The sequence below is a fragment of the Crocodylus siamensis genome, chromosome 4 (genome assembly GCF_052110815.1).
Source record: "Crocodylus siamensis isolate JL-2025a chromosome 4, ASM5211081v1, whole genome shotgun sequence".
Lineage (NCBI taxonomy): Eukaryota > Metazoa > Chordata > Crocodylia > Crocodylidae > Crocodylus > Crocodylus siamensis.
In genome coordinates, this window is record NC_143398.1 from 41,920,797 (window position 1) to 41,992,885 (window position 72,089).

General features: G+C 43.7%; 2 protein-coding genes and 1 non-coding gene across 3 annotated transcripts in view; 1 reads left to right on the forward strand and 2 right to left on the reverse strand.

Annotated features, from left to right (window-relative positions):
• Positions 1 to 13,642: 13,642 nt before the first annotated feature.
• Positions 13,643 to 45,217, reverse strand: LOC149865658 (ADP-ribosylation factor-like protein 8B). Its single transcript, XM_090042167.1, has 7 exons — positions 45,001 to 45,217; positions 39,077 to 39,157; positions 22,254 to 22,327; positions 20,914 to 21,007; positions 18,316 to 18,383; positions 15,992 to 16,062; positions 13,643 to 13,884 (listed from the first exon to the last, which is right to left on the reverse strand). Exons 1-7 carry the CDS (start codon positions 45,121 to 45,123, stop codon positions 13,835 to 13,837), a joined length of 561 nt encoding a protein of 186 aa, XP_089898293.1. The 5' UTR covers positions 45,124 to 45,217; the 3' UTR covers positions 13,643 to 13,834.
• Positions 45,218 to 68,565: 23,348 nt separating this feature from the next.
• SPAM1 (sperm adhesion molecule 1) overlaps positions 68,566 to 72,089 on the reverse strand; it is a 6,434-nt gene continuing 2,910 nt past the window's right edge. The window contains exon 3 of the mRNA XM_090046320.1: positions 68,566 to 69,225. Coding sequence (XP_089902446.1) covers positions 68,566 to 69,225 — 660 coding nt within the window. The remainder of the gene's footprint in view (positions 69,226 to 72,089) is intronic.
• Positions 71,414 to 71,485, forward strand: TRNAC-GCA (transfer RNA cysteine (anticodon GCA)). Its single transcript has one exon. It is a non-coding gene; the product is annotated as a tRNA-Cys (tRNA).

The window sequence follows — 72,089 nt, forward strand, 5'->3', positions numbered from 1 at the left end:
TAGCCAATCTAATGCCCATTTTAACAAGAGCATCATATAAGATCTAGGGGACTACACAATGATGAGCCTAGCTTCTGTTCTTGGCAAATTGTTAGAAGTCCTAATAAAAAAGTAAGAATGAGCATCACATGGATGAACAGGACTTGCTGGGGCACAGTTGACATGGCTTTTGTAAAGGAAGGCCATGCTTTACTAGAGTTCTTTGAGAGCATCGACAACCACGTGGAGATCTGTGTTATCCAACTGATACAGTATATCTGGACTTTCAAAGAGCTTTTGATAAAGTCCTATAACAAAAGGCTCTTAATGAGGCTGACATGGCATTAGATACACAATCTACCCATGGATCAGGAGCTGACTAGAGGACAGAAAAAGCAAATTCTGGGTATAAATCCTCAGTTCTCACAAGACAGCAAGGGTCTCCGCCAAGACCTGTGCCGCTTAACATATTCAAAAATGATTTGGAAAGTAGGGGGAGAAGGGGAAAGGTGAGATGCTGAAGTTTGCAAGTGACACCAGAGTTGACTGAAAAACTGCAGAAGGACCTCATAAAACTAAGTGAAAGGGCATCAAAATGGCAGGTAAGTGCAAAATGATGCATATGTTAGAAATATTATTAAAAATGCATTATCAATAGCAGATTTAGAAAAAAAAACACAGCTGCTAGCCCTCCTTGTCTCCTTAATGGGAGAGGGAAGGGGGGGTTGGAAACTGAAGGGAAAACTACCAAAGGCCCTTTGTATTAAGTATCACTCCCTCTTTGTTTTGCAAAGTTACTATCTCTTTGTTACAGTAAAGCATATACTCCTCAGCTTTTCTCATGCAGATAAAAGTAGATTACAGTTCTAACCTTGAGGCAAGAAAAATTTCAGACTCTTATAACCTCAAAAATGGTCTGCCCATGCGCAATAACCTAATACATATTAAGCCTATCCGCCCCGCATACTTAAGTAGTTAATTATAATGCACATGGGACGTATGAAGCGACATGTTTACAAATATGTTTGTATGAACCGGAAATGAGTTGTAAAAGTTCCTCCTTCTGCACACGTGGTCAGGAGAGAGGGGATAAAGCCAGCTGGGCAGTTTCCCTCAGGGGCAGCAGAGTGTTTGATCTTTTGTCTCACTCTCTGACCCTATTTGCAAATATATACCTTTTGTGTTGCTAATAGAGTGTGTCTGTGACTGAAGGTTTTTTTTCGCCTCCCGAGAAACGAACCGCGATTTTTACATCAATAATTGGCGCCCAACGTGGGGCTTCTCGAGGACTACCCCGGAATTCAGTGACGGAGCGCCTCCGGTACCAGGGGAAGTGCGCACCGAGCCGACTTTGGACTCGCCCCTGGAATTTGAGGTTTAAGTCCGAATATCCGGGAAGTTAAAGGAAGTATCCCATGTAAATTCTGAGTTTCTGGAGAGGCAGACACACTTTGGAATTTGGATCGAGATCTCTGGGGTATCTGAGTGAGTATACGAATTCCCTTTGCCCAATCTGGTGTACGGATCTAAAACAAAGGATGTGTAAGTTTGCTGAGAAATTCTAGGCTCAGCTCTCATTGTAAATCATCTGTTGTTGAGATCTTTTTGGTATTTGGTGTGCCTTGGGCGCATTTTTGTGGGCAAATGGGTACGAGTAGCTCTCGTGTAGAAAACAATATTGATACCCCTCTAAAAGTCTTATTACGTCATTTTAATAAATTTGCAAAGCCGGCCGATTATGGAATAAAAATGAAAAAAGGTGATTTAACTAAGTTTTGTCAACTCGAGTGGCCAACATTTGGGGTCCACTGGACCCCGAAAGGATCCTTTGTGCTAAAAGAAGTGATAGCTATCCATGAAATTGTTATGCAAAATGGGTATTGGAATCAGTTTCCTTATATTGATTGTTGGTTGTGGGTGGTTCAAAATCAGCCACCTTGGATTAAGAATTACTTAGCGAAGTCTCATGTGATGCTTGTTAAGAAAAAGGCTCGGGGGGGGCCGCCTGTACTCCCTGAGTCTAATGAGGGGGGGGATTCTGAATTGGCTAAGTATTGGACCCGTGCTCCGGTTGCCCTGTCGGGTAGCGAAGATGAGTCAGACGCCTCCTCGGCATCCAGCCCTTCTGCACCACTGCCCCCTCCCTTAGAGAGACCACCACCAACGTACCAAGGCATACCTAATGAGTTAGAGCGTGAGCCTCAGCCAAGTGCCTCATCTGAATCAGGAAATAAGGGTTATTATTTGCGCAAGCCTGTAGAGTCACAGCTGGTGTTGAACTGTCCAATGCGAGAGGTTATTGGGGAAGGAGGCACTGCAACTTTTGTCTACACCCCATTTAGCACTTCAGATTTATTTAACTGGAAGAATCAGAGCCCCTCTTTTCGTGAAGACCCTGAAAAGATGAGGGATTTGTTTCGATCTATTGGGCAGACTCATCGACCCACTTGGGCTGATGTCCAGATGATGCTCCAGACCCTCCTAACCCCGGAGGAGAGGAGATTAGTGTTGGGGACAGCGGAACGTATTGCGATGGCTAGAGTTGAGTCAGAAGGTGCTGCTAGTCGTACTCTGCGTGATACCTGTAGAGGAGCCAAGATGGGATAATCATATTGCAGAGGGCAGAGAGCTGAGTGCACGGTATCTGGGAATTATAGTGGAAGCAATAGGAAAGGCAGTGCCTCGAGTTACCAATCTGTCTAAGTTGTATGAAGTGAGACAGGGAAGAGAGGAGGATCCCTCAGCTTTCCTTGGGAGGCTGTATGAGGCGTTTCGCAGGTTTTCGGATCTGGATCCAGAAGCCCCAGATAACCAGTGTATGGTAAATCTTATGTTTATTGGTCAATCTGCTGCTGATATCCGTAAGAAGTTACAGAAAACTGAGGGAGGTGCTGGGAAACCGATTTCAGAGCTGGTGGAAATTGCATATAAGGTGTATGGGAATCGTGAGCAAGTGCAGGAGCGCAAGGAGGATAAAAAGGCTCAGCGACAGATGGCAGCACTAGCAGCTGCTATGACTGGAGGGAACCCTGGAAAGGCTGGGATACAGAAGAGGAAGGGAGAAAGAGTGGGAGCAGATGTTTGTGCTTATTGCAAGGAGAAAGGACACTGGAAGAGAGAATGCCCGAAGTTGAAGGAGAAGAGAGAGGGGGAACCGAGAGGTCACCTCATGCGGGCAGAAGACAAGGGTGAGGATTCAGAATGAAGGGGACAGGGATCTAAGACCACTACCCTTCGGGTTGGAGCCCGAGAAGATCCCATGGTAACCATTAGGGTTGGTGGCAAAAACTTTGAAGCCTTGGTGGATACTGGGGCTACATTTTCAATGATTCCAGAAAAACCCCCCTGTGCAGGAACTAGTGAACAGCATGTACTTGTGGAAGGGATTGAGGGAATGCAAACCCGACTCCCTGTTTGTAAACCACTCCTCACCAAGGTGGGGGACCATTTGCTCGAGCACTCCTTTGTGTATTCTCCAAGTTGCCCGGTTGCACTCCTTGGGCGGGACTTACTCACAAAATTGCAAGCTGAGATCTTTTTCAGAGACAATCAGATGGTGGTCCAGCTACCTGTCAAGCAGAGCTCGAACTATCAGATGGCTCTCCTGGAGGACCGATGCCCTGCAGTAAGTCCAGAAGATCACATGACCGGAGTAGACCCCTCGGTATGGGCTGATGGAACCCCTGCGCGAGCTAAGTTCGTCTCCCCGGTAAGGATCGTACTCAAGGATGGGGAGGGGCCCGTTCGGGTAAAGCAGTACCCACTCAGCCGAGCGGCCAGAGCTGGACTCAAGCCGTTAATAGAGAAATACAAGAGATACGGATGGCTAGTGGAAGGGTCCTCACCCTATAACACCCCCATCCTTGGAGTGCCAAAGGCAGATGGGGTCTCATACAGACTGGTCCAAGACCTACGAGCTGTAAATAAGAAGGTCCTTTCAGATCATCCTGTAGTCCCGAACCCTCACACGATCTTGACACAAGTACCGGGGGAAGCTAAAATATTTTCAGTGCTAGATTTGAAAGATGCTTTCTTCTCTATTCCCCTTCACCGAGAGAGTCAAAAATTGTTTGCTTTTGAATGGGAGGATCCAGATACTTTCCATAAAGCCCAACTCATGTGGACAGTTCTTCCACAAGGATTTATAGCAGCCCCCCATATTTTCGGACTTGCCCTTCAGAAGGACTTGGAGGAGTGGAAGGGATCACACCCCGCAGTGACTCTCCTCCAGTATGTGGATGACCTGCTAGTTGCAAGCCCAAACTTGCAGCTCTGTGAGGAAGCCACCAGGTCACTCCTAAACACTCTGGGGAAAAAAGGATATAAAGTCTCTAGAGAAAAAGCCCAAATATGTCAGCCTGAAGTCACATTTTTGGGATATAAGCTCTCAAAAGGAGTCAGAGCCCTGAGTGCAGATCGCATACAGGCGATTCAAGGTCTAACCCCACCTAAGTCACCCAAGGAACTGCGGGCATTCCTAGGGCTAACTGGGTTCTGTCGACTATGGATACCAGATTACGGTGGGAAGGCTAGACCACTGTACGAATCCCTGACTAAGGAGAGTCTCACTAAATGGAAATGGAATAAAGAAATGCAGCATGCTTTTGATCTGCTGAAGGCAGCATTAACCCAGCCCCCTGCCTTAGCCATCCCAAACAGTAAAAAGCCATATCGACTGTATGTTCATGAGAATCGAGGGGTTGCATCAGGGGTGCTGACACAGCCATCGGGCCCGACCTGGAGACCCGTGGGATATTATTCAAAGGTTCTAGATCCAGTTGCACTCGGGTGGCCAGCCTGTCTTCGGGCTGTGGCAGCCACAGCAGTGGTTGTTGAAGAAGCCCAGAAGATAGTCATGGGTGCGGATATGGAAATACTCACTCCTCATGGAGTTCCCCAGATCCTAGGGACTGAGGGAGGGAAATTTCTTAACCCCTCCAGACAATCACGGTATGAGATATTTTTGCTCTCTAATCCAGGACTTACTTTCAGACATACTACAGCCTTAAACCCTGCAACCTTGCTGCCGGAGCCAGGGCAACCGACACATGACTGCCTTGAGGTCCTGAATCAGACCACGCAGGTGCGACCTGATCTTGCTGAGGACCCAATTGAAGACCCAGATGTTGAATACTTTGTGGACGGCTCCAGCTCTGTCATCGATGGGAAAAGACGAACAGGATGTGCAGTGGTAACCTTGGATAAGGTAGTATGGAGGGAGTCATTGCCGAGCTCATGGTCGGCACAGGCCGCGGAACTCACTGCGCTCACCCGAGCATTACAGCTGGGGACAGACCAACGGGTTAATATATACACTGACTCTCGCTATGCTTTTTCTACAGTCCATGCGCACGGACTATTGTGGAAAGAAAGGGGTTTCATTACTGCCTCTGGGAATAAGATTGCTAATGGCCCCCAGATTATCAAACTACTAGAGGCACTCCACCAGCCTAAAGAGGTAGCAGTCATTCATGTGCGGGCCCATGGGAAGGCTGCTGAGAAAAAGCATAAGCTTGGAAATGCAAAGGCTGATGCAGCAGCAAAGGAAGCTGCATTTATTGGGGGAGAAGCGGAAGAGGTATCCAAGCAGGCCATGTCCCATGCCATATGGCCATACGTTCAGGATTTAGTCCCACAGTATTCCCCTGAAGAAGATAAATTTGCACAGAAAGCTTGTGCAGAAAAGAACTCCCAGGGGTGGTGGATAGTACCAGGAGGGAAAGTCATGATACCCAGGCCATTGCTTCGGGAGGTGCTGCAACAGCTCCATGCAAGAACCCATATGGGAGGTTTGGCCATGGGTGATCTAATGATCCGCCAAGCAGTAGCCCCAGGGCTATATGTAGAAGCTCAGCGCATTGCTACCAAGTGCATCACATGCCAGAAAGTAAACCCTCGAAGGAAACCCCCTGTGCCAATGGGAGGTAGACCCTGGGCAGTGTACCCTGGACAGGCATGGCAGATTGATTTTGCCGAGCTCCCACGGTCCGGACATCACGGGTTTTTACTTGTCATGGTAGACCAGCTCTCTGGTTGGGTCGAGGCTTGGCCCACCAGGACTGCCACTGCAGCTACAGTAGTGAAGTATTTATTACAGGAGATCATTCCCCGGTATTCCCTGCCTGAGTCCATTGAGTCGGATCAAGGACAACACTTCGTGGGAAAAGTGGTTCAAGAAGTCGCACAAGCTCTCAAGGTGACTTGGAAACTACACACACCATGGAGACCACAGAGTTCAGGACAAGTGGAACGCATGAATAGAACTTTAAAGACTTTGCTCACCAAAATCTGTATTGAAACACGCCTTAAGTGGCCTCAAGCATTGCCGCTAGCTCTTACTTGCATTCGAAACACTCCCCGACGGGGCCTCAAATTGACCCCATATGAAATTATGTTTGGCAAGCCGCCTCGAGTCTTACCTCCTGGGATGCGAGAGAATGTAACTTTTGAATTAGGTAATAGTGAGCTTCATACGTATGTTATTGCCTTGCAGTCTGTCTTGTTTTCTCTTCACAGGTATGCAGCCTCCTTTCAGCGCCTGCCTTTAGACGTACCGGTACATGACTTCTCCCCGGGAGACTGGGTCTTGGTGCAGCGGTGGAAAAAGGAGCCTTTGACTGAGAGGTGGAGTGGCCCTTTCCAGGTACTTCTAACAACCCACACCGCTGTAAAGATTACTGGCCATGATCGTTGGATACACCATACCCGTGTGAAACGACATCCACAAGCGTCAGAGGACAACATCTCCCAAGACGAACTCACTCCGGAAGCTGAGTCGTCTTCGGAACAAGAAGCCAGCAAGTGGAGCTGTGAACCTACTGGTGATGTCCAAGTGCGCCTGAGACGGCTTAATCAAAGCTCAGAAAATTAGACAAGAAGTAAAAGGGAAAATATGGTGGGAATCTTAATGTGCCTTGTTGTTATCTGCATAATGAAAGGAGCAGAATTGAGCAGCCTTAACCGGTGGCTCACACCCTCGCTTTCCCAAATTGCTCCCCCAGGGACAAATTTGTATGTTGATATGATGGAAAGAATTGCAGGTACTTTTAATCTTACCAACTGCTGGGCCTGTGGGGGGCTCCAAGAGGCCAGAGAACAGTGGCCTTGGAGGGCTTTTCCTTTGGCCCCAAAATGGTTGGTCAGTGACAAGGCGGATGTTAAGAGTACTGGTCAAGAATGGGATGAAAACCACAGCTGGGATCTTTCCCAAGTGGCATTAGGAGAGTACTGTATTAGCAGTAATGGTATAGGGAGAAGTTTGGGACATAGTCAGTGTACATGGACATTGAAATGGGCCCAAATATGCACCAAGTATGCTGATCAATGGAATTCTGCTGTTAGCATCCCAATCTCCCCGCAGATGCAACAGACCAAAAAGACAAGAATAGTGCCTTTCGATTCTAACCCTACCAGATGTCAGGCATATGAAAAGACCCGAGGTGAACGATTTACCTATGTCTATAGTTGGAAATGGGTACACCCGAATGGCACGGTGGCAAAGTTTAATACATATTGGAGTGCCTTAAATGACACAAATGAAATAACCAAGTGCGAGTATAGGGATAAAGATGGCGTATGGAAATGTCAGTTTAAACGGAGTAACTATTACACTGACCCTTTAGGGCAGACGGGCAACAAATACTATCCCCTTCTTTTCCACAGCCGTGACCCCCTAGCCTTGGGAGGGGAAAACAGGGCCCTGAAAGGACATTATTGGATTTGTGGAAGGAAAGCCTATACAGTACTACCACGAGGGTGGACAGGAACCTGCTATGTTGGAGTAATTGTACCATCTTTCTTTTTGTTACCATCTGAGGTCGGAAATAAGCTGGGAGTCTCTTTGTATGATGATTGGAAAAGAGCCAAGAGAAGTATTGATGTAAGTTTGACACAGGGTGGCTCCCAAAAGTGGAAGGAGGATGAGTGGCCTCCTCAGAGGATTATTGAGTATTATGGACCAGCTACATGGGCTAATGATGGAAGTTGGGGTTACCGGACACCAATTTATATGCTAAATAGAATCATCCGGTTGCAGGCCGTCTTGGAAGTAATTACTAACCAGACTGCCACTGCTCTCGAGTTGCTGGCTCGACAAAGTTCCCAGATGAGGGAAGCCATATACCAAAATCGAATGGCTCTAGACTATTTACTCGCAGAGGATGGCGGAGTCTGTGGAAAGTTCAACCTTTCTAATTGTTGCCTCCAAATAGACGACAACGGAAAAGCAGTCTTAGAGATTGCCAAAGAGATTAGGAAAATAGCCCATGTACCAATACAAACGTGGGAACCCACGTGGAGTAAAGACTGGTGGTTTCAATTATTTGGAGGACCCTGGTGGAAAAAAGTAGGATTTGTGCTTTTGTGTGCTCTGACTGGTTTGATTTTTATCCCTTGCCTTATTCCTTGTCTCACTAGATTGATAACCACTACAGTAGAAGGAATGCAGGTCGCAGCAGTTCCTTTGAAAGCACAGACTGTAGCAAAAGTCATGGTCCTCAGAAAAATTCCTCGTAATTATCTTGATATGCCCAAATGAAGTAAAGATCAGAAAGCATCTCGAGGGGGGAGATTGTTAGAAATATTATTAAAAATGCATTATCAATAGCAGATTTAGAAAAAAAACACAGCTGCTAGCCCTCCTTGTCTCCTTAATGGGAGAGGGAAGGGGGGGTTGGAAACTGAAGGGAAAACTACCAAAGGCCCTTTGTATTAAGTATCACTCCCTCTTTGTTTTGCAAAGTTACTATCTCTTTGTTACAGTAAAGCATATACTCCTCAGCTTTTCTCATGCAGATAAAAGTAGATTACAGTTCTAACCTTGAGGCAAGAAAAATTTCAGACTCTTATAACCTCAAAAATGGTCTGCCCATGCGCAATAACCTAATACATATTAAGCCTATCCGCCCCGCATACTTAAGTAGTTAATTATAATGCACATGGGACGTATGAAGCGACATGTTTACAAATATGTTTGTATGAACCGGAAATGAGTTGTAAAAGTTCCTCCTTCTGCACACGTGGTCAGGAGAGAGGGGATAAAGCCAGCTGGGCAGTTTCCCTCGGGGGCAGCAGAGTGTTTGATCTTTTGTCTCACTCTCTGACCCTATTTGCAAATATATACCTTTTGTGTTGCTAATAGAGTGTGTCTGTGGCTGAAGGTTTTTTTTTGCCTCCCGAGAAACGAACCGCGATTTTCACATCACATATGAGGGTGAAGTTACAAGTTACACTTAGACCATACTCAATTCAGTAATGTTCAGTTCAATGTTAAATGTTAAACAGTCAGCATAGTATTAAATGGTGTTAAAATCGGAATGGGCACTTCAACATGTGCTGGGGGGGGAAGGGGGCGGTAACAATTTAATTAGAGTGGTTCTAAGACCCACTATAATTAAAACGCTGCAGCCTTTCCTGTATCAGTGTCCCCATGCTTCAAAGTGGCAGCAGGAGTACTCGAACTAAAGCTCATTCAACAAGCTTTACTTCAAGGGCCCTCACCACACCATTTTGAAGCGTGGGGCGCTGATATACGAGATGCAGAGACTGGCTGGAACACAGTAATTATTACGAGTCTGGTATTAATTGAGTCTGCTCCAACACATGTCTACGGGCACCCAAGGTGCTGTGAGCAGTCACATGTAAAGGTCTAATACCATTCCTTGCCTGCACAGCTCTGACTTGCCACTAGAGGGCTAGCAAGCAAGGGCATAGCAAGGACACCTGGGCTCTATCCTTTCTCTGGGGAGAGGGAGGGGGCTGGAAGTAGTGCATCCTGGGCTGCTGGAGACCTGCAAATTACTTGTTTTCATTCCAAGAAGCAGACTCAACTTATGCGAACATGATCTCGGTAGCACAGCCCATAGTTAACTGTTGACTGACATAGTATAACATGAAGATATTCAGAGGACACTTACCATAAGTTAACAAGCCTTAATGCGCAGATGCTTATGTTTCAAGTGCCCTTAGTATGGTCTAAGTATACTATATAACTTCACCCCAAAGAATGACCCATGGTGCACATATGCAATGATGGGCTCTACAATAGTTGTTACAGCTCAAGAAAGCTATCTTGAGTTATTGTAGATAATTCTCTGAAAACATTGGCCCTATGCTAAGCAGCAGTCAAAAAGGCAAACAAAATGTTAGGAATTATTAAGTGCTTGACAACAAAACAGAAAATTTATTATGCCACTCTATAAATCCATTGTATGCCCACACTTTGAACAGTTCTTATAGTGCTAGTTCCCACCGTCTCTAGATCCCTGGAGAGCCAGGGGGGCTGCTGTGCCCTCTTGCTGCCTTTCCTCCAAGATGGAATAGACTTAGCTTATGCATTGCGGATCACTCCCTTGAGGACCAACCACTCTTCCTGAACTTCCCTCCCCCTGGGGTTGTGGTCCCTTGGAGCCTCACTGACAAGCCTCCTGAGCTTGTCAAAGTCAGCTTTCCTGAAGTCAAGGACTTCCGTGTTGCTGACTGACTTGCCAGCTTTATGGCAGATGGTGAGGGTGATCAGCTTGCAGTCACTGTCACCCAGCTTCCCATCGATCACCGATTAGAGTCAGGTAGAGGTCATCCATGCGTGATAGGAAGCTTTGCGACCACTCAGATTTTGCTGAGTGATCCTCCTACAAGATGTCCGGGTAATTGAAGTCACCCATGACAACCATGGTCCTGTAGCATGTATCCTCAGCCATTTCCCAGGCCAACTCCTGGTCAAGCTCTTGACTTTGGGTGGGAGGTCTGTAGTAGACTCCCAGCGTTGTGTCCCCTGTGCCATGTTCCCCACAGATTTTAACCCAGAGGGCCTACAGTCATCCACCCTGGTTGCCAACATCAGCTTGCAGGTTTGTATAGCTTTCCTTAACAGAAAGTTCCACTCCCACCCCTTTTATCTACTTGATTTCTCCTGTACAGGGTATAGCCGTCTATACCCATGGGCCAGTCATGGGTGGAGTCCCACCAGGTCTCTGTTATCCCTATGACATCAGAATTATTTGTAAGCAAGACAAGTTCCTCCTGCTTATTCCCCAGGCTCCCGGCATTTGTGTACAGGCAGGCAAGTGTCCCCTTGGGGGCTCTTGCTTTGCCCACAGATTGTACCATGGCTGGGGCAGGGGTGGGCTCCCTTAAGTGCCTTGGCCTGCTGACTTTGCAAGGGTTGCTCAGTGGGCCAGCAGTGGCAGTAGTCCCCCTATCCCCCAGCAGGCTTAGTTTAAAGCCCGGTGGAGCAGGTCAGCCCGTCTGGCTGAGAAAAGCCTCCTCCCCAGTGGAGAGAGGTGGAGGCCATCCCTTCTCAGCAGCTCGCTGCCTCTCTTGCCAAAGAGCGGGCTGTGGTCACGGAAGCCAAAGCCTTCCCAATGACACCAGCGCCACAGTCTTTGGTTGACTACCTGGATCCTCCTCTGCCCATATCCCGAGACTGGGAGGACTGAAGAAAACACCACCTGTGCCCCCAGACCCTTTAGCCCCGCTCCCAAATCCCTGTAGCACCTCATGACCCGTCTGGGAGCGCTCCAAGCCGTGTCACTGGTGCCACGATTATATAATCCTTGATAAATGGTGTGGAGAAAGAAAATAGGGATTTGCCATTTCTCACAATACCAGAACTAAGGGATTCAGAAGGAAATTATTAGGAAGCAGGTTTAAACTAACAAAAGGAAATTATTTTTCACACAACATGCAATTAATCTATAGAAATTTTTGTCACAAGATGTTATAGAAGCTGACAGTTTAACCAATTTAACAGGTTCTTGTATGATGGGTCTATAAGCAGGTATTAATTCTTATAGTTATGGGTGCAAGCTCCAAATTAGAACTGTCTAAGTCTCTAAGTGCTGGAAGTTGAAGGAAAATAAGGACAGGGGACAGATGAGTCTTGATAGACCTGGCATAAATACTCTCTCTCTTTTCATCCATTCTGTGCCACTGTGTTCTTACCCAGCATGGCATCTCTCATGCTTTAAAGATGGACTATAACCCCAGGTATCCCATAAGTGCACTAACCAGGATATTATGAAAATGATGGATGTCAGCACCATAACTGGCCAATTTTTTGTGACCATGGATGCTGCATGTTATACTCACCTTAATGTTGCTGCTGTTAGGTGTCATGGAAATTTTTTGAGAGTATGCTGCCAGTACAGAAGAGGTTAAACTGACATGCGTGGTTTGAAGCTGTGAGTGGAAATTTCCAAGGCTCACCCAGTCCTTGCCCCCTGGGTGACCTGCGGAGCTGTCAATCATTGTTGACCTACTTTCCCCACAGACCCATGCTCAGATTGTGTCAGCTCCTGAGAGCATGCTCAGTCAGAACCTGACATGAGGTAATCGGACTAGAAATTTCTCTGCGGAGAGCACGCTGATTGGCTACCAAATTGATATAAAAGTTCTGTGAGCCCCTCCCTCGGGGTAGTAGTGTGTGTGGTGTGTTGGTATGTGAGGGGAGATTGCGTGGACTAGAGACAGAGGCTGCTGCTGCAGGGACTGTTCTCTGAGTCAGGCTTCAAGGCCTATTGATCTCCTCCTTTGGCTCCGTGGCTTAGTTCTTCGTATTACTCGTTGCATTGCGGTTTTTGACTATGATCATCTGGCTCCTGACTTACCTTTTGAACTGATTAACGGCTTACGATTTCGGATCACCCTCTGGACTTTGTTTAACCCGGTTCTGGATCATCGACCTCGGCTTTCCTCACCATCTACGACTCTGCTCATCCCTCCAACTGACGTCTCCGCTGCTTCATCTTCTGGCTCCTGACCTCAGCTTTCTCATTCGACCACCCGATTTGTCCATTGCTGTGGACTGGCGTCACGCGGTTCATCATCACCGTGTTACAGTTCGTTTTGTTATTTGTGATCCCCATTTATGAGCTGTTGACCAGCCCTGGGACTAAGTTTTCGGACTGAACCTCGTGGGCCAACAGACCCCTTTGTTGTTAATTGTTTGTTTGTGTTTCAAAACTGTAACTGAAGACCTTTCTGCCTACGCCTGAAGCGTAAGTCAAATAAATTCACCTGTTCTTTCTCAATCCGCTCCGAGTCCCTAACTCCAGACTCTACGCCGCTAATCCCACCTGTCCGTATCTAATTGCCACCCCGGCCCACCGTGACCTTGGGGCCCGATCCTTCGGTTTTCCCCGACATTAGGGAGGCTCCTAGAACACCTAATAGTTTGGGAAGCCTCTGGGATTGGTACTGGATATGAACCTCCCTAGAACCAAACTATCACAATGAAATTTAGGCAAAAGTTAGTCATCTAGGGGCTCAAAATGGATATCTTCTGAATATCTTCAAGATCTATAAATGACTAGGCAATCATCCAGTTCAAAACAGAAGTAACTAATGTATACATGGCACCTAATATGTTTTGTGCCTACTGTTCATTGCACTGCTATTGCAGTTGGGCCTTGCTTAAATTTTACCTAAATCCTACCTAGGTGTGAGCAGAACTAGCCCTAACTCTACAAACGTTGTGCCGATATTTATATCATTTCTGCAGAAACTTCAGTCACATCAGTTTCAATTGAGCAGTTTATTCAGCTTCAAATTAAAAAAAAGTGTTACTAAATATTTGACAATTCACATGCATAAACTCAAAAGATTTCAGCTCAGAAAAAGTACCGATTTTTTTCAGTCCCATATTAAGGCGTGTAGGAATCTCACAGACAGATAAAATCTGGATTTATTTTTAAAGGCCCTAATTCACTGAAGTTTTTTTTTTTTTTTTTTTTTGTTAATGAATCTGGTCAAGGTGAGTCCTGGTAGTATGCAGTTTTGCTTTTATCCTTTCAGTAGTGTATAGCAGCTGAGGATCAGCATGATTTTGAAAGAAAAGTATTTTCAGGAAAAGCTTTCTTCAACACTGTCTTGATTTGGAGTGCTGAATAAGCCATTGTAATGTTATGTCTGCAAGAATAAAAAAAAAAAACAACACAATTTTTGAAAAATATTAAGGCATAAGAGAATGTTACTAGACTGTAATAAAAAACTCAACATGTTATAGTTTCTAGTCATTTAGAAATGAAATTTACTTCAGGGCTGGATTTTTATTTTGTTCTATTTTAATTACATGAATTTAGAGCTCATGAAAAGTGATAACTGACAACCTGGAAAATGAAGTCCTTTAAGTCACAGAGCAGATACAGTTGGAAAAAGCAAAGATTTAACATGAACATAAAAAGAGAACTGTAAAGTCCAGACAGGAATTAAATAAGTGTGACTAGAAATCACAACTGAGACAGGAATCCATGAACAGTGCTGCAGACCTGATCATTACACAAGAAAACAGACCTGGTACTGCAAACAGACTGAAAGCTAGATTTGGAACAATTAAGAAAGCTAATATTGTTACTATTCATTACTACTGAGCAGTATTATCACCACACAGTGTCTGTCAATGCTACTGTGCAGTAGCAAAAGTATAAGCAAGTACCAACTGCAGGGTCTACCACTCATGTAGATGCGGCTACTATGTAGCAATACCTGAGCTAGCTCCAAGCAAGAGAGCTGGGGTACTAGCAGCAGTCCAGGTAAAGCGTCCTGGGGCTCTGCTGCTGCAGCTTGATGATTTACAGCACTCAAGCTAGCACACTGAGTTAGCCTGGGTATCCCTACAGTGCCCTGAACTGTACAAAACCAGCATATAGGCAACAAGTCAACCGGTGAGAAAGGTTATGGTTGGTGGAGAATGACAGAAAAAGACAACAGGATATAGCATCTAGGAAAAGAGCTGGTGGAGGCTGACCAACTGACAAGGGTATATGTAAAACAAGGGCAGGAGCCTAGGGATTTAAATTGAGTAAGGATATAACGATGAGATGGCTTCATTCTTTAAAGGTCATTAAATAATACGGATAAAAGACACAAAGTGATTGTAGTGATTTGGACTGTAGTTAAATCAAGGCAGAATCAAATACTCAGATTCCAAATAGAAATGCTACTAACTAACACCACAGAGGAAGTCAGTTATGCCTTGTCTTCACTTTCAAAATGGAACAAGCCACCTCTCAATTCAGTACACACCAAGGCCTAAATTCTATTTTACCTCTAAGGCACTTAAGCCATGTTTAGGTTCCTAAGGCCCCCTCTACACACCCAAGTAAAAGCACAATGGGACCTAACGTACAATATACATGACTGCACCTCCTGCCATGACACACGTGCATGGCAGGAGGCGTGTGGGATCACACATTAGATCCCACTGTGCCTTATTGCTAGTGCAGGGGGACCTTGATCCTGGGATGCCCCTGAACCAGCAAGAAGCAAGCTCTCTCAGCTGGGTGTAGCCTCAGCTTAGGGGATCCCAGCTACAGGCACACCCACTGCTCCTCCTGTGGCTGGGCTGCTGGGGTGATTCCCCACACCAGGGTGCAAGAAACCCCTGGGGCAAGGAGACTGCTGTAGTAGTGATCTCCTTACCCCAGGGGTTTCACGCACCCCTAAGGCTGGGAGATTGTAGCAGCTGCATCTCCCAGTCACAGGGGTGTCTGGGGTGCCTCCATGGCTTGAAGCTCCTCTGCAGTTTTTACACTCTATAGGATACTGTTGGGACCCAGAGAGTCTGCAGCTGGTGGAGCTGAGAGTCTCTGGCAGTTGCCAGACTGCCAGCCACAGCTAAGCATGATGCACCCCTGTGGCTGGGAGCGCACAGCACATGGGGGTCCCATCTGCAGGATACATCCTGCTACACATGAAAATTAAAGCTTGATATCAAACAGCTATAACATTAATACACATTTTCAAAGTCTAACTTTATAGCTGGCTGGAGTTTTTTTATGGTGTCATAGCTACTTTGCACTTGTAGCTGGTCTCAAGGTAACTGCACAATTAACCAGTTAACTGCAGAATACCGTTAACATGTAGAGGGGGCCTAAATGCAATTTGATTCTGTCCTCCTCAAGCCACTGTCACCTTCTGTTGGTACCTAAAGGAGTTGGATGCTCAATCCTCATTAAAATTTTTGAAAATCTCAACATGTCACATACAGAAGGCACTGTAAAAATTGTATGCTTACCTATGTTATCCTTCTCTTTACAGGAAATAGAATAGCAGCAGATCTCTCGGTCTTGAATAGCTGAAAGGTTTCTATAGAAAGAAAATTCCATTAAGTAGTTTTATTACTCCACAAAACCTGACCGAAGCATTTTCCACACAATCCATTTAATTACATGCTTGCTATTTTGTATTCAGAGGGCCAAATTCTAGCCTCTGATAAGCAACTTCAGAAATTTACTATTGCTCCCTGTAAGTGAATTTTTTAAAGTCCTAGAGATTTAAAAGGTTGTAAAGTCATTACATCAAAACTCAGATTTCTGATTAAGCCAGTGTAATAGGGCAAATTAGAAAACATAGGCATCCAATTGATATTGTTATTAGCAACTGGGAGATGAGACCCTCTCTTTAAAATGTCTCTTTTCACTTTCTTGCATCAGAAAAAAAATGATTTTATGAATTGTAACATTTTAAAACTAAATTTAAAGAAGCACAATATTAATCCCAGAGAGGTTCCCCACATCATGCTAAGTTTACTCTATTGAGAATTAAGGTGGCCGAAATAAGATTCCGATACATCTGTTAATACAACTGTGTATGGTGGGGAAGACTCTACATTTCATATGGCCCCCACTACCACCGTTTCTGAGCACTTCACAAATTCTGATGTTGTCATCTTGTGAAAGACAGAAGTTATATTTTCCTCGTTTTACGTAGGAGGATCTAAAGCAGGGGTGGGCAAAATGTTGGATCCAGCTGGTGGCTGGAATCCATTTCCCAGTAGCACCTGACCACATTGTTGCAGCTGGTTTCCATGGAGACCCCAGGAGCAACAGGGCTATAATAGCACGGGGCCAGGGTTTCCATGGAGATGAGCCCCAGCAGTGCTGGCAGGGCACACGGCTGGGCAGGGAGCTGCTCCGGGGCCAGGGCTGGCACCCAGCAGCAGTGACAGCATGGTCCAGAGCAAGGGCAGAGCCGTGATCTCCTGCCTGCACATGCCTCTCTGGGGTGTGAATCACAGCTCTGCTCCGGCTCCAACCACACTGTCACAGCCACAACATCCCAACCCCAGAGCAGCTCCCTGCCCTGCTAGAGCTGCTGGGACTGGTCTCCATGGAAACCCTGGCCCCATGCTATCACAGCCCTGCTGCTCCTGGGGTCTCCATGGAAACTGGCTACAGTGACATGGGCAAGGGGTGCTTGCCAGACTTTGCCACCCCTGAAGAATTTTATCCTGGATCCCAAGCGTCCCCATCTTGCCATGCCAGAGGTTTGGTATCTGGCATGATGGGACATGCAATTTTGGGGATCTGAGATGATTCCTGAGATCCCATCATATCCCCATTCCTTTCAGGTCAATGTGCCCCCCTGTGCTGGCAATTCTGAGGCAAGTTTAAAGCTACGCCATGCAGCCCAGCACTGGGCTGCATAGTGCAGCTTTCGGTGTCCATGTGCAAAGAGCTGCTGACCTCCCCCCAGCACTGGCTAGCTTAAAGTTGTGCTGGCAACATAAGGCTGCATAGCACAGCTTTAATGTGCCACAAATTCAAATTAAAGCACAATACAGACCACCTATAGGTGTTCCACATTAACTCCTCCCACTTCCCACCTGGCATTTGCAGAGCCCTGTGGCAGGTAACACCAGGCAAGACTGCACTGTACATGGCTTTCAACCTGCTGGTGCAGATGGAACCCAGGATTGCGATCCCAAGCTCTACATGTTCTGGCATGTTGAAAGGGAGTGACTGGATCTGCTACCCAGTCCCCGAAATTGCCTGTCTTCTCATGCACGTGTGCTACATCCCAGTGTTTGAAATGATGTGGTCTGATGCACAGAAATATATTGGGCAAAATTACTACTCGACTCTATTGTACAGAAGGAGATTGCTATTACAAAACGTATTAATTGAAGCAATTTCGGTAATCCAGAAATATGTACTTTGGTTGCATGCCAAAAATAATTGAATTGCTTAAATTTAGAGACAGTAGTTTCAAATTATTCTATTTTAATGCCAGTCAAGCATAAAACTGCCACTACAAAACACTCTGGATAGTGCAAGTGAGAACATTATTCTTTACAATAGTTACATCCTCACTGATGGGAGAATAGGATAGCTGAAACAATTTATATGACTAAAACAATAATAAAGAAAAATTTGACACTGCTTTGTTGAACCATTAAACAAGATTGCTGTGTTAGATGTCAGTACACTCAGAAGTGGAGAATCTGAGACAATGAAATGAAATCTGGTCACGGGTAGTTACTGCCCTGAACTGAATTATTTTTCCTTGGAAAACTGATTTTCAGAGCACACCAATTTTTTAGATAGGCCAGCTACTTACAATTTCTCAATTAGCTGCTTTTCATCCAGTGCACCCGGAAGATCTCTTTTATTTCCAAGGACTAACACCTAAGATAAATAATGCATTTTCCAGACATATAAACTTTGTCATTTAAACATATAAACTTTGTCATTTACTTTTAAGAATCTACAATCAAAGGGTTCACTCTCTTATCTTTTAATTATTTAAAACATGGTAAGCTACATTTGCAAAAATAACTTCTAATTTAGAGCATAAGACTGGAGATAACATAAAGTATCACACAGTGCTGAAGTCCCACCTGTCATTTTAAAGCGTTTCAAGATAAGCACTCTAAAAAAGGAGCACCCCAAATAGCAGCCTGTGGTTCATTCTCCTTATCCCACATAGAAGCCAACTAGGTAAGAAATGAAAACACTAACAAACAGATACTTTTGAACATGCTGCAGAAAACAGGGGTGACCAAGTTGTGTCACGGGCAACCTACATGTATCATGGCAAATCAGTGAGGGAGCAGGCAGCACAGCAGCAGACAGAGCAGGCAGCAGAACGAGCAGCAATAGATGCAGCAGATCATAGAGAGTAGGGAGCAGAAAGCAGAGCAGCAGATTGGGTGAGAATAGAGCGTAGGAAGCAGATAACAGAGCAGAAGATCCAGCAGGGGAAAGACACTCTGGGGGGAATGTGGGGATACTTGTACTACGTCTGCCAAAAATGATGGCCCCCACTGGCATAAAGAATACCCAGTGTATGTTATAACTTAACATTAGATAAATATATTCTATAGTTTTTACAAAATAGTCAGAGATGGAGAGTGTCTTTGAAATTATGGTTGCACTATTGCTTTTAATGTGCATCTCAGTTGTGAGTTAAAGTCAAGATTATTCTACAGCCACCACGGATCATTAACATATTAAAATTAATTAGCAATCTTTGTCAGCTTAATAAAGCTACCTTCAAATCTATAATGCCAAGAATAAGTATAATAAATAAAGAGAAGTTCAAAACTAGTTAATTTCTATAAAATAATAGCTAAAAAAGAAAACCACATAACTGCAACTTGAAAATGACCACGATGGTTTAGCTGGGTCAACTGAATTCAATACTAGAACACACAAAATTAAGCTGACTTCACGTATACACTGCTAACAACTTAACTAATGAGAATGAGGGGAGGAGACAGAAAAGGCAAATAGGAGAGGCAAAACAGTATGTGAAAAACTAGCTTTTTGTCTGTGCATCTTGACTACAGAACTGCCGCCACTCTCCTAATTGGTGCCTATTGGCACAACAATATGCTGTGAGCCTTTGAAGTTAAGGTCAGTTATCTCCTGAATTCTTATTGCGTCAGGAGGTGGAAAGATCAGAATACTCAGGTCTGACTCATATTACTTTCAGTAATGATTAGTCACCTGTCTACCCCTCCCAGCTGGCTCTTCTTTTGATAGCCCTTTCATAAGTCACTGACCTTACTTAGCTGAAAGTATGTGCCTAAAGAAAACACCCAGGAGCTAGGCAATACTTGCAGGGGCCAGACAAATAGTTATGATGGATCTGGCCATCGATTCTCCTTCCTGTAACAGTTGCTATGGGATAAGCCTGTGCCTTCATTTGCTGAGTACCAAGACTGGAGGAGGATCTAAAGCTGAAAATAACCTATGCTAAAAGTGCTCATTACTTCTATTAAAACAACATTTCATTCCACCTCCCTAATGACTAAACAGTATTTCAGCAGCTCACGCTGTTCTTTACCAAACTCAAGTTCCTGTAAGAGAACAAATTTACTTTTGCATTTTTTTTCAGGTTTTTATATTCTGATTTGGCAGAATGCACCCAAATCTCCTGTAAAATCTGTAGAAACAAAGGACTACTTGACATTCAAAGCCTGCCAATTCCTCCAAAGATGCATCTTACCCATATTAAGATTTTGTCACCAACATCTGGGTCACTAGGTCAAGGGTTCCCAACACTAGTTTTAACTCAAAGTTAGCACTGAGACTACAATTTCGGAAACTTTGGTTAAATTTTAAAAAATTTCATGTCAGAGGCACAATATGTAAAAAATCTTACTAGCCATGGTTAATACAGGCTTAAAGCAGCTAAACAACCTGACTTGAGTGAACTTCCTTACTGGGCAGCACTGCTTCATGGAAATTGTAGCTGGAGGACTATTTCCCAATTCTTTCCGTTAGGCCAGCATCCCTGACGGAACTACATTTCCCACAATCCTAATCACCTGCCTCTCTCGCTGACTGACAGGATCACCATGATAGTCACAGAGGTTCTTCAAATTCGCAGTTTCTTTGGCTTACCTTATAAGATTAGGCTCAGTTATCACCATCTGGTAATGCCTTACATAAAATTAATTTGGCTCAAATCTAACTCGACCCTTACACTGCAAAACATATAAATGTGATATGGATATTACAGGATAAGTCGCACACCCTTGTATAAAACTATCACGACAATTTTCATAACAGGAATGTTGAGCACTGCAAGGCTGATATTTTCAAAAGAGCCTGAAGAAGTCAGACACTTAATTCTCACTGAAATTTACTGAGTTTAGGCATACATAGGTCAACATTAACATGAGATCAATACAAAAATGCAGTCACTTACTGGGATTCCATGTAATTGTGGCTTGTCTATTAAGTTGTGCAGTTCATTTTTTGAAGCTTCCACTTTTTCTAAGTCTGCTGCATCCACCATGTAACTAAATGTGAAATCATTACTTATAATTTTCCTACTGCACACAGAAAGCTATATTTTAAAAATATTTTAAATGCATCAGATATATTGCTCTTTCACTGATCATATTATTTTATGATATTCTTGGAGAGTAAAAATCATGTAATTAAGAATAAGTAACCCACCCCGTCAAAAAAACACCACCCCAGCAGAAACAGACATCAGCTAGAAACCTTCTGGAAAATGTAACTGATCTCTTACAAGGGATGCTGCATGTGTAAAATATTCCATGTGTGTGCCAGATGTTATTACTGAATCACTTGCCAGATCTAAACAAATTAATAGAGAGTTTTTAATACTCTTCTCAGTTGGCAGAAGTGCAGTATTATTCTCTATTACCATAAAGCAGGGGTGGGCAAAATGTGGCCTGTGGGCTGGATGCTGCCAGGCCATTCTATCCGGCCCATGGGGCCCCTAAAAAAATTTAGAAAAAATTAATATTCATCTGCCCCTGGCTGCCTGTCATGCGGCCCTTGAAGGCTGCCAAAACTCAGTAAGCAGCCCTCCGCCCAAAATAAGTGCCTGCCCCTGCCAAAGTAATGCCCCCTACTAAACAGTAATAGTCAAATGGATATGTCATGACACAACTTTCTGTCATGACACTCTCGGAAAAATATGCACGTGATAGTGGGGTTCTCCAAGAATATTTGAAGAGTAAGGAATAACTTTGTGACAGTTAGGGGACTAAATGAATAATTAAGCAGGCTTTCTCCATCCAGGACTCGATTCAAAATCTACTTAAAGATCACAGATTTCAAAGAATTCTGGATCAAAGCCCCAGTTTCTATAATTATGTACGATTCTAATACTTTGATATAATTTTCAATGGACAATGACAGAAAAAAATCCCCACACCCTCCTAAATGTGACAACAGTGTAAGAACAAGAACCACTACACTAAGCAATATGGTCTCAACTTTACCCAAATGACGTTCATGTTAGTGTCTAAAATCATACTTCTATGGAGTTCTACTTCCTAAACCAGAGAATTCCCTGGGTTTATCAGCTTCTAAAAAGGACTACTCCACATTTTAAGCTTCCCCTTTATATTAAACTTTCCACAATAGGCTTAACACCTCACCATGCCAGGATGCTATCATATATATGTGGAGGAGGCAAATGATGGAGATAGTGTGGCCTGAAAGTAAAATGAATCAATATTAAAAGACTATATTTAATCATATCTTTAAGAGATACACAAGCAAGCTTACACAACTGCATTGACTCCTCTGCAATAGCGTTCCCACATGCTTCGAAACCTTGGTTGTCCTCCAATGTCCCAAACCTGGAAACCAGAAATATAAACACCCTTCATTACTCTGTGTACCTGGATAATAAGGACAAAGATTTCTCACTTAAATTTAAAATTTACCATCAGGACATAGCACCATAGTCATATTAAGAAGTTACAACATTCTTAATAGTAGGGTTTGTAGTAGGGTTAAGGATACCAAAGGAGAGAATACATTAATTGTCCAGTGGTATAAAAAAAAGAAAATCAAAGGAAACAGAAAACAAGTTGAGTGGGAAGGAGTGTAAACCAGAATAAAGACAGCTTAATATGATTATCTCTAGTATCTCAATAGCCTTCAGATTTGCTCACTAGAGAACCTTTTAACAACACGAAGGTCTAGATCATCAACCCCAGAAAGAAAATCAGTTGACTGCAAAATTTAAGTAGCAATCTCAGTGATAAGATCTGAACTTAAAACCGAAAGGGAAAAAAGAAGTTGAATATGCATGTCTTCTACTTCATAAATTAACAGTTTGAAACAATCACTTTGCCTTGCTAACTCATATTCACAAACTTAAATTTAATCACTTATTTCATCAAAACTGCTACTTAACATGTTTACAGGCCTGAGATATTAGATAAACATCCAAAATATCCCCTTAGATTATGTTTAGACTATTTTGGATCAATAGTAAGGGTCATCCTTAAGTAGCCCAAGACACACAAGCTGCCCTTCCATGTTTGTATTACTTTGCTGCAGCTGCTTGCCAAACACAGAAGACAAGAAGTGGGCAGACTGATTCTTAGAAGGACTCTGCTTAAGGGTACTGCCCTTCTAGGAATCATTCAACCTACTACTTCTTCCTCCTCTTGTGCTTGGCTTTGATTGCTGGCAGTAAAAACAGCTTAGCGCATGGACAGAAGCCAGGTGCTGGTAGGTTGCCTGTGTTTGTGATGTTCAGATGAGTTCTGAACACAAAGCAAAGAGGTGTTGGCTATGGGGGAGCTAAACTTGGACCATGATGCTCATGGCTGCATCCATGTGTGTGAATGTTTGGTTCCTTGGGGCAACTATCAGTGGTGCACTTTGTGCCACCGCTAGTTGTTCCCAGGGAACACTTGTGCCACATGCCCTCTGGCATGCCGCAGGTTACCCCGGGTGGGGTAGGAGAGACTGAAGCCAGTGCTGTGCTGGCCTCAACAGCCTTACCTGGGGGTCTTCAAGGGCTGCAGCAGCAGCCATCGTGCCATGTGGAGCCTGGCCAGCAGCTGGAAAGTGGCTCCAACAAGCCAGGCTCCAATTCTGATCAGTGTGCATTGCCCCCAGGTGCATTGCTCTGCTGGGTTTTTTTGCCTGGGGATTCCCCCCACCACCCCTTCTGCTCCTTTGCAGCGCAGAGAACATCTGAATTTGTGGTATGTAGTGCCACAGATGCGTCTTCAGTGCCATGTGCTGCATGGCCACACCGGTCTGGACATGGTCCATGACAGCTTCCAGATGCAGACTGGATTGCTTCCAGGGGGCAACTAAGAGGTTTTTAATACAGATATCTCCAGGTTTTGACTAGAGACCATGTCTGGGGTGACTAAATTACAGTGTAGACACACTTTGTTAAATTATGCACTTCCAATTAAGTCTCCACATTTCTTAAAATTTAGCTGCTTGACCCCAAGAGGGAGATTCAGAGAAAAAGAGATAGGCACCCTGGCTCCCTATACAGCGAATGTGGAGAGACAGGTGCCTCCAAAGCTAAGTCAGGAAGACTGAATTCAGTAAGAGGTGTGTCTAAACAAAGATAGGGGCAACTCTGTCAGCATGGGGTCCAAAGGGTCCTCTTCTTAGGGTAGGTGCCTACAGAAGCAGGACTTAAGTGATGTGATGTGATGTGACGCTGACCACCTTTTAATAGTTACTATTTTAATAGTCTAGTAGTTATAGCATTCACCCAAACCTTGGGAGACCTGGTTCATACGCCTTCAGCCTGCAGGACTTGCATCTCCCATTTCCTAGGAAAGTACTCTAAATCACCAAGCAACATACTAGGCTAGCTGAGGACATTTTACACACAACCCCCATTAAAACTGGACTAACAAGCAGCTCAAAATACAAGAGTTTTGAAGGTAAAGGAGGACAAGCAAGAGAGCCTGAATCTGTAACCTACTGGAGGGCAGTAAAGTACTAGAACAGGTTACCCAGACAGGTGGTGGAGTTTCCATCCTTGGAGGTTTTTAAGACCTGGCTAGACAAAGCTTTGGCTGGGATAAAATAGCTGGGGATGGTCCTGCTTTGAGCAAAGGGTTGGACTAAATGACCTCCTGTGGTCCCTTTTCTATGATTCTATGAGCACTCAACCAGGACAAAAGTACTCTGTTTGCCCTCTCACCCCGAACAGTTTATGCATTTACATTAAAGAACCATTAGACAAAAATAAAAAATAAACCTGAATGGTAAATGTTCCTCAATGGTGTGATATGATATAAAAATTGAGCTAGTGGCACCATCAAGAGCACTTGTGAGTTAGTCAGCATGGCTGCTGTTAAACAATGTTGATGGCATGTATTGAACACAGTGCTCTCTCTTAGCTGAACTGCAGTGGAACTTGGCAAAAATAAGTACTCAAACTAGAGTACTTCTCTGCATGAAGAGAAGCCTAGGCACATAGGGATTTTGAGATTTAAAATGTGGATACTTAATAAATGTAAACATGTAAGAGTTATTTTGGATCACTTAATGCACCTTAAGTGCCTAAATTCTATCTAGGTCCCATTTAGATGCCTATGGGACCAATCTAGAGCAGGCTTTTAGTTTTCTGCATTCCAGTAATTTATTCTGGTTTGGTTAATGTACTGGTGAGTTATATCCATGTGGAATTTAGCCGTAATCTTTGTTAAGTCATTTTGAGCCAAAACTGCGCTGAGAATGAAGTATCACTATAAAGATTTAAATAATGTGGTCACATATGAGGAGCTCAGAGACACAAGAAAACAAACATTACATTTCAAGTCAAATACCTATTAAAATAATGATAATTACTGAAAAATCAACCAAAGAAATGCATTTGTTCTCTATAGTTATTTCTTATTTTAAGCAGAATGTGGTATCAATGTAAGAAGAGCTATATCAAAAGTAGCAAATGTATTCATTGTAGCTCAAAATGCATTTAGAAATAACATACGATATCAAAAGATTATGCCCTTCCTTAAAAGATATTTCATATTTATTTTTTCCCCCCAAATTCATTCATATTTAAGGTGCCACAGCGATAAGTATACACATAAAGGGGTACAACTTAATACATCCTTCGGATTAAGTCTTTTCCAACTAACAGAGACTGCTTTTTATACCATCGTCCATAGATCATGTTCATGTATTAATTTCTCATTTTTAACACATTGATTTCATATCTGAGAAAGGCAGATTTCCCAATTCATCATTAAAATCATTCCCCAGTTGTCATCTTACTGCTCTTTCTAGCATAACATAGTCCCCCCTATAAGACTGAAAATTTTACACATTAAATACAGTAATTTATACCAATTATTATCCCCTCTGACATTTGAGGGAAATGCTTCAGAAAATCTTAAGAAAATAAACCATTTATTTATAAAGCATGGCAAGGGATGGGCACACAATTCAATATTATTTAGATAACAAACTTCACGCCAAAGCTAATGATCACAAGAAGTCATGAAGACCTTGAAAATATCCCTTAGCATCTGGTACGCGTCTGTTTGGGGGTGGGGGGAAGCTATTTTCCCAACAGGATTAGAATAAAAGGAAGGAAGAGAGGGAAACCAGTGCTAAAAGTAGATGTTATAAAACTAGGTACAGCAATTAGTTCTTTTTGAAAACTGGAACAGGCTATAGGATGGTTTTCTAATGCTATAGGCCGTGCCTTTCCAATGATACAGTAGGTTAATCTATGGGATATTTCTTCAGCTAAACCCTGGATGAGTATTATGTTAATTAGCAGAAAGAGTCATTCTGAAACGGTGACAAGATAGGTCATCTCCAAGTGAGGATGACTTTTCTCAATAAACCTGATAACTAACCATTAAGAAAAGACATACGAGATGCAAGATAGAACAAACATATTTGAAGCACTCTGGAAGCCATTTAATCTATGGTCTGAGGCACCGAAGTCATCTGCAGAAGGGAAAGAAAACGGGTTAAACTGATAAACTAGAAAAAAAATGAATACTGTCTGAACTGCTTTCTGTATCTCTCTTTGTCAAATTAAAGTAATACGTAAAAAGTATTCATACTTATAGCATTTTTTCTATGCTTTTATAAAACCTACCACTGAGCTAGGTCTTTTATGAGGTCTCTTCCAAACAGCCTACAATCAAAACAATGGAACTACTAGGTAAAAAAATATATAATACAATACACCCCTGGGAGGGGAACAACATGGGATTTGGAATAATATTCTAGTCTGTAGCTTATATGTTTGGTACATCATTTATTTCTGTGCACAGTATTTACTGTATAGGGAAAATATATATAGGAGATGTATTAGTAGAGGAGGGAAGTTATGACTCAATAGCAAGTGATATAGCTAGGTATGAAAAGTTTAAATCAATGTCTAGGAGATCTTTTAAAAAAGCTTAGATTTTAAATTACTACTGCACATTCCATAGGCCCCTCATGATTTGAATGTTCACAACACTTTTAAGGCAATTGTATCCTGAGTTGACCAGCTCAACTAAAATATAGGCAATGCCCTGAAGGATGCCCAAAATGAACCAGGGAAGAAGCTTCTTTCACACTACATTTCTAGGTGGGGAGAGGCTAAAGAGATTTAAAATCACATTAAAGAGTTGCTATAATTCTGAATGTACTCTTGTGTGTTTAATTCTTAGCATATATGCACTCTTTTATATTCTTAACGGCAGGGCAGTACAGTACATTGCACCAATGTTTCAATTAGTAAGATAGGGTAATCCATATATTTTAGAGTCACTTTCCTGTTGGTGTTCTTATTCTTGTTTGTTACTTCTAATTTTTCAAAAATATATGCTTTTGTTCAATATCTAGATTTTATATGGATATAAGATTTTTCCTAAGCTGTCTATATCCTTTCATGCACAGGAAAGTTGTAGCAGCTGAGCAGGGAAACAGCTGGAGGCATGTTGAAGGGTTTGACAGCTGTGGGTTACAGAGGGATTAGGGACTCATTGATGCACTCACTGGTTTTTGATAAGTGCTTACTGTGGGCATGTCTGACAGATAATGGGAAGGTTCCAGGAAGGAAAAGGATTGTCTTTTTTCTCAATGCTCTCTAAGTTTCTGCCTCCAGACAAACACCACATGCACTTTCAGTCAGAATGGTTCTCTCTGCAACCAGAAGGAATTTCAAAAATACTGTTCACTGAAAAAAACCTTTTAAATCCTAAGGAACGGTGAAAGGAAGCCTAAACTCCACAAAAAGGGACCAAATCCCTATAAAATGTCATGATCATACTGAAATTTCTAGCATTCTTGCCAACAGGACAACTTATGCCTAGCAATATCAGACAGCATCTTACTGCAAATTGGCTAGCAAGGAGGAATAAGGAGATTCTACTGAGATCCTAGATGCCTTAATACCCGAAATAATATATGAAGCTATTCTGTAAAAAGCTCAAGGCAAAGGCAATAATGATCAGTTACTGTTTATCTATCACAGTGGAATCTGCATTAGGGAAAATTTAGGTTTATTACCTAAGGATCTGGGGGGGGGTAGAGAACTAAATTAATTTATCACATGAGAAAACAGTACATTTCCCAAAAAATATCTCCATGTGGGATATTTAATAAGAGGAGCATTATTGCATATTACAAATGACCTGCTTTGGAAGATACCTACCCCACTACACGCAAAAGTTCTGTGAAGTATACTTCCTATCTTTCTATCTTCTGATATTTTGCAAATGTCAGTAAGGCTTTCTCTTCTAACTGAGTATACACTGAAAAAGAATTCACATGACTACATTTCCTCCAGGCAATACATCACAGAACAATATACCCTTTGAAATCATTCCTGGCTCTTTGAAGAACACAGCTGTCATTTCTGTATGCAGATAAAGCTGTATTTTTGACACTTTTACAATTAGATATTTTGTGTCAGCTACCTCTGAGAAATGAGAGATATTTTTATGCACATATCTGCATACCAATTCTTTATGTAGCATACTATAATTAAATAAAATCATAACATTCCTCTCTAATGTTCAAGTGAAAACACGCCTAAGGCCCGAGTATCAGAAGTGCAGAAACTGAAAACTGTCCAGGAATACTTTAATAGAAATGGGTATTGGGGATCTTCACTAATATGTATATAAGGTGGCCAGAAAATAGGCCACAACACCAAAATTTTCAAGAGCTGGACTTTTCACAGTAAATAAAAAAGCTCCTATTAGGAAACATTAATGGCACCTCTACTCGCACTATGTTTCTGGGTGACCAAGATTATCTACATGTGTCATGGCTCAATTAAGCTATTCCTAAAGCACTGCAAACCCAGGAATATCCCAGTACACTCCACATGCATGATGCAAGTTCAGTGTGGATCTGGGGGACTATACTGCTGCTAACTCATAACTACAGATTAGTAGCCAACATAACAACTATTAATTTGTCTATGGTCGAAGTATTTATTTAATAGCAGTGAGAGACGAGGAGAGATGCAGCAATGGGATACATTAAAGCAGCTTGCAAGAAGAGGGGAGATCTTACCACACCAGCTTGCATTCTCTTGAGTAGCTCCTGCAATCGTACCCATATACACCTCCCACAATCAGTCCTGTGGTCTTTCTTCTCTGTGCTTTCTGACTTCCACCAGTGGGGCAGACACAAAGGTTTATTTACTTTATGCATCCCCATCTACACCTTAGTTGAGCAGGTTCAAGAAGCTAGAAATGATTGAGTGAACGTCTATTCAGCTGTTCTCTGAATTTCATCCAGTCTATGCTCCCCTCTTCTGCCAACTTAGTTCTGCTTCCCTAAATAACTTCCCCTGTACTCCCTCTTCCATCAAGTAAATTCACTCTTCCCCCAAATACCATACCCTCCCACCCACACACAAACTACCCCAGACTAAGGACAGAATCCTATCTCACTGTACAGGCCCAAATGGCAATATTCCAGCTGTGTAACTGCGGTTGTAGGCAATTGACCAAATTCACAATCCTTCTCTATGGGCAACATGGACCCTTAGACTTATGTTAGCACACTAATGCTTCTGCAACCTACTGTACAGCAGTAGTCCAAACTGTGTCAGGAGTCAAATCACAAACTGTGAATAGTGCCTAAAATTTCAGTTAAGTGGATAGCAAATTGTCATTTGAGCATGTAAAGTGAAATGGGATTTTATCACATGTGCCCATGGCCAGGATTTTGGCTGCTCCCCTACAAATTTCCTTGCTATCTGGGGCAGGAATTAGGAAAAAGATGGAGGAGCTCCTGGGCACCATTATTGCCCTTCTCCACCTCATCTGCCCTCTTTTAAAAGGTACTTCCACTTATTACATCCACCATCTGTTCCTGTACTCAAAAATCATTAACCAGACCAAGAATCCCCTCATTGTTCGTAAGCTCCCCTTGCTTTCTGAACTTCCGAGGAAAAACCTCCCTGGTGTATGTGCACCTCCATCACACACACAACCTGAGGGACCTCCTTTCACTTACCCCAGGTTGATAAATAAGACAGTCTAACACTTCTCTCTGTCCTCAGACTCCGACTACAGGCCCCTCACTTAGACCTTTCTGCCTGCAGCCCATCTCCATCTAATGGCCTTTATCTTGTCTCTCATTCTCCCCATCTTCTGGGCACAGTCTGGCAACCCTCTGCCTTCACTATCACCCAAGTAGGCCCCGCACCTCCTTCCCCTGCCCATTAGCACGACCTACTCCTCCACTCAGAAAACTAAGCACAGCTTGTGCCCAACTTTCCCCCCTTCCCTGCCAACGCTGCCTCAGCTCAGCACCCCTCCATCACAGGAGCTCAGTAGCAACAGAGAAAGATATAAATGAAATCCTAGCTAAGCTTAGCTTCCCACTAGGTTTAGTGACCAATGCAGTGGCCTGGGAATCCACAAAGCTAAATTAGTTTAAGTCATCCACAGTGCAGCTGGGAGGATGGAGGGGCCCGCACCTGAGCTCTCTGGCTGGAGTCCTCATGAGTTTAACAAGAGCTCCAACTGCCTCCATGGGGCATAGAAAGTTACCATTGTGGGATCCCTTCCACCTCCTGGCCCTCCGTCCCTGCACAACACTAAATGGGATTGAGAAGGGCTCCTGGGAGCTGCCTGGTGTTCCCAAGTTGGCCTCCCAGTTTCTCCAGGTGCCCAGCAAGTTTCTGGGCTCATGCAATAGCAGCAGCACCTGCAGGGGAGTGGCGGCCTCTGCTGGTGATAGCCAGAACTTCAGCCCAACATCAAACCCACAGCAGCAGCTTTGTTCCAGCCAAAACTGCAGCATAAGGAACAGCATAACTAAGGAGGAGCAACTAGGATAGCAGCCAGACACCAACTTCCTATTTATTTATTTATCCAACTGTCCATCCATTTATTAGTTTTATATCCTGCTGTATCCCAAGGGCTCAGAGCAAACCACAAAGAGGATTCTCTAACACTCCAAAACTCAAGGACCCAACTCCCCAACCATCACCTATAAGACCGAAGGTGCAAAAATAACCACTGCTACAGCTGTTGGCTGACCACACAAGCAACCAAGCAACTGGCACTGCCCTGCCATGCCCCTGAGCTTAAGATACAAATTAGTCAACAAAATCCTCGACAGAAGCGTCTCAAAGTTGCTACAGGCCAACATTCATGCTGTCAAAAATAACTGGCCTCAACCAAATACCAAAGCAAGCAACACATCAGCCTCCAGTTCTATTGGTTTTTCTTCTCCAATGCCCTGTACTCTATTTTCATACATATCCCCTGTTCCCCTACATACTTGCAAGTTCCCATATAATCCAAACACCTGCTTGGGAGGGTGCATCTGCTATTATGATTTAACGTTTCCATGCTCCTACAGCATTAAAAGTTAGCTAAATCACTATTACGTGATCACACAAAACTTGCCAACCATACCTGCAGAGAATGTGGGTTTATAAAACTGTAAGTCACTGTAAAGCTTCCTTAATTTTAGTCGATCTACTCAGAGAACCAGGGAGAGGCAAGTTGTTGAGAGCGACTACTCTGCAGTGCAGCATTTTGGAACCTGGGAATGGCTTCTCTGATGCCGGGAATAAGAGGAGACTAACCTTTTAGGCAACTCAAGAAATCATTAGACCAGTGCTGTGACAGAGAATGCATGTTGCTCAGAGGAGAGAGACAGAAAGCAAAAGTACTCTCTGCATTTAGCAGAGAAAGATGAATATTTCTCCATGTCCCTCCACTTTTATCATGATCAACAGCTTGTCGTCAGTGTGTTGCTAAAATTAGAATTACCCTGTGGGCATGGACACACACACACAATGAAGGATCCAGAATGGATCAGTGAAATCAATGATATTTTTTCAAAAATTAATATTTAATAAAATATTGTTAGGAATGATGTACTTTTCCTGGTTTGAAGCTTTCCTTCTCCTCATGGTTAATTCATGATTTCTATCAGTTATGAAAGGGAATTTATGGAACAGTGAGCTGACATTATTGATATTAAAGAAGCAGTATGATTGATGTGCTAATTGCATCGATTTTTCCCCCAGATTCTACTTTATTTTACACTAATGAACACACAGACCAGCTGTGACAGTAAACCAAGATAACACATTTACAACAGCAGCAGCAGAGGTACTACTTTACAACTCCATGTGCATCTCATGGGCATTCCAGATTTCCCGGCCCCCTTCTCATGCATGGATGGTAATTACAGTGGAACAAGACAGTTCACAGCAGTGTTCTGATTCACACCATCTTATCAGGCAGTTAATATAAACCCGTTGTTTCAACTTAAGCAATAGCATTTACTTGAGTTCTCATCCACTGACAGAAACATCTGTCCTGCCCTTCACTTCCCTTCCCTCTTGCCTGAGCCTGCCTTTTACCTCAAATATAGTCTTCATTTACTGAACAGTAAAATCCAATATGAGTTTCTAGCCATGCCATTGCAATGCCTTAAGAATGTCTTCCTTACTTTAATTTTTTTCAGTTGCATTAGCATTTCACCACTAGCCATCACATCTGTTATTCCACACTACTAGAAGTCCACATCTGCCATAACCATTACAGTGAAAAGGAAGTTACAAGTGAACTATAGTTCATAAAATACTAAAAGAGCAACAACTGCTGTTTAGTATTCACTTCCAAAGTGCTAACCTCCATGGCCTAGGAGGGTATGCTATGATAATACTTAACAGATAGCATTTAGAGATGTAATTGGGACTGATAGATTTTTGTTAAAATGTGATCTATGAAAGGAGAGGGAATAGGCAGAGGCCACTGGTGATTAGTGTAACCAGACTAACAGAGGCTGTTTACTGAAAGCAAATATAATCCATGCAATAAAGCCCTCTTTGGAGAAATTGCTTGCAAGGGAAGAGACAATTTCACAGGGATGAGTAGGGGGGAAGGTCAGTAAGTTTCTATAAGAGTTATTTACAGAGAGAATATTGAAGAATCAGCTTCTCTGAAGGGAGAAATGTGAGTTTCTGTGGGGAGAAGCAGCTTTGCCTTGGTTTCAGATTTGATCGCAGATCAAGCTTCTGCTTTATGTAATGTTCTAGGATACAACCATGGACAACGTGGGAAAAATAATGTTCATCTCGCCAATAGATTTCTTTAAAAAAGTACTGTTTTTTGTCAGCAAAACTGACAAGCTGAAGAGACAGTTCATTTAGTCCAACCAAAAGTCATGGCCTCAGTCACTTTACTAATGTATGTTGCAAAAGAAATATTATAAATAGAATTACAGACTTTATCGACTATTCAGAACCTTTTCAGAGAGAAGCTGATGTATGGCTTGATTCTAAAATAAAGATTACTAAATTGTCTTGTTTGCAAAATGAATTATATCATCTGATTTTACATTTTCATCCAAAAAAAAAAACCGTAACACTTTCCTCAAGCGTGTATATTTGTGTATGTATGTGTGGATCTAAGCACTTATAAAGTCCACAAAGGGAATGTGACAGGTTTAAATATAGTCGCAAAAGGATACTCATTCAACACATGCTGTGCTCAGCATTTGAGAGTCATCTAGTGATTGCTTAATAAGTTGTCAACTTCCATTATCAGTGTATTCTTTCAAAGCTTCTTTTGAAACTTCTCTGTTTGTGGGAGCAAAGGAGCAGGAATATGTTGGTCATGAAAAATACTAAACATAGGGAGGAAGTTTTGACTTGGAGGTCACAGTTTAAAATTTTTAAAAATAATTTGGTTTCAGTATTAACTATTTATCCAGCTATAAATTACATATTTATTCACTTGGATAAAATTATTGGCTTCAAACTGCTACCTCCTCAGATCCCTTCTCAGACTGACTACTGATTATATTAATCTGATTATTTCATTAATTAGAACATTTAATTCCAACCCAATATGGAAGCTAACTGGTGGAGTTGATTTTGATTTGAAAGCTGTTTCATTATTTTCAATTTAGCTGAGACTTAACAGCAGCATAGCTTTAATAACTTTTTCTTGATTTTATTTTTGTTTAATTTATACAGCAGGCCCACATCATATTTCTTTCAATAAACATCCTGGGTTTTAAATCTTTGAGGACTTGCACAGACACCAGCCAGTCAGCCTAAAAGACTTAACAAGTTCACCCTAATTGTCTTTGGTTCTCACAATGCCTAAAACTATTTTGTGTATAGAACAGAAATAATGAATTGGGACTACTGAGATGGTATGATCTGGCATGCTGCCTGTTGCATGCAATTAAAGTATTTTGACCTTATAAAGTTTCTTACAAAAAAAAAAATCTCTTAATCAGAATTTTTCTTTTACAGTTTCTATTCAGCAGTTTTTTCTTGTTCTTCATTTTGAGTTGAGTCACTTGACACAACCAACTGCTGTGCATATTGATCTGGCCAATTTTGTCATCACTGGGAACAACTCAAGTTGCCAAAGGGTGGGCATCAGCAAGAATGGTGCTCATGCTAGGGCAACTGAGCCAACTGAAGATGAAAAAAAGCTTGGCAGCTGCTGCTTGTGTTGTAGGCAGGGAAGGCCAAGGAAGGAAAGAAGTTAACTTGCACCGTGATGTGAGGTTATAACTTACTGCTACTAATGCTAACTCTCACAAGAAGCTTAGAATAATTAGTCTTCCCACTACATATTTATAATAAAAAGCTGCATAACTTGTACAGAGAAGAGGCTTCTTGTTCACCATTGGAAGAATAGGTCCAGCTCACCACAGAATTGACACATTTTTCAGATTATCCGATATGAGCAAGAAAGGTAACTGCTGAAGGCCTTGTTGGATTAGACCAGGGGTATCCAACCTTTTTGAATGTGGGGCCGGATCATGAACTTTATCACCCAGTGGGCCGGCGAGCCATATTCAAAGACCTCCCAGGAGTCGTATCACATCAGGAAGTGATGTCATGTGACCTTTGACACCAATGAAGTTGCAGAAAGTGACAATGAAATGGGTCTAACCAGTTCAAAACTCTCCCTCTATAGCATCCACCTCTGCCACTGTCTGAGACAGGATACTAAGCTAGATGGACCATGGGGCTGACCAAACATGGCACTTTTTATGCTCTTATGTTCAGAAGCTTTAATGTTCTTTGGCTGAGCTTCCAAACTATGGCTGCGATTTGCAAAAAGGGGTAGATACAAAGCTGTCATAAATGATTTGGTGCCCTCTAAATCCCATTCATTTTAATGGAAGTTGACCTTCTGACTTAGCTTTGAAAATCTCAGCCCAAGGTGCCAACCAAATGAGTCGAAATATATTTTGCATTTCTATGCAGTGCATCTATGTAGGGCTCTCCAAGCATTTTACAAACATTAAATTAACCTCAGGACGAGCCCAGCCGGAGCAGCAGGGGCTCAGCTGCACTTCCCCCCTACCTGCACTGGTCAGTCCCAAGCACACGGCTACTGGGGATGGAAGGAGCCTGGCTGGGTCTGCCCCAGCTAGCAGAAGCGGCAGCAGAGCCATGTGCTGCTCGGGATGGGACGAACTTGGCTGGAGCAGCAGGGGCTGAGCTGCATTTTTCCCCTGCCTGCACTGGTCAGTCCCGAGAGGCACATGGCTCCGCTGCCACTTCTGCTGGCCGATGTAGACCCGGCTGGGTTCCTCCCGTCCCCAGCAGCACATGGGAAGCTGGCTTCAGCTGCATGCTGCTCCGGATGAGACAGACCCGCCCAGGCCAGCACCAGCCAGCAGAAGTGGCGGCGGTGCAGGTAGGGGGAAAGTGCAGCTGAGCCCCTGCTGCTCCAGCTGGGCTCATCCTGTCTTGAGCGGCACACAGCTACTCCTCTTCCCACACACACTGCGTCAGCAACATCAAGCTGACACAGTGCATGTGGGAACCTTGTCCCTTCCCCAGCCCTTCAGCAGCCATTAAGAAGCTGCTGAGGGGTTGGGGGAGGGACAAGGGGTGGGAATGAAAGTAAACAGTGTTTTGTTTCCTGTCGCAGCACCGCGGGCCTCAGAAAACGGCTTGGTGGGCCGCACGTTGGACAAGCCTGTATTAGACCTTAGATGCCTCTATCTTGTTGTTACACTGCTTGATGCTCCAAATAATGTACTAATCTTTACTAACACATCAGAAAGTCATGGTTCACAGTGACTACATTTATCTGACATCTGATACCACCTGTGCAAGTGGCCACCAGTTGTCACATATCTGCCTCATACTGTTTGGCAGCACACTATTAGAAAGACATGCTCTGAAACATAATGGTAGAAGCAGAGTGCACAACAGTATTGGGAAAAAAACCCAACTTATGTTTAGGTAAATACTGTTCAATTAAAGCATCTCACATGTTCATACACAGAGTTATAAACAGTTCAACCAGTCTCTAGCCCAACTGTGAGGAACACATGAAAAGTCTAGAAGACTTAGAAAGAAATTATTCCTGGACTACTCCCAGTATCTGCAGATAAATTAAAGAGACTATATTTTCTTCTCTAGTATTTGGCAAGAGTTAATATTCTATAAATTCCCCATAATACACACTCTTTATTGGAGTATATTTTAATACAAATATTTTATTTAAAAGTTATAGTAGTTAATATTGCTCAGGTATTTTAAATATTATGACAGAAAGTGGCGATTGTTCAAGATTTAACTCCAGGAAGGCATTTCCCTATCTTGTAGCATGGAGTGCATTAGAATTTGTCTCATCCTTTGACGGTGTCTTTTGTGTTAGTTCTGCACTCTCTCTCTCTCTCATATATATGGTATTACATAAAATAAACCTAGGCTGAAGAAAAGTTCTTTAAAGTTTCAAAATCATACACCTGACATACAAGAAATACCACATTTCCAGTTGCCTGTGCAACTTTAATATACTCCTTGCTTCATTCATCTTGAAAAATGAATGAAGCATAGGTCCTATGCTAAAAAAGGTGATATTATAATTAAATACATTATGGAAAAGTACATATACAAAGTCTTTGAACAAAAATTATACTGGTAGTCACAGATCTCATATTTCCTATTGCTGAAAGCTGCTGCCACTTGATGTGGACTTCTCTGACAATATTTAAGGTTGTATGTTATCTGGGCATATTGATAATAGTTTCCCAAGTAACGGAAGTCACAGAGGGAAATGCTATTGTTTAAGCTTTTATCTCAGGCAAACTTGAACATAATTTCATGGGACAAAAAAAAAGCAAGCACCTCTGTTGCCTGTAGATTTTTCCACTGTACCAGATTTCAAAGACTTCCTGCAAGCACCTCTCTCCAAAAAGGTGGCAAAAATCCTTTATAATGGAATTGGCTAGGTACCTTAATATATAATATATAAATACTTTATAACACAACTCGAAAAGAGGTACAGTAGCAACAGCATCAAAACACAAAGTTTAATGTCTTCTCTGCGTGGAAAAATGTTAACAGTTATACCAGTATAGGTAAACCAGAGTAACTCTACCATATGGGCACTCTTATTTTTGCCTTGTTTTCAGGTTTAGCTGAAAAACAATCCCAAATGACAGGGGAAGAGCTCTTAAAAAAGAGGTACTCTTACACTGGCATAAGACCATTCATACATGAAGAAGGAGGGTTCTACCAGTATAACAACCATCACTGTTTAAATTCATTAAAACTTCATTTATTCCCCTCAAAATCTTTCTTGTGTAAGCAAACTTTGAAGTGGGCACCCCGTAAATCAAAATCCAAACCTTAGAACAAAAATCTCCAGAACTGAATGAAGAAGAATGGAGGTAAACATATAGGACAGATTCAAGGAAAATAAGAGGCAGAAGTTAACTGCTTACATTTTCATATGAACAATCATTTGAATTAGCGATGTAAACAGGTCAGGTCTGTGTTATAGGCAGCCACCAAGCATGGAGCAGTGCCAACTGCGGTGCAGCTAGTTTTGCACCCCACTTCCTCCCTAGGTCAGCTGTTGCTCTGGTTCTCCCCACCTAGTTATGCCACTGATTTGAATATACTGGATACTGATTTAATTTGAATAGAAAGTTAAGACTGACTGACATTTAAGAAAGAAGAAATATAGTCCCTCAGTCCATCCCAATATTTTTTAATTTCTCCCCTTTGAAAGTGCTCAAAGGGGACTTTTGGTGTAACACACATCTTAGGAGTAAGTTAAATCGGGTGATAAAAATGTAAATCAAATTAGGGAAGGCACTTGAGCTGCTTGCAGACGTTAAAACAAACAAAAAACCAGCACTTTAAACTTGGTGTGCACCCGCGCCAAGCCCAGCGCATGCCCAAAAACGGCAGCATGTTAGTTGGACCCGGCTTGCCCAAAGTCTGCATAGATTGGGTGCATTAGTGGGGCTTTTTTGGCACTTTTATCCAATAGCTGATTGATTCTGCTTTAGATAAAGGCTCTAAAAAGCCCCACTGAAGCATCTGATCTATACAGATACTGCAGAGCCGAGTCAAAGTAATGTGCTGCTTCCTCTGGTATTTTGGGGATTTTTTTATTATTTCTGGAAGCAGCCTTAATGTCTGAAAGCTTGTCCAACAGTTCTATGCAGTTGATCCAAGAAAAGATATCCCCAAAAATCCTTGCCTCTTGTAAAAACAAAATAATATGTTCCTAAAAGACAATAAGTCATCATATTTTGAGCTAAGTAATATAAAAAGGAACACTGAATACTTAAGGAACTATTTTTCCCTAATTGCTGTTTTAAGGCATGATAAGAGATTAGAGAAAAAACACATCACCTTTAAGCTCATTTTGCCCATTTGATAACATTTTGCATAGTTAGTTTCACTTCATGTATTACCAAATAAATCTCTACCGTCTTTCACATGCCAAGCGAACGGTAGAAGTAAGTTGTGGAAACATACATGACTGAAAAAAGTGATTGAAATATCACAGATATTGGCAGAAAGATGCAAGGACAAACATAGAAAATATCTGTTTTTTAAAGTAGACTAAGTTTTGCATATTCTATTCTCATTAACAACATGCTACTTGCCATACGGGCCCTCCCTGATACAACTGAACATATTTTATTGATTATCTGACTGACTAAGCCACATATTCAAAAAGGGAATACTCCATTCTTTCACACAAGAAAAGGAAGACTGATCAAGTATACTAAATGCAGCTAGTTTCTTCACACTTGCATTTCAAGCTAAAAAGGTTGTTTTACTAGTTATTTTCCATTTCTATTTCTATCATAGTTCAGGCATGCCCACTTACCTTTATAGTAACATTTCCTTTTGTTATTTTTCTCATGTTGAAGCCTACTGTAGGGATCATATCTTCTGTAAACTGCCCTGACTAAAGGGGAAACAAAAATGTTCTAATTAATGTAAGTAATAATTAATTGTTAATGTCAGCAATATTTCGTTTTGAGAACTGAACATGTTCATTCTTTATAAGAACCAATACATTCATTAACTAACTTTCTGGCTACATAAGAAGCTCTGCTGTAGTTTGTGTCTTTTCTTCCTTGGACTGGCAGAACTCATCACCAGCAGAGCCGGGGACCTTGCATAAAGTTTAATCCAAGTCTTGCAGCAAATCTGGGAGTAGCACTGCTGGAACTAGAAGAGAACTTGCCAACACCAGGACTTTTCCTCACCACTTTTCCCCACCTCAAAGTTCCTCACCACTGCTGCCAGCAATTCAGCCCCAACAGTAACGAAAGGTGACAGAGTACTGGCATAGGAAGCACTGCAGATGACACTGTCATCTTGGATACATCTATCTATACCATGGCAGTAGCACACCAAGCTCATCCCGGCACTGGCATACCCGACCCACAACTGCCCCTTGAACACTCCTAGAAATACACTGATGAAGATATCCTGGAGTCAACCCCAGCAGCCACTCTCAAGTAGGCCAATGACTGAGGGCTTGAAAACAGCCACAGAGCATCTTCACCACAGCACTGCCATACCTGGAACATGGCAGTTGGACTGGCTTAGTGGGCTGAGCTAAGAAACAGCTTGGACTGGGCACACACACCACTGCTGCAGTGTAGACATGTCCCTTGAGTAGCAGGGTGCATTTTCTTTTGTCTCCTAAATATCTCCAACAGTAGAGGAAAAAACAGAAACGTACCTGTGCTCCTTTACAGAACCACATGCCTAGCGGAAATAGCAAAAGTTTGAAATTGAGCTGACTCAGACAACATCTAGTTAGTTTCAATGTATGATGCAGGCACTGGACTCATTTGTTCAATATTTATTTTTATGCTGCGCACATATTTGGAAGCTAGAAACCAGTGATATTATTTATTATTCAACATTGGAATCTTGGAAAAACTTGACAGATACATCAGGAACCTATTACAGTAAAAGCTTTGTTACCTGGCACCCATGAGAAATGGTGCGGGGGAGGATACCAAAATATGCCAGTTAATTGAGAGGCCCGAACAGGCATTTTTGCCTGTTCTGGCTGCTGCTTCTCCTGCCACCCCTCCCGCAGCATCACTGACCCTCCCGCGGGCTCCGCGCAGCCTGCCATTGGAGCTCACAGAAACCGGAGGTGTCATGGTGGGCACTTCCAGTTTCACTTTACCTTATAAGCTGGCATGCCAGTTAATAGAACATACCAGCTTGTAAGGTGCTAGTTATTGGAGTTTTTATTGTAAATATATTATCTGAATAAACCCAAAGAAAATATTTTTTCTATTTTTATTAAATCTAGATATCATATTAGATAGAAAGATATGGCTTTTTTATGATATACAATTACTTCGGCATTTGGAGGTCTCAGGGAGTCCTCAAAGAGCTAGTGTCTTCTTTATAGATCTGTCTTATCTTTCTGAGACTTTTTGATTATGATTAAAAGGAATTAATGACAAACTAGACAACAGCACTTTACAGTTCTATTGTCCGTACACAATAGGGAACTTTCCAGCTGGAAAATAATGGAGGAGGAGGACAAAGTGACTAAGCTATCTTTCGGATGTCAAGAAAAATGTTCAGATCACAGCATTTGTACAGGGCTATCAGCAACCTTGAAATGAAGAATAAAAGTTGATGAAACAGATCCTGCTTGCTTGGAAAGTCCTACAAGATTTGTATTTTGCACTTACAGATACTCAAGAGATACAGTCATACACTCTTTTTCTATTATATTTCAATATAAACTTACACAACATTCTGAAAATATATGAGTTTTGAAATTAACATTTTCAATATCTGTAAACACCGGTGTTATTACCTGTCACTATTACTATTAACAGCATCATATCCTGCTTTACTGTGCTGACTGAAATCCAAAATAATTTCATTAAAGATGATGGAATTAGTCTGCATTTACACTGTTGAAACAAGACAATCTTAACCAAACTCTTCAGAGTAGTCTTTCCAAAAGTGTGTTTGAGGAGTACATAGTAACATGGGACCCTGATCCTGACTTTGGACCTCTTGATTCTACCGCAAACTGAACAACTGCTTATCATGCTTTTTTATGGTCCATCAGAATTTGCATTTAAGATTCTCATTCCTTTGTCGCAATGATATATTTTCTCCCCTTCCTCCCCCTTCCTTAGTCTGTGTATTACTTTATCTTGAACTATTTATCTGAGAACTGAAAACAATCCTTCTCTGATGGTTATCATGACATCTTATCTCAAATTCCAAGAGCACAATAAAGGAGCTTTGCCATCGCAGCAGCCTGTGCCTAACCCTATGTCAGAAAACACTGTAAAGAACCAGCCTCCGATAACTTCCTTCTTAAGCCACGTCTAGTGACAGAAGTACATTATTATTCACCAAGTCATCGCGGGTGCTGACAGCAATGTGGGGGGGCTGTATGTTCCATTTGTTGCCTAATCACACTCTGAGTTGAATTAAATAACATTCAAGGACAAAGAATTTTAAACAGAGGTGTACTGATATATTGGTTGCATGTCGGATCGGCACCGATAAAAGGAAAATTAACCTTATCGGCCTTTCTTAGCTGCTGTAGCCAATAATGTCACCAATAAATATGCCTTCTGGCCAGGGCCCCTGGACACAGCATGCAAGCCCACACCTGCAGCACACATGCAGCCAGAAATGCAGCTGGACAGCATGGAAAGTAGCACCTTGCAGTAAGTCTGTGCAGGGGAAGGGACGTAGTGGGGAGGGGGGGCAGATTGAGGGCCCCCCCCCAGGTGTGGGAGGGACTAGTACAGGGGCTGGGGGCACTGCCAAGCCAAGACAGTGAATGGGACCCCAGAGCCAGGGGCGGGAAGCAGGATGGAGCCCTAGGCTGCTTGTCCAGGGAGTGCGGCTCCCCATGGCTGCCTCCCCCGCACAGGGGAGACATTGGAGGGGGGCGTCACGTGCCCCCCTGGATTTGTGCATGGGGTGGATGTGGGCTGCCCGCTGCAGGCTCAAGGCCAGCCTCGTGTGGAGGAGTGGCTCCAGACTCTTCCCCTTGTGGGGGGCAGGTAGCAGCAGGACTGAGAAGGGTGGCTATAGGGGTGCTAAGGCAAATTTTGGGATGGCTGTTGCCCTCTCAAGCCCCCCCTCCCAATGCCACCTCTGCTCAGGCCACTTTCCTCCACTGCCTTTCCCTCAGGAGTCCCATGCTGGCCATGTGCCCCCTGCCCACCCCACAGCATAGGGCTCCCAAGGGAAAGACAGCTGAGCAAAATGCTCTGGCAAGGCCAGTGCTAGGGGAGGCTTTGTCATCCCAAAATTTACCTTAGCTCCCCTGAAGCCATCCCTCCCAGCACTGCCACTACCATTACCACCCACCCCACACAGCTGAGCCCACCCCACTCACCCTCTCCAGGCCCAGCCCCCACAGCTGGGAAGAAGCTAGCACCACCCCTAGCCCCGAGCCCCCAGCAAGCAGCCCTCATCCACGCTGTGTACAAATTCAGGGGGGCACATGCCTCCCCAAGGGAGTGCACACAACAGCAGGGAGTCACTCCCCATGCCCTCTGGAAGAACCGCACACAGCTCCATTCTGCTGCCCGCCCAGTCCCAGGCTCCTATTCACTACTCTGGCTGGGCAGTGCCCCCAGACACAGCCCCTGCCCCACTCACTCCCTCAGCTTGATCTGTCCTCTTCAAGCCCCGTCCCTCCCCCCAAAGCCCTTCCCCTCCACAGGCTTACCTGCAGGGTGCTGCTCTCCACACTGCCCAGCTGCATTTCTGTAAATCAGCTATAGGATCAGTATCAGCTGATATGACCAGTTAATAATCGGCTATCGATACTGGCCAAGAAAATCTTTATCGGTACACCCTAGCTGAAAGTCCTGCCTGCTTCCTTCCAACGTTGTTACCACTAGTTAAGTTGTAGCAGTAATACATGACTGGGACATTTCCTAATGGAAAAACAACTGAAAACCTAAAAGTGTCAGCCCTTCCACTAATTTGTTCTTCTACAGTTTAGAGTAATAGGCTTGAAGTTTCTGCTGATCCCTGTATCCAGCACCATAAACACACTACTACTGGATCAGCCAGTCCTTGGTAAAGTACTATACCTCTTCCTTTCCTCTTACAGGAGAACTTCACTTTTTACAAATCTTGCAAATGGCAGTCACTCTCCTCCCACAGCTTTGAGTAGGTGATTGAGAGCCATTTTCCTAAACTGAGTGAGGCTGACAGCACTGGTGGTAAGGCCCAGGTCATCAGCAACATCTAGATACCTGTTGTTTTGCCTTTTCCATTTGAACTTCATACATTTTCTCTTTGGTGATCTGTAGTTCCTTCTCATGTTTCCACTGCCACCTCCCATTCCCTGCCCTCCATTGTTCCATCTCTCTCCTCTTCCTTCCTCCTACAAACTCACAACACACTCCCTTTACCCACCTTTGCTCTTGCACCATAAACTAAAGCTAGCTATTGTGAGGCTATAGATATGTTTCTATCATCATTTCAGTCACTTTCCTTACATGTTACACTTTCCCCACGCTTTCTCTGGTTTTTGTGTTCTTAAAATCCTAGTTTTTCAAGGTAGAGACTGAGCCTTCAAGCATGCCTGGAAGCATCTAGTTCTTTGGTAGACAATATTCTAATATAAAGTAGCAATAAAAAGTAACAGGCAAAACGGAGAAGAGGGGTTGCACAGAGAAGTCAAAAGGAATGATGAACTGTGTAACTGTACAGGGATATTCAGTAAGCATCAAGGAGGCAAATCTCTAGGAAGGAGAACAATGGCAGGGAAAACTAGGAAGTGAAAGGTACCATACCAATTCAACCATAGGGACAACAATGGCATGCTAAGTAGAAATAGTGAAAGGTCACCGTCATGTAAAGAGCAAAGGAAAGGAAGTCACCAAAAAAGACTAAATCAGACATACTGTGCAGAGAGAGCTATCAAAGAAAGAGGGCTAAAGTTTAATTAGATGGACAGAGAGTCACTAGAGCGCTGCAGTTAAAAGAGCAGCATGATCTACACAAGGGCTGTCCAAATGGCAGCCACAGGCCACATGTAGCCTGCGAGTGGTCAAACCACAGCTGGTGGGGCCAGAAATTCTGCGTGAAGATGAGTAGTAGCAGCTAACTCCTGAGGCCACCAGGACCACCGTGCTGTGCAGCCAGCACCTGGATGGTTAATGCTGCCGCCACTCATGCTCCCACACAGTCTCCCAAATAAGAGCCCCTTTGGGGCACTTTTCAGCACCAGCAGCAGGGTGAGCAGGAGGAGTAACCCCATGGAGGCTGGTTGTCCTGCCGCTGGATTTCCATGTCAAGATCCCAGCTTTCAGAGGCAGGGCAGGTAGCACACACGGATTAACACCGCTGCTACCCCCACCACCCTGCAGCGCCAGAGCTAGGATGGTCCAAGCCCCTGGAGACTGACCCTGTGGCCAGGGGTGCTGCTGGTTAAGGCCCACGTCCTCCCCAAGCACCCCTCCTACCTCGTTTTGAACCTATGACCAGCACCCCCACCCCTGCTTTCTGCACTATGTGTCCCAAGGAGTCCGTTCGTCCCCCTTTCCTGTAGTCTCCCTGTCTGCAGGAGGCTAATGAAGAACGGGCTGGGCTGGGCTCACGTGATTTGGAAGGGGACAAACAGGGCCACCCCTTTCCCGATCTAACTGTGCCCGGCCCAGCGGCTCCCCTCGTGCCCTGCCCGGCCCGCCCCGCGTGCGTGTGCAGGGCCGGGCAGCGCCCCCCGGGCACCGCGGCTGTGGCGGCGGGCCCCGCGGTGCCGCAGCCCCCTCCTACCGCCAGCACGGTGAGCAGCGTGGTCTTGCCCGAGTACTGCAGCCCCACCAGCGTCAGCTCCATCTCCTCCTTCCAGAACAGCGAGCGCAGCCAGTCCAGCAGCCGCGCCACCAACGCCAGCATCGCGGCCAGCACCCCGGCCCACGGCACGGTACGGCACGGCCCGCCTCAGCTGGGCCGCGGGCGCGGCGGCCTCACGTGACGGCCCCGCCCGGCGGGGGGGGCGGGGCGCGGGGCGGGGCCGTCGCCGCCCGGCTCCGTCCCGGCCGCGCGCGGGGCAGGGTCCCTTCCCGGCGGGGGCTGAGCAGAGGAACGGTCGGGGGCCCTGATTGCACTTCGACGTGGCGGGGGGTCTACCAATACTTGGCCGCCCTTTATGGTGCCCGGATTGAATCGGACCTCCCCCCCCCGTTATGATTTTCATATCTTACAGAGGGATGTTGTCTCTTATGGGGGGGGTTACCTCCCCGTAATTCAGACCCTGCTGGCTGGAGTCCTCCATCTGCCTGCCCAGGACGGGGGTTCTGGCCAGGGGCACCTCCAGAGGCTGCAGGGCCACTTTGCTGGCCCGGGTCGGTTCGGGCCTCCTGCAGTCTCACTGGGCAGTGTCTGCTAGCTCCTTGGACGGGTCTGGGGGCCAGCGGACGCCACCCAGCACATTATTTTCGGTGCCCTCCACCCCCTCCGCGCTTGATTTGAACCTATGACCCTTGCTCCCGTCCCTCTTCTTGTTTTCCCGTGATCGCTGGTGTGTCCTTAGTGACCCCCGCATCAAGCCGGGCGTATAGCTCTACTTGGAGGGCTTCATCCCATGTTCCAGAACGGGCCCGACACATCGAAAGCCCTGGCTCATGGGTCTTGGCTCTTTGATTAGGGTCAGACCGATCCCGATATTGGAGGTCTGGAAGGAATTTATCCTCTGGTCATATTGGTATAGACTGGGGGCGGGCACAGCCCTCTCCCTGGGATCTCTTGACTGTACGTTAACCTTTTATAGAAGCAGCAGCAGGATGTTGGCAGCTGTGGTCTCCCTGACTGAACCGTGGTGGGTTTGGGGGCTATGTCAGCGTTGACAGAGGTAGCTTTATAAGGAGTTTAGATTATGGATTTGGAGAGGGCTGATCCCGCCTCAGGCAGGGGGCTGGACTAGGTGACCTCTGGAGGTCCCTTTCAGCCCTGCTGCTCCATGCTTCTTTGAGGCAAGGTTTTGGTTCCATGCAGGGCACCAAGGTCTGTTCAGAGGGCGCTGCTTGGGAGGAGAGGAGTTGGTTTCCTGCAGGGGAAGTCCCTTGGGGTGTAATGGGGTGGTCCCATGCAAGTGGCAGTGATTTGGAAGAGCCATGGTGTGTGGCACTTGGGAGGTGGCAGCTGGGTCCCTGCAGAGGAGCCACTTGGGAGATGACAGGCTGCATCTGCACAGATCGCACCACAAAAGAGAAGGGTTCTGCAAAGGGGCCTAAGTTGAAGGCAGCAAGCTTCAAGAGCTGGTTCCACCCAGGACTGTCACATGGCAAACAGCCAGCCATTATACACAACTAGTAATGAACTTGATGCAGAAGGGGACACAAAAGGCTAGCTTTATATGGGATGGGGGTGTCATATGGGAGGCAGCCAGATGGTTCTGCAGGAGAGACAGTTGTGTGGGAAAAGGGGCTGGATCCATGCATGCTTCTCATGTGACTTGACAAGATGGACTGCCATCACCATCAGGGTGTTACTTGAGGTTCTGTGGAGGGGGCATGAGAGAGAGGATAGGTTGATAGGTTGGGTTTGCTCAGGAGACTTCACATCAGAGGCAGCCAATTGGTCCACAAGTGTGTTGCCATAAGAGCACAACTCCTGACTTGCAGGAACGTTTGAGATGATGGCCTGTGTCCTTGGGGGGTGATTGCATAATAGGACTATAATGGAATTTCCCCTTCCCTCTGCCAGTAATGTTAGCCTTGGTGCCAAAGTTATCCACCTCCCCAACTATCTCTGTGTCTTTTTTGAAGCTTGTGCCTTACTTAAAGGCTAGCCATTCAGTTTTGGTCACTACTGTTAATCATTTTGCCATTCAGTTTCTTTCTTAAAAAGTCAATTTTTTGGTTGCTGTCTATTTGAAGTGACACAGTAGCCTTGCTTAACCATATGTTAGTGCCGACAGTGTCCAATTTCTGTGATAGTGACAGATTCCACATCATTACAAGAAATATCCCTTAGCATACAACAGATAGGGAACATGCTAAACTCAACAAATTATCCTGCCTCACAGCACTGCACAATTTATGTTTTTCATGTAAACACAAATGCTACACTAAACCTGGGTACATATGTTAATACTGTATACTTTTTGATATTTTGCCTTAACTGTAATTGATATTCTGCCTTAAACTGAAAGAGTGGCATGTTATATTTAGTTTCCTTGGTATTTGCTTGATTGGTACCATTTGCATTAAGGAGATGACATTCTTATCCTTAATTATTATATTTAGGTTCAGTATGGTAATACATTGAGAACAACCCCACTCTAGTAAGTACTGAGTAGTACAGAATGCATGAACAGCTTACAGTCTAAGGCCCCCTCTCATGTTACATTAACTGGTTAATTGCACAATTACCTTGAGACCAGCTACACATGCAAAGTAGCTACTATGCCATAAAAAGCTCTAACCATGTATGAAGTTGGACCTTGAAAATGTGTACTAACTTTATAGCTGGTTGCTGTTGAGCTTTAATGTGCATGTGTAGCAGGATCTTCCCTGTGGTGGGGAGCCTTGTCAGCTGTGGGCTTCCAGTCACAGAAGTGCACCATGCTCAGCTGGGGCTGGGAGTCCCACAGCTGCTGGGGTCGCTCAGCCTCAACAGCTGCAGACTCTGGGTCCTGGCAGCACCCACAGCTGCTGGATCCCCATAGCGTGCTTCCCAGTGCCAGCTCAGTCCCAGCAGTCACAGGGCATGGTTGTGATCTTCTACCTCCAGAGAAGTGTGATTGCTACAGTAGCAATCTCCCTGGCCCCACCTCAGCTGGAGGCTCCCAGCTGGGACAACTTGCTTCTTGCCTGATGCCGGAGGAGCTGGGGATTGATCTCCCCTTGCACTGGCAATAGGGCACAATGGGATCTAATATGCAATCCCACAATCATGCCTCCTGCCATGCACATGTGGTATGGCAAGAGGCACAATTGTGTGAATCGTGCATTAGATCCCATTGTCGTTTTACATGCACATATAGACAGGGCCTAAGAGATGAAAAAGACAAGAGAAGAGTGTAATAGCCTACAAAGGTCAAGTCAATTCCAGAGTTTTTCTTTTTAAGATATGAATTAGATAAGTCTAGTTTAGGAGTTGATGTGCTAAATGAAAAGACAGGGAAAGGACATTAAATGAGGAGGAATCAAGGTGGAAAGGGCGAATGAAAAGAGGAAAAAGAGGAAGAGCAGGATCTGGAAGATAACCATTATACAGCTATGGTGAAGCTTGAGGAAGACGACAAAGCACTTGGCAGAGAATGGCCAACCCAAATTGTAGAAAATACTTTGATGACTTCCTTGGTTTCTGCTTAGCTGTTTTCAAGACTTTGGCCCAGGCAATGCATCTGTGTTATTTGCTCTATAGAAGTGGTTCTCAACCTTTTTAGGTTTGAGGCACCCCTCAGAAAATAACAACTCTTAGTTTTCACTTGTTTTGTGACTACAGAAAAATAGTAGAGCCTGTTTTCTGTTGCAAAGAACTTAAATTACAAGAAACATCAGGTTAGAAGGTTTTTAACACTGTGGATTGCTACATAAAATCTCTGATTTTATCTTCTGAATTATGTCTGGATACTTTACAGTGCTAATATTGTGTGGCACCCCTGGATTACCCTTGAAAGGATCCCAAGTGTCATGTCACACTGGTTTAGAATTAGTGCTCTATTATCTGCCAGTTAAGACATCCACCTGGGAGGACTCCCATGTTTCAGTTCCCACTCAAATTAATACTCAATTGCTTTTACCAAGTGAAATAGTTTCAACAGGAGAGCTTGAGAATGCCTCACCCTAGAATTCCCTGCAGCCAGCCGATCAGAGTTCTTCTGCAAGTGTCAGAACTGTGTGTGGAGCTGTTACTGCAAATTCAGCAAGGAGAGGATTTAAATTTGGGCTATCTGTCTTCCACTTGAGTGTCATAACCCACTGTGTTGCAAGTAGTGAAGTACCACGACCTACTCAGTTCTGCAAATAATATTTGAATCTCTTTGGGGATCTGGCCCCCAAACCTAAACATATAATTTCAGAAATTCTTAACTGAACTGTTTTAACATTCCTTATTTTTTAATTTTTCTTTCTGCTGAAACTATTTGTAAATTTGGGTTGAATTCTGTGAACAGACTGAGCTGCGCTGAAATTTCTGTTTGCCAAATAAATGAGTTGCTAAAAATATTGTGCCTGTCTCTAATCATATGAAATAGAGCTAGTTCCATCCCAGGTGTGTTATATGTGGAACGTAGAGGTTGGGATTCAGGATGGAGGGGCTGGATGTCATGGGAATCGTAATGGTTTCTCTTTGAAAGTTTTTGTATGAGTTAATCTGCAGTTTGGGTTCAAAGAGGAGTTGATGTAAAATAAAGCAGTTTGAATTCAGATGACCTGGGGGAATTTTTCTAAAAACACGTTTTAAATACTTGAGTGACCCTTTGTCATGGGGGTTGCCAAAAACCATAACAGATTTACAGGAACAGCGCAGCCTGAGAGAGAGCCCCATAAAGACTATGTTTCTGCTATATTCTCATGCAAGGCTGCAGAAAGTGGAGTGGTCTATGCATGCATATCTTCTTTTAAATCTAATTTCTTATGAAAAGTTCTCATGGTTTATCCGAGTTCTTTTTTTTAAACATAAATTCTAGCTGTAAAATTCTTTAACTTAGGGTATGACACATAATAGTATTGGTACTTCGCTGCATCAGCACCAGCTGAGAGGAATGTTGTTCCTGTGGATAAAAGTACCAAACTGGGACTCAGATGCTTTTGGTTAAATATCTTGTGTGTCCTTCAGCAGGTTAGTTAATCACTGTTTGATTCAATTCTCCATCATTAAAATGAAACTTTATTTGTCTTAGCTATTTAGATAGTAAGCTCTTCAGAGCAGAAGCTTATTCTTATTATGTGCATGTGCAGTTGGGTTCTCTAAGTGCTCTGTAATCATCACCACAATCACTATAATAATAATAAAGCAAGTAACTCTTTTCTCTGTTACACAGAGATAATTACAGAGACAGTCATAAGGTCTTTAAAGGGAAATGTGTGCGCTAAGGATTTCAAATAAGACATTTTAAGTTTTAAATGATGAAGATGAAATACACATATATACAGTAAAGTAAAATTGCCCTAAACCAAAATCCCAGATCAAAAAACAATCTCAAAGTGGTCTAGGATCCATATCCCCATAGCACCATGCACAGTTGGGTAAATTAAAATCTAAAGCCAAATTCAGTGTCTTGGGCCCTATTTCCAGTGGTAGGGAAGATCTGAATAAAAATAAAACTGTCACTTAACATACTCTCCAGGGAGGCCAACATGAACAGAAATGATTTATCTAGGTCCTAGGTTCTTTTGTTGATTTTTTTTTTCCCCGTTTGTCCTGAAATAACAGAAGTTTGAAAAATTCTGCAGAGTAATCTATATAGTTTTCTACTAATGAGACAATGCTCTAGCCTGTGACTTGTTATCACTTCTCTTTTTCAAAGAAAAAAAACAGGCAGTTGCTTTTGCTAAAGAAAATAGAGAGTCTTTATTCAATTTATCATTGGGAGCTTTGTAACCTAGTGATTAGTGCTTATGTGCTTCATCCATGCCCTCTGCTGGCTGGAATGTCAGAGCCTCATTAACATGCTCCATCTTCCTAATTTTTTTCCTTCTCCAATGGCTGGAGGACTGGAAAAGGACATAAAAGCTGTCATCATAGGATACTAAGTCAGGTTATCCTGTACTTCAAAAGCTAGTTATTTTGGGAACTGAAGTCTTGCAGCTCATGCATGCAGTTTTCCTCATGAAAACTATATTTGGCATGGGGGAATATGCTTCAGCCTAAAGTCTAAGAATTAGGACTGTGCACCTTCTTGTTGACCAAGTCCTGCAGTGAGATACAGAACCCTCTGCTGATGAGACATCAATCATATATTTCTTGTGAAACTGAAGGATGCTATCCCCCTCCATGTAAATGAGCTTTCTCTTAAGACAACATCTCTGGACACTGACAACCTTAACAAAAATCTGCCTGTTCGTAACCAGTTTGAAGCTTAAGGGAACAGGAACTGTAGGGAAGATACAGTTATTATTGTGTGTGTTTATAGTTTGAAATTTTGATACCTGCACTTAGAGCTATCTCAAATAAACATATTTTATCAGTTTGTTCCTGCACCTGTGCAGCTATCTATGGCACTAGAGCACTGAAGAATCGTATACAAAAGTAGCACTGTATCATAAAGTGTTTGCTGTGTATGTAAATTAATGCTTCACATTAATGTGTAGTCTGAGTGTCTAATATATTAATCAGTAAATACTATGTATATATTTATAAACTAAGATGTGTATTTAAATTGAAAATTGACATCAAATTACCATGAAGCAAAGAAACTAGAAACAATATAAAAGGATGGAGATAATGAGTTCATAGTAAGGCTTATGAAACATGGTAAGGTGATTCTCAAAACTACAATTGTGATACAGAGTGGTACAATTTACATAAAAGAGACAGAAGGGGAAGGAGAGTTAATAGGGCAGTACTGTAAGTCAAAAGTATTTGCAATCCTCAGGGCATACAATTTCAAAATAGAGAAGTGCTCTTTGATCTTCAAAACAACTGCAGTGGAGAACAACTGCTCTTTTCCAATGCTGACAGCATCTGGGATCTCTTGCTCCAAAGGCCAGATCCTCAGCTGGTGTAAAGAGCAACAGCTCTCTTGATTTCAATAGAGTTTGACAGATTTGGGGCTTCTCTATATTCTCTGCAATAATTTATGAATATGCAAGAGGAGTCTAGAAAACCAGGAAAGAAAGCAAAGAGGAATTCAAGACAGCCATTGTTCTCTGCAAACTGAGGTACAGTTAAGGGATGTAGCCAAAATATTTGACTATTTGGTTGGAGACAGAAGAAAAACCTGAAAACTGGTTTTAATCTGGAAAAGGCCTGAGAATAGGGTGTTCTACACATTTCAGATATTGTTCCTTGTACTTGTAGGAGAGGATTTGAAGAGGTAATTTTGGGTGTTCTTTCAGTTAATGATCACCTGCAAACACAAGGAATGGACTCAATATCCAGGAAGCGCCTTCCATTTTGAAGTTCCTGCACTTGGATTGTAGGCCACATTCTTATTCCTAGCAAGTGCATCTACTTGTGCTATTAGTGCAATGCAATAAACTCCAACACAATTTGTGCTAGAGTCAGCTGCTCCCAGGTGAAGCATTTACACAAGTGCCCAGGACCACAGCAGTCTGAGCCAGAGCAGAGCAGTCCTGGGCTAGAAGGGGTCTGGAGGGTGAGACCTGGGCTCCAGGTGGCAGCACTGGGCAGTAGAGGGCCTGGTTGGCTGGGGCACAAGGGTGCTGAAATGCAGAGGTAAGCAGCAGGCAGCTCCTTATGCCCCAGCCAGCCCTGATCACTGTCTACAAATGTGTTTAGGGACAGTTATTTTTACACTGTAAGATAGTACCATCCCCAGCAGTACTATCTTAAAGTGGTGAAAATGAGTTTGCTGCAGTCTAATAGCATAGCATGTGTAGACTGTGACACTTCACACTGCAGCAAATTAGTCTTCTGCACAGTTAAGCACATGTATAGATATACCCATTGGGCCCATCTATACACGACATTAATGCTCATGAGTAAACTTTGACACATATCATTCCGGAGTTTATTGCTCCCAGGTGCCACATCTTCAGGTGTGCCTGGGACCAGAACACATTGAACTGGGTTGGAGCAGTCCTCTGGGTTGCCAGCCCAGGGATACTCCAGCCTGGCTCGGTGTGCTGCAGTGGGACTGACTGGGGCATGAGGGTGCTTCAGTGCATGGCTAGCTGGTAGGCAGCCCCACACTCAAGCACCCTCATGCCCCAGCCTGCCCCATCAACATCATCATGTGTGTTGCTGCACACTAAAGAACTCTACCATAGGATAGTACTTGTATTTACAAACACTAACCTGCAGCAGAGGTAATTAGTTTCCTGTGGCCTAATGGGGCCGCCTGTGTAGAAGCTGAGACTTTACTACGTAGCTAATTAGACTGCTCCACAGTAACTGACTCATGTAGATGTGCCATTGAGTAATAATTTACTTCTTAAGCAGTCTCACTGGTTTCCCACAGCTTTATGATCTGGATCATCTGTAGCTCCCTACACCAGGTCTTGGCCATAGACTATCAATTAAATTATGCCTTCAAATACCCAAATTACTCTTCAAAATTCTATTTATTATGGTTTGCTTAAGCTTAAAGCATAATTCTACCATAAAGAATGATTGTAAACCTGGCATCAAGAAAACCTATCATAGGTAGGTTTCACTGCTTGCAAGTTTGTAATCAGAATCCTGAATTTTTAGAGTCAAGCTTGGTTCTTTTCATCATGCAAAATCATCATCAAAAAGGTTGTGAGAGTTAAATTATGTTCTTAGTTTCATAGATTTCATAGACATTAGAGCTGAAAGGGACCTCGCAAGATCATCAGGTCCAGCTCCCTGCCCAAGGGGCAGGAAGTCTGCTGGGGTCAAATGATCTCAGCAAGATAAGCATCCAAGTGGGTCTTAAAGGTGTCTAGTGTAGGTGTTTGCACTACTTCTGCGGGGAGTCTGTTCCAGACTCTGGGGACTCAGGCGGTAAAGAAGTTTTTTATGTCCAGCCTAAATTAGTCTTCCTGGAGTTCGTGACTGTTAGACCTTGTCTTCCCTTAGGGTGCCCTGTTGAACAAATGTTCTCCTAGACCCTGATGCACACCCCTTATATACTTATAGGCTGCCACCAAGTCCTCCCTGAGCCTTCATTTCTCCAGGCTGAAGAGTCCCATGCTTCTCAGCCTCTCCTCATAAGACTTATTCTCTTGCCCTCTGATCATGCATGTGGATCTTCTCTGGACTCTCTCAAGCTTGTCCACATCCTTCCTAAAGTGCAGAGCCCAGAACTGGATGCAGTACTCCAGCTGTGGCCTTACCAAAGCTAAAGTGGGAGGATGACTTCCTGGGCCTTGCTTGAGATGCATTTATAGGTGCAAGCCAGGGTTTTGTTTGCTTTGCCAGCTGTGGCACTGCATTGGTGGCTCATGTTCATCTTGTGGTCAGTCATGACCCCCAAGTCCCTTTCCTATAAGTCTGATATGGATTCCCACCCCCCCACCCCCGGTGGAGCACCTAGCATTTCTCAGTGTTGAATGCCATCAGGTTTGATCCACCCACCTTGCAGGCCTGTCCAGGTTGTCCTGAATCACCAACCTATCCTCTAGTGTGACCACACTTCCCCATAGTTCGGTGTCATCTGCGAATTTAGCCAGTCCACTTCTGATACCTGAATCCAGATTGTTTACAAATATGTTAATGAGCACTGGTCCAACTAGAAGGAAATGAGATTGGTCAGGCAAGACCTACCTGCAATGAAGTCATGTTAGCTGTCTTTCAGAATGTTGCATTCTGTTAGCCCGTTGTTAATGGTTTCTTTGATGACTTTTCCAATATCTTTCCAAGGATTGAGGTCAAATTGACTGGTCTGTAGTTCCCTGGATCTTCCTTCCTCCCTTTCTTGAAGATGGGCACAACATTGGCCCTCTTCCAATCCTCAGGAGCCTCACCTGAGTGCCATGAGTTCTCAAATATCCTTGCCATTGGCCATGCTATGATGTCCTCCAGTTGTTTTAGTACTCTTGGGTGCATTCCATCCAGGCCAGCTGATTTGTGAATGTCCAGCCTCTCAAGGTACTTCCTCATGAGATCTTCACCAATGATGGAAATATGTTTGCCCATACCCTGGCAATCCTGCATCTTGTTTGGCAACTTGGGTTGGTGGAAGATGGACACAAAGTTATCATTAAGAAGACTAGTTTTTTTCTGGGTATTGGTTGTCAGCTGCCCCATTTGGTTTAGCAAGGATCCAGTGTTGCCCTTGTTTTTCTTCCAACTACCCACATATCTGAAGAAGGACTTTTTATTGTCCTTGATTCTCACAGCCAGTTTGAGTTCAGTTTCGGCCTTGGCTTTCCTAGTTTTCTCTCTGCAGGTGCGGGCCAATGCTGAATAATCCTCCTTGGTGATGTTACCTGACTTCGAACCCTTGTAGGCTTCTCTTTTCAGATACAAGAGGTCCATGAGCCACAAGGGTCCCCCAGCTCTTTTGCTACCTTTCGCACAGGCTGGAATGGACTTCCTTTGTGCTTCAAGGATCACAACCTTAAGGAGTCCATCATGGACTCCCCTCTCTGTTAGATCCTGGTTCCTGAGAGCCTCAGCAATCAGCCTCCTGAGCTTTCCTAAAATTGAGGATTTCTGTATTCCTGACTGATTTAGCAGCTTTATGAGGGATAAAGAAAATGATCAACTCATGATTACTGTCTCCCAGCTTTCCTTTGACTCTCAGGTCACTCACTGAATCGGGGTGGGCAATTATTTCAGGTGGATGGGCAATTATTTCAGGTGGATGGCCGCATACTGAGTTTTGGCAAGGCATCAGGGGCCACATGACAGGCAGCCAGGGGCAGATAAATATTACATTTCTAAATTTTTTAGGGGCCCTGCAGGCCAGATAGAATGGCCCACGGACCACATTTTGCCCACCCCTGCACTAAATCATCCCCTTTGGCCAGTGCCAGATCCAGGAGCGCTTTACCTCTTGTTGGCCCGTATACTTCTTGAGACAAATACAGTTCATCAATGCAGGTGAGAAAACTACACAAGCAATCAGATTTGGCAAGGTGCCCTTCCCATGAGATTTCAGGGTACTCAAAGTTACCCATGACAACCATGCATCAAGCGTATGCAGCCTCTGCCAGTTCCCTTGCAAATGCATGGTCAAGCTCTTTCTCTTGGTTAGGAGGCCCATAGTAGATTCCTACCAATATGTTCCCTTCACCAGGTTCCCCCTGTAATCTGACCTAAAGGGTCTCAAGTCGCCCTTCTTGGGTACCAAACTCCACTTGTAGGGAAGTGTACTATTCCTTCACATAGGGAGCTACAGACCCACCCTTTTTAGCAATGTGATCCCTCCTGTACAAGGTATAGCCATCTATGCCTGTGGCCCAGTCATAGGTGGAGTCCTACCAGTTCTTCATTATTCCTATGAGATCGTATCGATTTTTATTTAGCAGGAGTTCCTCCTGCTTGTTCCCCAGGCTCCTGGCATGTGTGTATGGGGAAATAATCCTGCCATCAGAGATCCTAGGTGTCCCAGCATTCCTAGAAGAGTCTCGTCCCTGTGCTGGGGTAAGAGTGAGTTTCATTGGAAATTCACTTATGTCCCTTGTAGTGCATAACTTACTAATTCTGTGGTTGTTGCTTGGTGAGCTTGTACCGATGGTTGTCCACTCATCCCCCAGCAAGCTTAGTTTAAAGCCCTGTTGAGTAAGTCAGTCATTCTGGCCGAGAAGAACTTGTTCCCTATTAGAGTGAGGTGGAGGCCATCCCTTCCCAACAGACTGATGTCTCCACCTCTGAAGTGCGGGCTATGGTCAAAGAAGCTGAAGCCTTCATGATGGCAACAGCACAAGAGTCTTCTACTGACTTCATCAATTTGTCTCTCCCTCGTGCCCATGACCCATAAGGATTAAGGATTGAGGAAAAAAACTACCTGCACCCCTGACCCCTTGAATCCCGCCCCCAGAGCCCTGTAGTCACTCATAACGTGGCCCGGATTGCTTCGAGCCATGTCGTTTGTGCCCACATGGATAAAGAGCATGGGGTAGTGATTGGAGGGCTAGACAAGCTGCATCTCTGCAATTCCTTCATCTTTGGTTAAAACACCATCATTTCATTTGAATGTCTGTTTTGCTGTCTCAAAGAGACAGTGTTTCATTTCGCCATTTCATTTTGTTTTGAAGCACTGTTCTGTTTTGTTTCGTTGAAACTGTTTCACTGTTTCGACACATTTTGACATTCCACCCATACGCTATAATGGGGAATCATGAAAATGCCTAAAACCTTGTCATTTCTTGCCTGATTCAGATACAAATTGCAGGGATAGTAGCCCCTTCTGAAGGCATGAAGCTTGCCATATTTCAAGGGAAACTGCACCTCAAACTCTTCAAAGCAAAACTCATGATGCTTGCCAGCAGCAGCAGCCTCCTGTCATCTGGTGCACAAATCTGGGGGGCCTGCACCCCCAGGAGGGCTGTGGGGCTGTGCCGGACACTTCCCAAGGGTGTGGGCCCCCGGAGCTGTGTCAGATGACAGGAGGCTGCCACTGCTACCTGGGACTAGTGCTGGGCGCAGCCCGTGCCCAGAGCCAGGGAAGACTGATGCCGCAGCTGGCTCCAGGCAGCAGTCTCCTGTCATCCGGTATGCAGCTCCAGTGGCCCCCTGGGAGGTGTCTGGCAGCACTGGGAAGGCAGGTTGAGCTCTGTAAGGCTGGCAGAGCTGATCAGTGTTCAGCCCTGGCTCACCCCACCTCTCGCTGCCGGGCTGCACTCTGACCAGCTCCGCAGCCCTGTGCAGTTCAGCCTGGCAGTGGGAGGCAGGCAGAGCCAGGGCTGTGCTCCGCCTCTCACCACTGGGCTGAGCCCCATGGAGCTGCAGAGCTGCTCGGAGCTCAACCCTGGCACTCTCCTGTCTTGCACCACCCGGCTGCTTCAAAACTTGAAATATTTCAAAACTTTTTAAATATTTTAAGTCCTCCCGTTAGATTTCAAAACTATTTCAAAGCTTTTTGTTTTGTTTCAATTTTGCTGTTTTGACCTCAAAACGCGTTGAAACAGCTTTAAAATGAAACACGTGGCGAAATTTCACACAGTCCTACTCTAAAGATGTCACAGAAAGGATACTCTGACGTTAGTGGGATTGTGCAGATTTATCATAGAATCATAGACTCACTGAGTGGGAAGGGACCTAGACAGATCATCTAGTCCGACCCCCTGCCATGGGCAGGAAGGAGCACTGGGGGTGGGAGGGGTCATAAGACCCCAGCCAGGTGCCTATCCAGTCTCCTCTTGAAGATTTCCAGGGAAGGTGAGAGCACCATCTCTCTGGGGAGCCTATTCCAGGCTCTGGCCACCTTTACAGTGAAGTAGTTCTTCCTAATATCCAACCTAAACCTATCCTCCCTCAGCTTGTGGCCATTGTTCCTGGTGACTCCAAGGGGGGCCCTGGTGAACAGACTTTCCCCGAGTCCCTGCTGCTGGCCCCTGATAAGGTTGTAGGCAGCCACAAGATTCCCCCTCAGTCTCCTCTTGCGGAGACTGAAGAGATTCAGGTCCCTCAGCCTCTCCTCATAGGGCTGGCCACAGAGGCCCTCAACCATACGAGTGGCCTCCTCTGGACCCTCTCCAGGTTCCCCACATCCCTCTTGAAGTGCGGCGCCCAGAACTGGACACAGTACTCCAGCTGCGGCCTGACCAGCGCTGCATAGAGGGGAAGCAAGACCTCTCTGGACCTGTTAGCAATGCCCCTGTTGATGTATGACAGGGTGCGGTTGGCTCTGCCTATTGCTTCATTGCACTGGGGACTCATATTCATCCTAGAGTCAGTCCTGACTCCAAGAGCCCTCTCTGCCTCTGGGCTACTGAGAGGGTCAGCCCCTAACCTATAACCATAATGCTGGTTTCTTCTTCCCAGGTGCAGCACCCTTTAGATGTGTGAGGATTGAATAACAATATTACTTTAAGAGAGGATCCTCTCCTTGCATAGTTTTCTTAATATTGACTGATTTGTATTTCTTTTTGTTTTAATTTAGCTATAAATCTCTTTATTCAGGGCAGTGAAAATTGTTTAGTAAAATGATAATTGTTCTTTGCCCTATAATAGAAGTTCTTGGTGCATGACTACCATCTTTTTTAATGGAAAACTATGATCCAATTTTTAAAAACTATTTTTCATCAGCACAGGTGTCTGCCAGTGTAGAGCATCTTGAAGGATTGGGGCATAAACTGCTTTTCATAGCATTTTAATACCATGTGTTTTTAATGGCTTGAATGGTTCTTATAAAAAAATAACCCTTTTTACCTAGTTTTTTGTGATGAAAATTAATCTATGTAGTTTTAATCTGGGTAGATGCATATACAGATCTAATCTGTTTACAGGATTTATTGGGACCTTAATTCAAGTGCATTTCATTAGTTTCTGATGTTTTCTTGTTTTGTTTTTTTCCTGCTGTATATACAAAATGTTGCAATATGAATGAAGAAGCAGGGACAATTTGTCCTAGGATTCTTGAGATGCTAGTCACATCCAAGTCTGTCTACAAAATGGTCTTATTGACCTTTGTCTCTCAACATTTCTGTCTACATTTTTATTCTGAGTACAAACAATCAAGAGACAGTAAGGCAGTCATAGGTCTCCAATTTCAACTTCTCCCCACATTCTACTAAATACCAAGAGCCACCTCCCTTAAAAATGCCTTGTAATAAATAATGCTGTAAACAGATCCAGATGTTCTGGATACAGTGGCAATTACGTACTAAAAAGTTTAATACAGTGGTTGTGAACAAGGGAGTTGGCCTTATCCTTTCAAACTGTATCACCCTCCCAGATTAAACACAGCTTCTTCATGTCCCTCAGCATTGTCAACATGAAAAGTGTTTTCAAGGGAGATACAAAGTAAGGACGGCATAGAATTTCAGGTGTGATAAAGAACTGCTGTTGTGGCTTGCCTTTTATGTAACTATGGACATTCTGAAACTGTTGTCTATGGCTTATAAAATATTACCCATTAAATGTCCATTATCTGAGGTTTGAGAGATTTCATGCCTCAAAACTCACCTTGATGGTACCTGGATAGGTTTCTCAAAAGGAGAGATAGAGGCTGTCTTCTAGAAAGCATGAATGCATTCAGATATTTTGTGACTACCACACACTCAAGGGGTAATGACCTTTTTCAAGAATCCATGGAAGTCAGTATATTTGTGCAGAGGCTGATTGAGACCACATGAGTTATTTTCTGTCTAACAGTCCACTATAAGTCATGATTATACTTGGAACATTAATGACAGAAATGCCTTTGCCTGGTAGACTCAAGTCCATAGCTGCAATGGAAAAGTTGTCAGTTGGTCATGATAACTTGCTGTCCAAAAGCCATAAGAACATTATTTATCCATATTAAATCTAAAACTTTCCTATATTTTTCTGCACGTCTGTCAGGATTGACAACCTGAAAATCTGAAGGCAATGGATTGTAAGAATTATATGGATTTTTTGCTAGGTTTAAGCATTAGTTCTTTTCTTTTCTTTTTTAAATGAAGGGCTACTATATCAATATCATTGAAAGTTCCATTAGTGAAGGAAGTTGTATCAATGGAAGGTAATGATTTATGTAGGCTGCAGGTAGTTTCAGACACGCTACCTTTCTTTTTAACTCATTCGTGCTAGTGGCTATACTTCCTTCATCTATTAGTTGATTCATCAGTCAAGCACTGGCATAACAATACAGTAAACAATATTATTATAAACAAACTGCAATTGCATGCCTCTAAAGTTAGTACTGCTTATAAATAAATCATACTCAAATTCACAACATAGAATTTACATGAGGTTACTAGAGATTCAAATTCAAATTCCTTAAATCAAGAAATTCATAGAATCACAGAAAAGTAGGGCTCCAGAGGTCATCTAGTCCAACCCCCTGTTGCAGGCATGATCAACGCTATCCAAATGCAAATCCTTGTCTAATCTACTCCTAAAACTAAAAAAAATCCATCCTGCTGTACAACCACAGGGGGATGACAGTGATCAGTGTCCTGCTGCTGCAGGCACTGTTGAAATGCACTTAAGAAATCCAAGGAAGAGGACCAAGCCCCTTGCTACAAAGAAAGGCAAAAACACCCACAGTTCATACTTACCTTATGGTGTAAAATTCATTTCTGATCCAAAACGTGGTGATTGGTCTGAGCCTGAATGGAGGGGCAAGACCCTCTAACCAGGAACCTCTAAGGTTTTAGTTCCATTGGTACTGAAACATCTGAGTCTACATCCTCAGCCTTGGCGGCAACCAACCCCCATTACTTCTGACAAAAGTGGAAAACATACCCTTGACACCTGTAAAAAGGGAGAAAAATTCCTTCCTGGCTCCATATGGCAACCAGCAAAGCCCAGAAGCAAGGGAAAATGAAACATGTTCCATTCTGCTCTGCAACCGGGAGACAGTAAGCATAATTCCACACATTACTGTTTCTTGGACAGTCAGAACTCCCCGTTCTGTATCCCCTTCATAAACTTATCCCAGGTCCGTACTGGCTGAGGGGAGGGGAATGCTCACGGCACACTACTAAAATAGCAGTGGGTTACTTTCTCTACATAGAATTATAGAAAATTAGGGTTGGAAAGGACCGCAGGAGGTCATCCAGTTCAACGCCCTGCTCAAAGCAAGACCATCCCCAACTACATCATTCCAATCAGGGCTTTGCCAAGCCGAGCCTTATAACCCTCCAAAGACAGAGATTCCACCACCTCTCTAGGTAACCTATGCCAGTGTTTCACCACTCTCCTAGTAAAACATTTTCCCAAATATCCAACCTAAACCTGCCTTGCTGCAACATGAGACCATTGCTCCTTGTTCTGTGACCTTCAGCTACTGAGAACAATAGCTCCATCCTCTTTTGAACCCCACTTCAGGTAGTTAAAGGCTGCTATCAAATCCCCACTCAGTCTTCTCTTCTCCAAACTAAATAAACCCAATTCCCTCAGCTGCTCTCCGTAAGTCATGTACCCTTGCCCCTGAACCATTTTTGTTGTTCTCTACTGTACTCTCTCCAACTTGCCCACATCCCTTCTATAGTGGAGGACCCAAAACTGGACACAGTACTCAAGATGCCATCTCACAAGTGCAGAATAGAGTGGAAAAATTACTTTCCTCTATCTGCTGACAATGCTCCTACTAATGCAGTCCACTATGCTGTTAGTCGTCTTGGCAACTAGGGCACACTGCTAACTCATATCCAGCTTATTGTATACTGTAGCCCCCAGGTCCTTTTCTGTAGAGCTGCTGCAGGTTATAGCAATGCATGGGATTGTTCCATTATAAGTGCAGGACTTTGCCCTTGTCTTTGTTGAACCTCATGAGATTTCTTTTGGCCCAATCCTCCAATTTGTCTAGGCCACTCTGAATCCTAGCCCTACCCTCCAGTGTATCTACTGCACCCCCCAGCTTGGTATCATCCGTGAACTTGCTGAGGATTCAATCTATCCAATCTTCCAGATTGTTAATGAAGATATTAAATAAAACAGGCCCCAGGACTAGCCCCTGGGGCACTCCACTTGATACCAGCTGCCAGCTAGATATTGAGTCTGCTGAGTCTGGCAATCCAGCCAGCTTTCTATCCATCCTACAGTCCATTCATCCAACCCATACTTCTGTGGGTAACAGTATCAAAAGCCTTGCTAAAGTCAAGGTATATTATGCCTACTTCTTTCCCCACATCCACAGAGCCATTTATCGTATCGTAAAAGGCGATCAGGTTGGTCAGGCATGACTTGCCCGTAGCAAACCCATGCTGACTGTTCCTAATCACCGTCTTCTCCCCCAAGTGCTTAGAAATAGATTCTTCAAGGACCTGCTCCATGATTTTTCTGGGGACTGAGGTGAAGCTGACTGGTCTGTAGTTCCCTGGATCCTCCTTCTTCCCTTTCTTAAATATGAACTCTATATTTGCCCTTATCCAATTGTCTAAGACCTCCCCCAATCACCATGAGTTTTCAAAGATAATGGCAAGCAGCTCTGCAATCACATCACCCAACTCTCTCAGTATCCTTGAATGCAATGCATCTGACTCGTACATGTCCAGCTTTTCTAAATAGTCCCTAATCTGGTCTTTCACCACTGAGGGCTGCTGACCTCCTCCCCAAACTGTGCTGCCTAGTGCAGTAGTCTGACCTTACCTATGAAGACTGAGATAAAAGGCATTGAGTACTTCAGCCTGTTCCTTATCATCTGTCACTAGGTTGCCTCTCCCATTCAGTAAGGGACCCACACTTTCCCTGACCTTCCTCTTGTTGATAACATACTTTTAGAAACCCTTCTTGCTATCCTACATGCACAGGGTCTTCAAGTGTCAGGTCTCATCAAGACACAATGTCTTGAGCTTCTGACAGGACAATATGGCTACACACATGTGGCTCTGGCTCTGCAACGTGCTCATGCATGTGGCTCTGCAAAGATAAGTATAGGCAGGCATTCAAATACCAGCACTGCTAATTTTATTGAAATTCGCAGCACTTGAAAGCCTGGTGAGAGACAGAGTGTACAAATATTGCAGCATTCTTGATAAAAAGCAACAATTTTGCCTCAAAGGCAAGCTCTCCAGCCAGGGGATGATATGGGACCTACTCCTTCACTCCCTCTGCTCCCAGGGCATACAGGCTGTCTCCAGTCTGCCTCTACTCCCTGCCCTCAGAGCTATGAAGGGGGCAGGAGACAGTGCAGTTGTGGAATAACCCCTCTCTCCCTCCACACAACTCCATGCTTCCTTTGAACATCTGGACAGATCCAGCCTCAGGAGAAGGCCCCTGCTCTGTGAACCCCTCAAGGTCACCCTGGATAGGTGCACAGGGCAGGAGGCAGATGTGCCCACCAGTGCGAGGGTTGTGTGGTCATCAGAGGGTGTCACAGCCACCTCTGGAAGCCAAACATTGCTACAGCTCCTTAACAGGAGACAGGGAGTTGGGAATTAGGAGATTATTCCTCAGTTATGGAGCATTTAGCTAGTTAGGGATAAGTTATTAATTAAGACATTGAACAATACCTGTCCCAGGACAGTACCAATCACCTGGGAATCTCAGAGAGTGGTTCAGCCTTGGGAGAATGCCCCTCCAATCAGCTGGGGGGAAGAGGGGTGGGTATTCTCCCATAGTTCAAACTGTTCGGTTGCTCTAGAGTGGTTCCAGCTGCAGGAGAATGGCCGTGCTCTGTTCAACCTCCTGAGTCACCCCAGAGGGTGCAGGAAGCATGATGCAGAAGCAGCACAGCTAGACCCATCCTGCAGCCTGTGCACAGCTGGACTGATCCAGAATGTGCAGGAAGTTTGCCTCAACTTCCTCAGAGGTACATTTCCAGCCATAGGCAACTGGTAGGTGGTGCACAGGGGTGCACGTGTCCCCCACCCCCACCAATAGGGCCGGTGCCCCCCTGATGGTTGACACTGACGCTGTCGGCAGGGCTGGTGCCCCCCTGACAGAGTGACAGCTTCTGCAGATGCCCCTCCTAATTCAGGAAGCACCAGTCACTCGCGTTTCCAGCTTCAGGAAATTCCCCCCACCCTTGCACAGACCTAATGTGTCTCTTCGGTGGCTGGTAGTTATTGACACTGACAACAGGGGACTCATAGTGCTCCCTGACATCTTGCTGCTGGGCAGGCTACAAAGGATTCAGGGCCCTTCTTTCCTCTCTCTCCTTTGGAGGGAGGGAAGAAGAGTGAGGAACTATGGGTGGTCCATACCGCCCTGGAGAAGCATACAGCAATTCAAGTTAGTGCAGGAGGAGAGATCTTCCTGGCTGGAAGTGATCTAACCTTCTTGCTAAAGAGCCAGTTCTCTAAGAAACCCCTTAAAAATGGCTGTATACTCTTTTTTGTGCCAAGAAAAAAGACTTTTCTACAGGTATAAATGTGATGCCTGTCCGTAGCCTCTGGTACAACTAAGTCCTAAAAATCTGCTTTGAAAAAGAGCCAAGCACTCATGCTGCAATGATATAAGAGAACTCTGCCTTCATCATATTAAAAAGTATATAATGCTAAGGGTTCTGAAAACGAAGGTGCTAGTCATCACAAACAGGGCACTTAAAAAAAGCAAATTGGTGGGCATTTTTCACCATCATCTCTCTGTGCCTCAGTTCCCCATCTATAAACTGGAGTGTCTCCCATCCCACCTAACAGGGATTTTTTGAAAATAAATGCATTAACATTTGTGAAGCTCTAAGATACTAGAGGGAGGATCATCACAGAATGGTCCATGAGGAAAAAAAATAATTCTGTATTTACAGCAAGTCTAATGTGCAATAAATACGGCAATGGGTCATATATCAAATGTTGAAGCTAAAATAAATTATTGATCTCATTAATATAATGTGAACATATAATTAAATACTGTGGATATCCTCAAAGACGAGGGCAAATTAAGGATGCAGAAGTAACCTTGATTCTGACATTCTCTAACTTTTGAGTACTTAACTTCTCAAACTTCATTATCTTTAGAGGCCATTTATTGTAATTGTTGTAATAATTTATATAATATTAATGTGAAGTAGGTCTTGCTGTACCATGGGAAAACTGAAAATTTTTGCTCCCAATTTGAAATAAATAGCCTTGGTTCCATTCCTGCCTTCTTTATATTTATCTTCTACATATTTTCAGCCATTTGAGTTTTACTCTCTCAATTTTTTGTGAAAAGCCAATTTTAAACTCCTATGAACACGTATTTATAAAATATTATTTTGCACGTGATGACATTAGGCTGGACACAGCAGGGCAAACAGAGTTTCAAAACATTTAACCAGAGCTCTGGTACAGAAGAAAATGCAATAATCCATCCAGAGCTAATTATACCCTTTGTAAGTATGACTGTATATATAAACATATTACCTTCTGTAGATAGAGAATAATAGAAACGTAGGCCTGGAACAGATGTTAGGAGGCCACCTAGTCCAGGGGTGTGCTACCTGCTTCATGCATGTCACAGGTAGCCTCTGTGTGTGGCATGCAGCAGACCAGAGAAGGAACAGGCAGCACAGAAAGCAGAGCAGAAGACTGGACATAGGCAGGAGATTAGATTGGCACTTGAGGATGGTGCAGGGATAATTTGTGGCATGTCTGGTAAATAGTTTGGTCCTCACTGACCATGTATACATGAGACACATACTGTGCAGTAGCTCTTTACTACTGTGCAGTAGCTGGTTACTATTGCATAGAAGCATTGCTGGGCATGAACCATGATGTGAAGCTACTACACAGCAGTAACAAGCTACTGCACAGTAGGCAATAATTAAATACTGTGGATATCCTCAATGAGGAGGGCAAATTAAGGATGCAGAAGTAACCTTGATTCTGACATTCTCTAACTTTTGAGTACTTAACTTCTCAACCTGCATTATCTTTGGAGGCCATTTATTGTAATTGTTGTAATAATTTATATAATATTAATGTGAAATAGGTCTTGCTGTACCATGAAAAAAAATCTGAAAATATTTGCTCCCAATCTGAAATAAATAGCCTTGGTGCAGTAAAACCAGTTACTACACAGTTATTTAGTTATGTAAGTACTAAATGATGGCTAAATAACAACTGCACAGTGAGCAGCTCATGTAGACACACCCACTGAGTCCAGTTCCAACCCTCCTACATACGAGGCAAAAGCATTCCCGTGTAAAGGAAAAAAACAAATACTGTTGTTGTACAAGCTGCACCTACACACTTCCAATAGCAGGTTCTACACTTTCTCTGGAAATCTGTTCCATTACTTACCACCCTTCCCTAATATCTGCCATAAGTCTCCCTTGTTGTAATTTAGAGCCATTGCTTCTTGACCTGTCCTGTTGAAACAGGGAATTGTTAATCACCATCCTCTCTGTAACAACACTTTTAGTATTTGAAGACTTACCAAATTATGCTGTCAGCATTCTCCTTTCCAGAATTCTTTCAACCTTTCCTCATGTGTCATGTTTTCTAGACCTCTATTTTTTTCCCTCTTTTCTTTTTTCTGCCCCAGTACTTAACTTCTTTACTGTCCGAGCCCCCAAGGTCTGGAATAGCCTGCCATCGGAGGTGGTTCAAGCACCTACTCTGAATGCCTTCAAGAGAAATTTGGATGTTTATCTTGCTGGGATCCTATGAGCCCTGCTGACTTCCTGACCCTGGGGCAGGAGGCTGGACTCAATGATCTTCTGAGGTCCCTTCCAGGCCTAATGTCTATGAAGTCTACAAAGTCGTAATGCTACAGGTGCCCTGTGGGGCATGGATGGTCAGGAGGGCCCACTTAGCCTGAGAGGGACAGAACTGAGACCAGTGGGGTCTGGGAGGGACCTGCTGGTGGCCAGAAGAATTTGGGCTCACTCTAGGACCCTTAGACAGCCTCCCTTTTGATCAAACAGATACATCAAGGCATAGCAGGAAAGCAAGAAGGAGAGGGCATCCTAAAGCCAGAGCAGTGCAGGGGTTGTGAGGTCACCAGAGCATAGCTACCCCTGGAACTCACACCTTGCTACAGCTCCCTAACAGGAGACTGAGAGAGTTGGGTATTACAAAATGATTCCTCAGTTAGGGAACATTTAGCTAGTTAGAGATACAAAGGGCCTGTAGAAGTTGCCTAATGCTTGACAATTAAAGTTTGTTGTTTAGTTCTTCTCATTCACTGTATGCCTGTATTTACTGAACCCAATGATCACTACAACTATTATCCAACTTTGTTTTTTGTTTGTAAATTTACTAAGTACAAGTTCAATTCCATCTTCAAGTTATTAGTTAAGACATTGTACAATACCCATCCCAGGCCAGTACTGGTCACCTGGGAATTTGAGAGAGAAAATTAAATTTAAGGTATGTGTCCAAGCATTAAATGTTAATCACTTTTTTTCTAGGAACGATGCTTCAGAAAAAGCAGAGACCCAGAAAAGAAAAGGTTAACAATTCTCCAATCCTACTTCCTACTTCATCCCTACAGAATGAAGTAGGAATTTCAAAAGTCTAGCTACTTCTTTAATCCATCCTTGTGAATATGAGACTAACTCATTCAATGAGGGAATAAAAATACAATAAAAATCCAAAAGGTTGGATTTTATGACTAGTCACAGTAAAGATACACATCTAAAATATTTGACATGAATGGTTTGCAATTTTTCATACGGTAAAATTACTACATATTTTTAAAGAAAAATAGTCATTCAATAAATCCAATTATTGGATATATCTCAATGCTCCTGTAAATGTTATAAAAGGACAAAAGGAAGATACATTTTTGAATAAGTTGTTCACTGCTAACCATTCCCTTACTGCCAAATTTAACTCAAAAACTAATTACATATTCATATTTGATTAAATTCATCCCATCAGAGCTCCACAGCTATGCATAACTCAAGACTCATTTAAAGCCAGTTAGGGGTGAACTTTACTTACTTATCTTGAAATATACAATCTAATGTTATAAATATTTCCCTAAACCATATATATCAAATATGAAATTACAGTGACAAAATATTCATTTTTGATTTTCCGGTCATACAAATATCTGACACCATAATATCAACAAACAAACAGAAGTTTATAGAACCAAACAGAAAAAAAAATGTTAATTCAAGGTGATTTAAAGTCCTAAGGAATAGAAAAAGTGGGTAGAACTAGGCACTTCTAAAATGTCCAGTATTCATATTTTAGAAATGTTCCCTTATAGGAAATAAAACTTCCAGAATGCCTAATTCTGGCACTTCAAAGAAGGAGTGCCGTGGGTTTTTTAGATAAGTTTTTTCAAAAATAAAATTAAACAAACTAGATTCAACAACCTCATTTCATCAGAAGATGAACTATTGAAGTTATGAATAATGATTGTCTTGATATCACTACTGCTGCTAATTGAGACATTCCTGGGCCCAGCAGTAGACACACTATTTACATTATTCCAAACAGGAGGTTGATCATCTTCCATTTCATTATGAACTGGCAACTTCATGTTTTTCTGCGGGGTAAATGAAGATATACTTGTGCTGGAAAAAGTCCTTCCTTCAGAGGCTTCTATATTAGAAAGTGCATTTAAAGATACTTGAACACAAATATCCTGCGAAATGCAAGAGCTGATGTGATGGATGTCATTTACATCAACTCTAGGTTCACACCTGTAGCCTGCATAACAGCGACAATCAAATTTATCGATAAGCTGCTGCAGGTCCTGAAATGTTGGTTGCCCTTTTATAGCATATTTCCCATCCTTTGTTGTCCAAATTACAAAATTCTCTGGGTTCAGATGAAGATAGTCACTGGTATTCCAGTTCTTCCGTACACATGCACCAGAGTCCTTACATAATGCCTGGCTACAAATTTTGGCTGCCATTGTTACATTAATGATGTAAGGATTCAGAGTGTCCCTGAGGTAGCTGCTCAAAGTCCTGCATGTATTCTATGAAAAGAAACACACATTTTTAAAGCTTTATAAAGAAATTGCATATGGAGATTTTTGTGACTTTGGCAAAAATATTGTCAAGGCTAATTAAAAATATTTCTCTTGAAGAGTTGAAAATACAGATGATGTACACTAGGATTGGGCAAAATATAGCCCGTGGGCCAAATGCAGCCTGCCAGACCATTCTATCTGGCCCACAGGGCCCTTAAAAAAATTAGAAAATTATTATTTATCTGCTCTTGGCTATCTGTCAAAGATAACAGGAGTCAGGGGTGGTAGGGCCCAGGGGAAACTGGCAGCAGGACCCTGAAGCCCAGCAGCAACACCTACCAGAGGCTTCTGGCCTGGGACCACGGGGGTGTTCCTGCCTCCCTCCACCCAAGAGTGAAATTAAGATAAGAGTAGGGGGAGGGAGGCAGGGGAGAACCACGGGTGATCACCCCAATCCTTGAGGCCAGGCTGGATCCTGCTGAGTCCTGGAGTCAGGCTATACAGTGCCAGGGTGCCACAGTGGTGGGCAGGAAAGTAGTAAAAGTGGCAGCAGGTAGAGTGGAATGGGAGCGAGCCAGCTCATGGGAGCCAGGCCAGGCTGTTCTAGGAGGGAGAGGGGGGACCTGCTTGGCCTGGCTCCACAGAGCCTGTGTTAGCCCAGACCCCACACTCCTGCGTCCCTGCCCTGGGCCCCACCAGCCCTGGCTGCAGAACACCAGTACAGGCCCCGCACTTCTGCCCAGCTGTCACTGTGCACCCATGCACCTGCTTGCTGCAACTTGCCCTTGACTGTCACCACTTTCCTGGATCCCAGCTGCATCTCTATGACCATGAGAGCATGGGGTGGGAGGGTGTGTGTGTGTGTGTGTGTGCCCATTTGTGCAATGAGGGAGGGAGGGAAGGAAGTGGAGAGAGAGCAATGAGGGAGGGACAGAGTGTGTGTGTGTGTGTATGTGCAGTGACGGACAGAGTGTGTGTGCAATAATGTGGGAAGGAAAGAGAAAGAAAGAGAGAGAATGTTCATAGGGTGAGTCCCACACACATACCCCACCATACACATGCACCCCCACACACACCCCACACTGGCATACATGCAGACCCCCCATACCCACACCCCCTCACACATCCCAGCCTCCCTCCTCCCACATCCATCTCCCCCACAAACCTCATACCCACCCACACTCACATGCTCCCTCACCCTAGACCCACACTCCCACACCTATCCACCCTCCCAGACACCAACACCCTTTCCCATACCCCACATACCCACAGCACCCCACCAGCCTATACCCACCTCCCCCACTATATACAAGAGTAAGACTTCATTTTAAGGTATTGTGCAGTCACTTCTATCTATACTACACAAAATACATGTAAAGCAGGACAATTTTTTTTTTAAATCAAATTAATAAATGTTGTAGATGTTCAATTTTTAGAATATAATTTGGTATTTTTCTGGTTCCAGGATGCCAAAACCCCTTGCTGAAAGGAGAAATTCTGGGGGCAAGGAGAGGGACTTCTGGTGGCAAAGGTCAGGAGATAGGGAACAGGAATTCAGGTCATAAGATGGTGACCAAGGGGTGGGGCTACCCATGCGGCCCTTGACAGCTTGCTAAAACTTGGAAAGTGACCCTCTAACTGAAATAATTGCCCACCACCGTTGGAGACGACCATTATTAGCTGTTGGAAGCAACTTTATGCATAAAGTTGAAAAGTTATGGGAAAAGTTATGCTGGCTAGATGGTGGAGATTTTTTACCTCTAGATCTCTTTCTAAAGAAGATATACTGATAGCTTTTTGCAACAGTTGTAGTCAGTAGGGTTGAGCATTCAACCAGTCATATAAAGTTCAATTGACCAGTCAAACATCTGTCAAAAATTGTCAATAGGTCCAAATACACAGAAAAAGCACAAATTTTCCATTAAGAAATGTGTCAAAAATGAAAAATCATATTTCTGTCAAGAAAATTACAAAAAAAGTAAGGTTTCTTTTGTAAAATTGCTATAATTTTTGACTGGTCAAAATTTTTCATTCAAATACTGTCCAGTTAATTGACTGGCTTGCCAACCCTTGTATTTAGTGAAGTTTCAAAAAAGATCATATTTTTCTGGTATAGTGTTTGCATGTTGGTCTAATGGCTAAGACTTGGTGCTTTCACTGCCATGGCCTGGGTTCAATTCTCAGGCAAAGAACAGGGGGTATAGCTCAGGGGTAGAGCATTTGACTGCAGATCAAGAGGTCCTCAGTTCAAATCTGGGTGCCCCCTCTTTATTAAAGCAGGGCCAAGTGGTTAAGGCCATGGCTACTCAATGATCTTGCAAGATCCCTTCCAGCCCCTAACATCTATGAAACTATAACAGTTTCTGCAGAATCCTGAATAATGTGTTTTCTATTGAATCATCATTCAAGAGCCTTCCATTTTTCCTGAGTTATGACATAGCTGTGGAAGAAAAAGGTTTTCAAGGAATGATCTGAAATCTTCATGGTGGCTTTCAAGGGGAAAAAGATTTATGAGTTTAAAAATAATCTCAAAAGACATTTCATTGATTGTGAAGGAGAAGAAACTCTTATATAATGTACATGTTTCCTGCCTGCTTGGCATGGTTTACATGGGGGTGGGGGGTGGTTTATTTCTGAGTATATATCTACCTGAGGTATTGATCCAATTACAAACACTGAATTCTGAAGATGATATTCATAATAGAACTCAGAGAGAAGCCAGGCACCCAAGCTAAAGAGAGTGATTCATTGAAACCCTGCCTAACCTACTGAGGTGCTCAAGCCACCCTTGGCATTCAAGTTTCCTGGTGAACATTGATTTAAGCACCTAAAATGTAATTATTACACATGCAGAGGCACTGCCTCTTATG

Coding starts and splice junctions, on each gene's coding strand:
- LOC149865658 (XM_090042167.1), bottom strand. CDS start 45,123: ATGCTGGCGTTGGTGGCGCGGCTGCTGGACTGGCTGCGCTCGCTGTTC. Junction 39,158..45,000: donor CGCTGCTCACCGTGCTGGCG/GTAGGAGGGGGC, acceptor TTTCCCCTTTAG/TCAGGGCAGTTTACAGAAGA. Junction 22,328..39,076: donor AAGGAAATGTTACTATAAAG/GTAAGTGGGCAT, acceptor TCTGGTTTCCAG/GTTTGGGACATTGGAGGACA.